The sequence below is a fragment of the Meriones unguiculatus genome, chromosome 20, assembly GCF_030254825.1.
Source record: "Meriones unguiculatus strain TT.TT164.6M chromosome 20, Bangor_MerUng_6.1, whole genome shotgun sequence".
Classification (NCBI taxonomy): Eukaryota; Metazoa; Chordata; class Mammalia; order Rodentia; family Muridae; genus Meriones; species Meriones unguiculatus.
Genome location: NC_083367.1, coordinates 20483419 through 20555507, shown reverse-complemented (window position 1 = coordinate 20555507; position 72089 = coordinate 20483419). Strand labels below are relative to the sequence as shown.

Below are 72089 nucleotides of genomic sequence, written 5' to 3'. Positions count from 1 at the left end.
TTTGTACATTCCAGAGGCAGTGGGGCTGAATTCTCATCCTCGGGAAGAATGCATGAACCCATTCATTCACAAATAATAACTTTTGCAAACAGACTATTTGAGGGTTTGTGGCATATCCAGTTACCTATTTTGAGCCGTTTTCCTTGCACGTTGCTATTGACCAATTGCATTTTTCAAAAACAAAAAAACAACAACAAAAAACTCCACAAAGGTTTCCAAATTTACAAACTTGTGAGAAAAGTGATATACATGTAGCAATTTTATAATTAAATCAAGAAAAATTCAGTTATCTGAATAAATTTTTTCCACCCAGATGAGTCTGAAATATTTTAAAAGACCCACCAGAATCCTATTCCATTTAGTTAGTCGCAATTGAAAGTGATGACAGAAAAGGTCAATCATATATATGATATATATATATATATATATATATATATATATATATATATCTTTTTAATTTGAGATAGGTTTGGATGAGAAAAGTGCTTTGATGATTAAAACAAAATCCTCCCCCAAATAGGCTGATATTTAAAACTCTGTATTATCTCAGCTAATGTACCTTGATATGTATCAAGCATTATCTTGTGGGCTAACAAATATTAATTCTTCAAAGCATCATAGTAGCATCATACCATATGGGGTAGATGCTATAAAACCTGATTCTTCCTCTCATCCGGGGTAGGACAGATTAACTTGCCCCAACCACATGGCCCTTGCCCAATCCTCCCAGATGCTTTTGCTCCCAACACACCTGTTTTGAACACATTGCTATCTAGGCCACTGTCTCAGCTTTACAACAGAAACAGATGAATGAACATAAAATGTACTTTTCAGGACTTTGTCAAGATAAGGAAAGTCAGAGTAAAGATAAGAATCGATGACATCATCTCATCTCAGTGAGCTAAGTATCTACATAATTTCCAGAACTAAGAAAACTCTTCCTGAAATGAAATAAATTCAAATCCTGTCTAATTCTTATGTATGTCCTAGAATGTTAAGGCGTGCTCCTTGGATGTGTGGCTTATCAGGTATCCCCGGGCTGCACTGTAGCTTTATCACTGCAGTGTTTGGTCAGTGTCGCACACACTCAGCCCTGGGTTCAGTTCTCAGAACCACATAGACCAGACATGGTGGCAATCACCCATAATCCCAGAACTTGGGAGCTGGAGGCTGGAGGAGTTAAAGTTCAAAGTCATCCATGATTCAAAGTCAGTTCAAGGCCAGAGCTGTCTAACAAAACCCTGTCTAGATAAACAAATAAATAAATACATTTAGATAAAGTTCTCTACAGAGCAAAGTACAAAATTGAAGCAGTAGATTGAAGAGTAGATTTGTGGCCTTGGAAGAATTGTTTCCTGAGTCTATGTCTCAGTTTTCCCATCTCCAAACACCATTTTGAAGGCCTAGCCCATCTCTAAACTGTTATGATTCTGTAGCTTTCACAACTTCAGACAACAGTAAGCCAAGTAAACAAGAGCTTTCAGGGTTAGCAGACACCATGTTAGAACTTTCTAACTTTGGGATCTGATTGCTTGCCTCAGACATTTATTTCTTCTTCACATCTTTTCAGTCCGCTTTTTCTTAACACCCTTACATAGTGAGCATCTTTAATCCAGGCACCCATCACCTCCTATATCTCCTGCTTTTCAAAAGGCATCTCCAAGACCAGAACTGAACATGCACTGAAAAATGGAGGTACCTGAGATTCCAAGGGATAGCAATGAGCTGGAAAAAAAAAATGTATTCCTGTATTAAGACCCCGGACACATCAACCCCAAAACATGATCGCAGGAGACCAGAATGGTCTACTTCAAGATATCTCCCCCTTTAAAGAATGTTTGTCATTACACTCCTGTAAGCACAGCAATCAGGAGGTGGAAGCAAGGGAGTTAGAAGTTCGAAGCTGTCCTCCGCTGCATAGTGACTTTGAGCCATCTTGTCCATGAGACCCTCCGTTCTTCCCTCCCCCTCCCCCTCTTCCCTCTCCCTCTGTCTCTGTCTGTCTGTCTTTGTCTCTGTCTCTCTCTCAGGATATTCTGATCATGCTGATTCCTAACTATTTTGAGGATCTGCAGACATAAGTATAGGTCTGAAAGGCTGCCTTTCGTAAGCGGAACTTATATCTAATAAAAAAAAAAACTTGCTTCTTAAAAAGTGTCTGAAACAGGAGGACTGTTCATCACCTGAGACAACTTTTATTCGGCTTCCTTATTCTCCCCTGACTTTCCATAGCTCGCTTTCCCATGTTTCCTTTTGTAGTGCAAGTGGATAAGCCTCATTCGCACAGTCACTTTGAGTCTCACATTTTTGTATTTTTCTCCTATTAATCTGTCTCATGTCAGTTTGGTTTTAGATGAGCCAAAGTACCCAGAAGGGTAAGAAGAATAAGGTTTTCTGCCCCTCCCTTACATTAGCATTCTTCCATTCTGTTTTATTTATTTATTTTTTATTATGTGCACCTGTTTCTGAGTTCTACAGTCCCCAAATGCAGTATCCGTCTACACTCTGTTGTCCACATACAGGCTTTTACTCTAGGAATGTTTTCTGGGACAATCCCAGCTGAGACACATCTTCTCTATGTATAACCAGGTAATATTCAGAATTGAGTCGATGGCCTCCTTTATAGGTGGGCCTATCCCCATATGACACTCTGCGCCTGCTATATTCACCACACCTGAATACTCCAGGTGGTGCTGGTCCAGGATGAAGTAGTGAGGCTTCAGGCAGCCCCAAATCTGTGCCATGGGAGTCTGACACACGAACCTGCCACTCATATGGGAGATGTCACTTGGTTAATATTAGAAGGGTGTTTCTAACATTAAGAAAGCTATTTTAAATGTGCTTTGAATAGAGACTTGAAAGAGAAAGGAGAGGTTGCTTTAACAGGCAGCATGCTTTCTGGTCAGGAAAAAACTGAGCTCCTCTTGGCAAAGAGCTCAGGAAGGGGATAACTCTCAGGACTGCGCACGCACCAGCTTTGGATACGTATCTCACTTTGCACAGTACTCAAGACAGAAACACCAAATGAGAACAAAATGAGACGACGGGAAAAATTTTGCTCATGAAATGAAAGTATAAAAATGTTGTTAATCTCATAATGACTTAAATTCACACCGGGACAGATATCAGAAACAGTGAGAGGTTTCAAAAGAGCAGATTTGGACACAAGGCATTGCAGAGCATGAAAGCGGGATGGGAAAGTCTTTGATCTCAAGCAACAGTGTCCAGTGGGGTTCTGAACTGTGAGGGATGCTTGGAGAGCAAAGGGCGGAGTGCTCTCGCAGATCAACCTCCATGCCCCAGCTTTCCTCACGTTGGCCTGAACACCAAGCCTAGATGTGAACCCGGGCTATGAAGCAATCTGTGACATCCTTTTACTAACAGAAGTTTATTTTGTCTTTATGTTAAAATTAATGGGATAATGGTACTTTAGGACATTTCTAATGTAAAACGCTGCTTAATTAGATACAGAGTAGCCTTGGAAATTTAATAATCAGGAGAGCAATACTGAGGGTCTTTTTTTTTTTATTACCACCTTAATTGTTGATTCTGATGTGTTAAAAGTGAATCAGCCTTCCTTCTACAGTGTCTAATGAAGTCCAAGATCAAACAAAATCCTGCTAATTAGTAAGTTAATGAGGACAAGTTCACAGGCAGAGTTACGTTCATAATTACATGTTTCAAAGCATCTTGAAGCAAAATAAGATCCCAATTTGTGCCTCTAATATTATAAACTTGGCCTTTGTTCCTTGGGAATGTATGGAGAAAGCACATTTTGTGGGCTGCACGCTGTTAATAATGCACGATGTTGGCAACATGAGCCTTTAGCAAACTAAAAGAGTTAGTGCAAATTATTTAAAGCTCAGTCCATTGTTACCAGTGCCAAGCATGCTTTAAGGAAATAAAAACAGGACACTTAGGGAAGGAACTAGAAGTAAAAGCCAATGGACATCAAATCTTCACCTGTGCTCTTTACATTAAGACAGAGGAAGATGGGCTCACAGAGATGAAGATCCCCTATTCTCTTGCTCCCCACTAGTTTAGGGGTGCCTGTTAGAATGTGGTACACTGATCCCTCATCTAAAAAACCCAGATTACTTTTTTTCTCTAAGGAAAAACTCACCAGTAAACTGGGATGGTTTAACACCCCTTGTTGGGGTCATCCCGGGGGTCCTTCTCAGAAATGCTAATGAGCATTTCACCTTAGCACATTACACACACACAGACACACATACACACACACACACACACACACACACAGACGGTCTGGTGCTGTTGTTTGGACAGAAGTCACACTTGCTTATGACTGACTCTTTTGGCTTTGCCATGCTGGAGCCATAACTATGACATCATAGGACCTGGACAAGCAAGCACTTGCCTGAGGATTTATTAGCTGCTGAGATGACCTCTACTCAGAACAGTGCTGCACGACACCAAGCTAACTTTGACCATCTCCATACACACCATCATCTTGTGGGCTTTGTAGTATTCTAAGTTTTCATATAAAACAATGTGTTTCATTGTGACACTTTCATATGCATGCATTGTACTTTACTTGTTTCTATCACTGCATTACAGTTTCTCAATTACAGTCACCCCTCATTAGTCTTCTCTCCCTCAAGTTCCCTTCTGCTTTCATGTCTGATACATACCGATACATTAAATATACAGCGAGTTCATCTATTTTCCTGCAAATAACATAGTTTCATTCTCCTTTGCAGCCAGATAAAACTCCATCATACCTATGAGGCACATTTTCTGTATGTATGCATTCATCTGTTGATGACATCTAGGTTGATTCCGTACCTTAGCTACTATGGTGTTGCAATAAACATAGATGTGCAATCTCCTCTGTGGTGTGCTGGTTTCGACTGCTGGATGTATACCCAGGAAAGGCAGATGTGGAAGCACTGTCATCTTGATTTTTCACAAGGATTCAAGCCCACCCATGTGTGTAGTGCCTAGCAAAATACATTACCTGGCAAGGCAGACGCTCAAAGTGCTTGACCATGAGGCTTTCTGATTTAAAAAGATGACGGCAGTGGGGATAAACCCATTAGTGATAAAGTAAGACTGAATAGCACTCTCTTGTTCTTATACTGGGGCTTTGCAGAGTGGGACACCAGCAATCGCTTTGAACTGAAGACACCTGAACATTGAACATCTGAAGACAGAGCCAAGAGGCTCTCTCATCTCATTTGCTTTCTAGACAATTCAGTGTTTGTTCAGCTGTGTTTCCTTAGCACCAAGGACCTCAAGATCTGAAACTTTAGTTTTAAATAAATAAGCTGAGAAGCCAATGGCTATAAGGTTTATTTAAGGGTAAGGTTGTTTAATCACTCATTTCGCAGTAAGGCTGACTGGTTCCAATCTTTATGCTGTCTCATAGCTCCACCCTCTCACCTTTCCCCTTCTGTATGCCCAACCCTGCCATAGTTGGGGTGGCCTTGAGGGGCTTAACTTCTCAGTTGTAGAGGAATCAGCGGGAGCTAATCCTCTCTATAAACAAATCCTCTCCTGACTTATGAATGCATTTGAATCAAGGGAAAAAACCTGTGGCTTTTAAAAACTTTCCTTCTTGTCTTCATTTGTGCACCACTGAAGACAGCTTCTCTGGCTTGTTAGGAGTGCAGGAAGTAGGTAAAGTCCTAGTGTAGGGAGCTGGGAGGATGTCCCGTGATTCAAGTATGTCTCAAGGCCAGTTCTTCTGAGATCATTTGGCAAAGCCAATTATCTGTGAGTTTGGAAGAGCCTGAAATCTGAGATTTTAAGTTTCCCAATACCCCAAGATTATTTTTTCAAAAGGACAAGGAACAGTTTCTCTCCATCAAGTACATTATAACGTAAGATTGTTGACTCTTTTCTCATATTGTTGTAATTAATACATAGGTTGGGACAATGAGATCAAAACCCTCATAGTTAGTCTGAAATGAATGAAGCTAGCAACCAGTGGGGCAACTTATTTTAAACCAGACAGTAAATTCTGATCAAACTTTCAACTGACAGAAAAAGAAAAAAAAAAAGACATTTTATTCCCAAAGTCATTTCCTTTTAAACACAGTAGTGTAGTTTATTTATGGTGTCTTTCTTTTTCCTCCACATCTCTTTCCTTCCTTTTCTTTCTTCTTCCTTTATCCATTCCTTCTTCTCTCCCTCCCTTCCTTCTTCCTTCTTTTCTTCTTCCCTTCCTCCTTTCTCCCTCCCTCCATTCATTCATCTCTCTTTTCCTTCACCCCTTTCTTTTCCCTCCCTCTCTTCTTCATTCATTCTTTCTTCCCTCTATCCCTCCTTCCCTCATCCATTCTCCTTTCCTTTATTTCTTGGGTCTCATATATCTCAGACTTGTCTTGAACTCCTCATCTTTATCCTCCTTAATAAGCACAATTTTACAGTTGTGTATCACCAGGCAGGGCTACTTATAATGTTATTCAGGTAGTCATACAACAAAATTTTTGTATCAACTCATTTATTGTCTACCAGGCATAAATTGATTGAGATAGCAAGTTTTGCGGCACTGGGATTGTAAAAGGTCTCTGTGGAATGAAGAGTTATTTACTACTCTGTAAACTGTAATGAGCTTTCACATAGATTTTAATGTAACCATGCTGTTATCAGAGTAATTTGTACAGTGTCAATATACAGTGTATGTATAGTAACATCAACTGTATTTCATCAATTCAGCTGTAGATGAAGAAACCGTGACTCTGGGAAGCCTAGGCAAGTTAATTGGTTCATGGATTTAAAAACAAATGCCCACCCTGGCACAAATAAAAGTTACATTAAACTTGTGTTCCAGAGTCAGTGGAGAACTGACCCTTATGGGGAAATATATATATGCAGGGAATTGGGGTGTACATCAGTGGACGAGCACTTGCCTGCCATGTCCACATTCCCTGGGCTTGATTTCTAGCAACCAAAAAAATGAATGAACAAACAGATAAGTGATTCAGAGCAAATGGCACAATCCTATTCTTCTAGAATACTCGTTTTTCCTATTCAACTATTCATTATCCTCCATCATCCCCCTTCCTTGCCCTCTGGACCTCTCCTTCTCCTCAGCTCCACAGTGGCCACACAATTAGAGAAAAAGAGACCTGTCCCTCGGCAGCCCTTAACAACTACTAGATTCTCTGGAATTGTTGGAGCCTTGTGGGTTCCTCCCCTATCCACGATGAAAGTTGCAGGGCCCAGTGTTCTGCAGGTGTCTATAGCTGCTGTGTATTAATGTCATCATCAGTAACCATCAGTACATCAGTAATGTCATATCTGTGTGACAGCTCTTCACGACACTCCTTCCCATCCTTCAGCTCTTAATTCTTTCTCCCCTCTCCAATCTGTGATGTCCCCTGTGCCTTGAGGGCAGGGATTATACAGTCCTGCTTAAGGCTGAATGCTCCTCAGTCATTATTCTCATCACTTTGATCAGACATGAGTCTCTGTGTTAACTCTCACCCTAAGTAGCTTCTCTGTCCCAGGCTAGTGTATGTGAATAAAAATAAATATGGGTATAAATACAAAAATAAATCTGCTGTTTTTCTACAGCAGTCTGATAATTTTTCTTTATTAAGGAAGAGATAATATGTTTTATTTATATGCCATTATTACATGGTGATGCTATCAGTCTCATTTCATAGTAAAAGGTTGCAGAGCAATTCATTTGAAGTCTTATAGCTGTTGGTGAGAAGACACTCAGGAGCTGTTATCTCATGCTTATAGGAAGGAGGGTGATCTCCCCTGGGCTACAGTTTCAGAAATCAAGGAATTCAAATAATTTTATACAGATGTAAATATTCAGGATTATGTAAATGTTTAGGAATATGTAAATATTTACATATTATAATTACATATTCAGGAATATACACACACAAATTAAAGAAAAAGAGGCCATGGGTTTTATTTTTTAATTTTTTTAATATATTTTACTTTTTTTATTAATTATACTTTATTCACTTTGTATCACCCCATAAGCCCCTCTCTCCTCCACTCATGATCCCACCCTCCCTCTCCCTTCTCCACCGTTGCCTCTCCCCAAGTCCAATGATAAGGGAGGTCCTCTTCTCCTTCCTTCTGATCTTAGTCTATCAGATCTCATCAGGAGTGGCTGCATTGTCATCTTCTGTGGCCTGGTAAGTCTGTTCCCCCCTCAGGGGAGGTGATCAAAGAGCAGGCCAATCAGATTATGTCAGAGACAGTCCCTCTTCCCATTACTATGTAACCCACTTGGACACTGAACTGCCATGGGCTACCTCTGTGCAGGGGTTCTAGGTTATCACCATGGTACTTGGTTGGAGTATAAGTCTCTGGGAAGACCCCTGTGTTCAAATTTTTTGGTCTGTTGCTCTCCTTGTGGAGTTCCTGCCCTCTCCAGCTCTTACTATTTCCCACTTCTTACATAAGATTCCATGTACTCTGCCCAACAGTTGGCCATTAAGTCTCAGGATCTGCTTTGATAGTCTGCAGGGCAGAGCCTTTCAGAGGCCCTCTGTGGCAGGTTCCTAGCTTGTTTCCTATTTTCTTCTTCTTCTGATGTTCTTCCTCTTTGTCTTTTGGGATGGGGATTGAGGATTTTAGTCAGGGTCCTCTCTCTTGATTAGTTTCTTTAGATGTACAGATTTTAGTAGGTTTATCCAATATTACATGTCTATATACTGTGTGTGTCTTTTTGCTTCTGGGACAACTCACTCAGGATGATCTTTTCCTGATCCCACCATTTACCTGCAAATTTCATGATTTCCTTATTTTTCATTGTGGAGTAATATTCCATTGTGTAAATGTACCACAATTTCTACATCCATTCTTCAGTTGAAGGGCATCTGGGCTGTTTCTAGCTTCTGGCTATTACAAATAAAGCTGCTACCAACATGGTTGAGCAAATGTCTTTATTGCGTACTTGAGTCTCTTTTGGATATATGCCTAGGAGTGGTATGGCTGGATCTTGAGGAAGCACTAATCCTAGTTGTCTGAGAAAACACCAGATTGATTTCCAGAGTGGTTGTACAAGTTTACATTCCCACCAGCAGTGGAGGAGGGTTCCCCTTTCTCCACATCCTCTCCAGCATGTGTTGTCACTTGAGGTTTCGATCTTGGCCATTTTGATGGGTGTAAGGCGAAATCTCAGGGTCGTTTTGATTTGCATTTCCCTAATGGCTAATGACGTTGACATTTCTTTAAGTGTTTCTCTGCCATTTGATATTCCTCTGTCGATAATTCTCTCTTTAGCTCTGTTCCCCATTTTTTAATTGGATTAGTTGGTTTGCTGCTTTTCAGCTTCTTTAGTTCTTTATATATACTGGATATTAGCCCTTTGTCAGAAAAAGGGTTGGTGAAGATTCTTTCCCAATCTGTAGGCAGTCATTTTGTTTTGATGATGGTGTCCTTTGCTTTACAGAAGCTTTTCAGTTTCATGAGGTCCCATTTACTGATTGTTGGTCTTAGAGCCTGTGCTGTTGGTGTTCTGTTCAGGAAGTTGTTTCCTGTACCAATGAGTTCTAGGGTATTCCCCACTTTTTCTTCTAACCCATTTAATGTGTCTAGGTTTATGTTGAGGTCTTTGATCCACTTGGACTTTAGTTTTGTGCAGGGTGATAAGTATGGATCTATTTGCATTTTTCTACATGTAGACATCCAGTTAGACCAGCACCATTTGTTGAAGATGCTATCTTTTTTCCATTGTATGGTTTTGGCATCTTTGTCAAAAATCAGGTGTCCATAAGTGTGTGAGTTTATTTCTGAGTCTTCTGTTCAGTTCCATTGATCCACCATTCTGTTTCTATGCCAGTACCATGCAGTTTTTATTACTGTTGCTCTATAGTACAGCTTGAGATCAGGGATGGAGATACCTTTTATTTTATTGTAGAGGATTGTTTTAGCAATTCTGGGTTTCTTGTTATTCCATATGAAGTTGAGAATTTTTCTTTCCAGGTCTGAAAAGAATTGTGTTGGTAAATTGATGGGAATTGCATTGAATCTGTAGATTGCTTTTGGTGAGATGGCCATTTTTACTATGTTAATCCTGCCAAGCCATGAGCATGGGAGATCTTTCCACATCTTCTGATATCTTCTTCTAATCTTTCTTCAGAGACTTGAAATTTTTTTCATACAAGTCTTTGACTTGCTTGGTTAGGGTTCACCAAAGTACTTTATGTCATTTTTGGCTATTGTGAAGGGTGTTGTTTCCCTAATTTCTTTCTCAGCTCTTTTGTCCTTTTTTTAATTTTTAATTTTTAATTTTTTTCCTATGGTCTTTTGTATACAGGAGGGCTACTGATTTTTTTGAGTTAATTTTGTATCCTTCCACTTATTAACTTAAAAAATAAAAATTAATTTAATAAAAAAAGAGATACTTGTATGTGGCAGAAAGCCATGTAAGGACTTTAGAATGTATCCCAGGTTGTCCCTTTGAATAGGAACTCTTGAGATACGAGACAATGAAATGCCAAATACTGTGAAGTCAGTAGTTTCAGCCAAGTTCTACAAAAAAATGAGGACCCTTAGCGCTAAAACAGAAACAAATATATACATTAATATGTTTGTGTCATTTTGTTACTGTTAGATCAAAATAAAACTGGAGAAAGATGTTAAATATTACACTATCTACACACAAGATATTACAACTCTTTTTAATATTATTGAATACTCTTAGCACTTAACTCTTTTTAATTTTTTCTATTTCTTGATATTATAATATAATTACATTTATTTTCCCCATTTTTTCTTCTTTCTCCAAATCCTCTCATATACCCATCTTGTTCTCTTTCAAGTTCATGACCTCTATTTTCATTAATTGCTGTTACATACATATATGTATATGCATATATATTCCTAAATATGTAAATATTACCAGCTCTATAATGTTACCTGTATGCATGTTTTTGGGGCTGGTCATTTGGTTTGGATAACCAATAGATGTGCTCTTCCCTGAAGAAGACTATTTCTGCCCCGTTCAGCATTCCTTAGTTGCCTTATGGGCCTTCCACCATTACTGTAGCATGTATATTGTTGTCCTTGTTGAGTGCTTGTTTAGTCTCATGTTGGTGACATTTTATATGTATGTCTTCTGACACGGTTAAGAGACTCAATCACACAGCAAACACCCTGATCCTCTGGCTGATACGCTCTTTATAACCCATCTCTGGTAGTGTTTCTTGAGCCTTCGAGGTAGGACTTGTTTTATAGATTATATGGATTGTTTTATAGGGCTCTACAACTCTGCATCTTAGTTGGTTGTTGTTTTCTACAATGGCTGCAAAAAGAAATTCTCTTGATGAGGGACAAGGACTACACTTATCTGTGGAATAAGGACAAATATTTAGAATATTTGTTAAGAATGTAGTTTGGGATTATGCTCATGTCATACAGTGGTGGCTATATATTCTCCAAGACCCAACACTTCACTAACTCTGGGTTGCTGACTAGGCTTTTAGTATCAGACATGATTTTCCTTTTGTTGAGTCCAATTAGAGAGGTGTTTATTATGTATGTGTATCTCCTCTCTGAGGGCTACCTTTCATTGCACCAAAAAGTACCACACAAACTTCTGAAGAAGTGAAGCAACCAACATCCCTACTAAATGATTGATGACAATGAATAGCAATGCCTGAAAACCATAAGGATCCATTAGCACTTAATTTTTAATGGAGTCTAAAATGTCCAAAGTGATTTTTTTCACCCACCCTCAGAGTTACTAGTTACTGTTGCAACTTCCAATCTGGTTGCACAATAAGAAGATCAAATTCTACAGCTCTGCACAGGGCCTGTGCTGGGGCTCTGTCCACACCATCCTTAAGCTTCATCCTGCTCTGCTCTAAATCAAGTGTGTGCTGGATTGCCACCCCTAACCTCATATTTTCTTTTATCCTTGATTCTGCCTTAAAGGAAGGAAGGAAGGAAGGAAGGAAGGAAGGAAGGAAGGAAGGAAGGAAGGAAGGAAGGAAGGAGGGAAGTGAAGGAAAGGGAGAGAGAGAGAAAGAGAGAGAGAGAGAGAGAGAATATTAAGCTATAAACTGGCTTCATGAACCTATAGCCTGGCTTCTTCTATCTCTGAATGGGATATGGAGCCAGAAAAGCAACCTTCTTATTGGATACAGGGTTAGTGGTTGGAGGCTGACTCAATTGTGTGCTGCTCCAAGGGAGGGTATTTCATTAATTGCATGGTAACTATGGGCACTGAGTGGAAAATGCAGATGTTTCTGTAACCCAGAAGAATGAGAGCCGCTCCTGATCCTGTCAAAGGAACATTTGGAATCAAAGGGGATTCTTGGGAGCCAGAGAAAGAGTTTTGTGGCTCAGTGCTGTGGTGTAGCCTTTTAATCATTAAGCCCTTTCACAGTGGTAAAATGAGCATCCATTGTCATGGCCACACCAACGGGCCATCCAACTTGGCCATGGGGGAGGGTTTGCTACAGGGGGGGAGGACAGTAAATGAAGGGCACAAGCTAGGGCCCTAGGGAATTGGAGAGTGACAATAGTCACAAGTCACAAAGGCAAGAAAGACCCCTCAGGTTAGTGTGTTCAAACTGCTTTTGTTACAAGTAGTTCCTTAGGCTCCCAGCTTGACCTGGAGAAGGGTCTTTCCTGTTTCAGACAGTGGCTGCCCTCTTTCATCTTCATGCATGCTTTACTGGCTGGGTTAATTTTTGCTGTTCTTTAAGTGAAGGTTATCTAGTGAAGCAGACTGGACATGGAATTTTATTCTCACTTTCCTAGAGCTATGGTAGTGCTCTTAGCATCACCTAAGGAAAGGAATTGTATTCCCCTCTCTCCTGCAATTAGCCCAACTAGACTGTCTGTACCAGGAGGTGAGATTTATGGGAGAAAGTGGATCAGGTCCACCTTCAGGAAGGAACCCGCATGTCTACTGTCTTCAAAATGACAGGCTCTTTCTTTTGTAAGTCTTTGAAATTTTCATCTACAAATGTAACGTATGTCATTGTATGCATCTCTCATCTCTTACTCTCTTCCAACTCCCCTGGAACCTTTCTCCCGTATACTACCCTCACTTGAAACTGTAGGCTGATAGGCTTTCAACTATGTTATTTTTTTCCTGAACATTTTATTTGACTTCCAAATCCCTTCATTCTTACTGTCACTATTGTTTTTTGAAAAAAGATAGCCACAATTTTAATTTGTTCTTTTCCTAACATTTATTTATATATTTATCTATTTTGTATGTGTTGTATGTGGGCTGGCTTGTGAGTGCCATGTGGCCCATACATGGTAATCAGAGAACAACTTGTATGAACCAGATCTTTCTTCCACCAAATAGTTCCCACGACTTGAACTCAAATCATCAGATTGGCAGCAAGCACCTTTACTCATAGAGCCATCTTGCTGACCATTTTTTTTAATGATGGTAAAACACTCATGGCATGGGACTTAGCATTACTAATTTGTAAGCATCTAACAGCATCATGCATTATGTTCACACTTTTGCATAATCATTATCCCCATCCACACATAACTTTTTCATCTTCCCTGAGACTATACCCATTGAACAGCTTGCCCTATTTCTTGGCTCTAAACCCTTTCTACTCTCCACATGTAGTGTAGGATTAGAAAAGTGTCTTGCCATTCTTTAACCCTTATAAAAGTCACAGCAGGCACTCCTGTGATGAAAATAAAATCAAACATAAAATAAAAAAGGCACAATAAGTTTATTTAATCAAAGTTCTATATCTCAGGACACTTCTGAATGAAGACCAGCAGAGTCAGCATGCTAGTCTATTTTTGTAGCAGGGAGCATGGACTGCTTCATACAGAAGTGTGTAATAGTGTGATTAGATAACAGTGTGTGGTTTGATGGTAATAAAGAAAGAGGGAAACTCAATGAGGCTTCTTTGTTCAGTTCTGTGTAGTCCTGGGGATGGGTAGACTCTTCCAGAATGAGGGCATTCAAGGGAGGAAGGGGGTAAACTTTGGATGTTTTAAGGCTGGTGTTGGAGAAGAGTACTTTCAGTTCCTATTACCCTCCTTGAGGAAGAGGGATTCTGGTTTATAACTTGCCTTGGGAGAAAAACAGGAATGCAATAAAAGGCAGACAACATCTTGTTTCTGAAGCCTTTCACTGTCCTTCAGTTCAAAGCAGGCATCATGCCAAAGTGCTATCTATGGTTTGAGGTATCAAGTTCTGAGATCATTCTGTGAATTTGACCTTTTATTTATTTTTTTGCATAATGTTACCAAGATCCACCCAGTAATCCCCTTTTAAGGCTGCAAATATTCCAATGTGTATATGGACCACTTATCTATTCAACTGTCTATAGACACACGGACTACTTTCATCTTTTGGCAATTGTTGATAATGCTACTATGAAATTAGGTGGGTAAATACAATTCTTGCTTCCAAATCTCTGAGGTATATAACTATTCATGTCATTTCTGTTGCTGTGATAAATACACTACAAAAGCAATGTAGAGGAGGAAAAGTTTATCTAACTTCACAGGTAACTGCTATAGTTCATCATTTTGAGAAGTCAAAGCAGGAACTCAAGCAGCTAATCATATCACAAGTCAAGAGCAAAAAGGAAGTATATGCATCCTAGCTTGCTTAATGCTTAGCTAGTTTTCTCTACTCATGTACAGTTTGGGGCCTGCCCATGAAATGGTGCTGGGGCAAATTAATACATCAATTAATAGTCAAGATGACCCCTACAGATGTGTTCATAGGCCAACCTAATAGAAACAATTCTTCAATTAAGACTTCTTCCTAGTTGTTTCTAGACTGTGTCAAGTTGATGGTTAAAAGTGAGCAACACAATAACTTGAGTGGAATTGCTATGTGATAGCATACGTCTATGCTTAACTTTTCAAGGAGCTACAAGGGTAATGTTTCATATTGGTTACACCTTTTATATCACCACCAGCAGTGCACAAGGATTCCAATTTCTATTTATCCTTGCCAACACATTTTTAATGACCACCATCCTCAAAGGTATGAAGTAGCATTCCAGTATGGATTTGATATACACTTCTTTTGACTATTGAGGTTGAACATCTTTTCATGCAGCTATATATACATATAAATGTGTGAGGGTTTTTTTAAAAAAATTTCTTATTCAAATTTATTGCCCATTTTTTAAACTGGCTTGCTTGTTTCTCTTTTGTTAAGATGCATACCTTCTTTATGTATCCTGGATTTTTAATCCTTTATCATATGATTTGCAAACATTTTGTGGGATGCCTTTTTACTCTTATGACATTGCCCTTTGAATTACAAAATATTTTAAAAGTTGAGCCTAATTTGTCAGTTACACATCTTGTTGCTGTGAAAAAAAATACCCTATAAAAGCAACTTAAAGAAGAAATTAAGTTTTCCTCATAGTTTGAGGTACAGCATACCATTTTATTCTTTTAGCTACTGGTATAAATGAAACATTTTCATTTCCTTTTCTGATATGCATCTAAAATGGTTTTTTTAGGCAAGAAGAAATAGAATAGCTATAATATACCAATCTAATTTGCACCTCAAAGACACTGGGACATTGAAGAATACACAAAGAGGTTATATAACTATTCCCTGGCTGTAGAGATCTGCTTGCTTGGCAAGCTGCTTTGTTATTGAGTATTCAGTGAAAAACATGTTTCACCTGGCTTTACCTTAAAACAGAAACCAGCAGGATGTTTTGCCAAGATCCTTTGACTTGTTTGTATGACATTGGACCATTTCTGCTATTCAGAGAAGTAGTCTAAGAAAACAAGTTTGACTGCTTCGTGAACCCCTTCCTTGTATTGATGTGACTTGTTTTGCTTTGCCTATAAAAAGGAGCTGTTGAATAAACTGGGGGCTTCAGTATTCACAGATAGTCCTCTTGAGCTGATCCCTGTGTCTTGCTATCTTTCTTTCAATCTTCACTCCCTACTGTTTGTCTGGTACCCAGCCTCTGCTTCCCAACTTGGAAATAGATAACTGTTACCTCAGATTGGAGCATGCTCTGGCTGTGGCAGGAAATCACTAACAGAAACACAGAATTGAAAGGTTTTTTTTTTTTTAAATGAGAATAACTAATTTCATGTCAGAAAGCAGTTCACAGTTATAGCACTCAACAATTACAAATACAACAATAATATTCTAAACATATTCTAAAGCAAGAAATTTACAAATACATTTTTGAAAGAAAAAATGAATTTACTGTTTCCAGCAAATGCTCATGTGCAGACAAGTGCAGATATGAGTAGCTAAGTATTTTCCACATTCATTTGAGAACTATTGTTAAAGTAGATGTCATCTTTTCCTTCTATGTTTTGGGAGGAGGTTCTTGTTACACAATTCATATAGATTTCTCATTACATATCAAGGATAATTATGTATTCAACATGTCCATACATATATATACATGCTTCAGAGAGGTACATTCTGTTCGTTTATAGATGGTGGCATGCCCTAGTCTTGTAAATTTGAACAAATTTTGAATAAAGTTTGAAAAGCAATGGTCAGCATTTTTGATTTTTTTTTAGGAACATTTATTTGTTTAAATGCCCACACTTTTACTTTATAAGCTAAAATGTTTTGTTTTAAAAAGAATTTTACAAGCATCCTGTTTGGAAAAAGATTTAGAAATAGATAGTGCAAAGTTATTTTTAAAATTCTAATCAGATGGACATTATCATTAGAAACAGTGCTGCTGACCACAGACACACACACACACATGCACACACACACACACACACACACACACACACACAGGGTCATGGGAGAATGAATTTGTTTCACTAGTTTTCTAAAAATTACTGTCTTATGAGTTATAGTTTAATTGAAAACAATTATTAAGTCAGAACATTCTGATCCACATTATTTTTTGGTATATGAATTCTTTTGGAGTGATGTATTCACTTCTTTTTATTTTTTCGGGGTGGAGACCTATTTTTATTGCATGGCAGCAAGCTTTTTTATTTTAGCCTTTGGACTAATGGGCAATCAACAGGAGCTCTAGGTAGCTAACTATCCAACTGCCACTACAAGGAGGTTCCTGCCAGCACCCGAGGGATGTATTCACTTTTAAAGTGAGTATTAGTATGTTGAGGCTATGCTAGGGAATTTCATAAACTACTATTACACCTTGTGAAAATATTTTCTTAAACATATGTAGACACATGAGATAACTAATAAAGTAGCTGGCAAGCTAAATGATTGATTTATTGGAAAACATAAAATAACAAGAGACATAATTTTGTAAATGTGATGGGGAGCAGCCTTACCAGGCCACAGTACAGGACAATGCAGCCACTTTTGATGTGAACTGATAGACTAAGATCAGAAAGGAGAGGAGAACCTCTCAGTGGACTTGGGGAGTGGCATGCATGAAGAATGGGGAGGGAGGGTGGGATCGGGAAGGGAGGAGGGAGGGGCTTATGGGGGGAAACAAAATGAATAAAGTGTAAATAAAAAAAATTTAAAAACAATAAATATCTATTTATTAATATGTGTTTCATCCAAAAACTAAGATTAGACATTAAAATATGTTGTAAGGTACATATATGGCCTCTGAAGCTGATGGTGCTATTGTGATTCCATAAGACCCAGAACTCTGCCTCAACCCAATTGCAACTTATTAGAAAATTTATTTCAAATAATTCAAATACTTAAAGAGAGATTATCTATCCTACCCAAATACACAAAGCTGGCATCCTTGTCATACCATCATTTATATAAACCCAAATCATATTTCTTCACTGGAACTTAGACCTTAGAAGTATTGAGAAAATTATGAAAATAAATCACTATTTTTATGAAATTAGAGCAAGTTACCACTACGGCAGAGAAAAACTTGCTATAAATTAGCAAAAGGAGTTTCCTTGTCAAGATACTTTATTTCCATATTTGGAAAATTAGGATGAAGTACGGTTTTGGTAGGAAGTATAACAGGGCCATCTAACAGAAAACTATGATAATAACATAATGTGTTTCCCCATGCACTGAACAGTTTGTACAGCTAGCTGTAGGAAGAAATTATCCTCTGAGACTGATTGTTTAAAGAGAAGAAAGTTCTTAAGAGTCAGCCATGATTATTCTTCTCTTATGTTGTAGATGAGACCTGTTGCTATGGCACTTTGGTTGTTACTTCAGGAGCCAGTCATCCCTCCTGCATTCACCAGCCACCATCATTTAGATTAGCAGTCTGTAAACCAGAGCTAGGAATACTGGTGGTGGTGGTAGGGAATGGGAGTAGCCATTTCCAAACGTTTGCATGTTTCCTATGGCTGTTGGAACACTTCGATTGTAGAGTTGAAGTACCTCCACTGAGACCCACCTATTTTCTAAAAGGTCACTTACACAGAAAGGCCTTGTACCCTTCCCTGGACCATACCCCTCAGCCTGCTGCATATTTCTTTGCTTTGGTTCCCAGCATCAATTCTCAACTGACTGTCTTTTCCTGTTGGCTTATTCTCGGCCCCCTAAGAGAGAGCTACAGTATACTGCGTCTCTTTTCCTTTAATGGCTGATTCTTATGTGTTCCAGGCCTTGCTTTTCTTTTTCTATAGTTTTGCTGAGTCATTTTGCATAAGGGATATATTACGTGAATGTTGCCAATCAGCTGGCAGGACTGTTACAATTTTACCCAGGTGAGAATTGTAGTTAGAGAAGGAGAAGGCTTTTCAGTGCTGGCAAACCTGAGCCCTTGAGTAACTACAGCTTTACAGCTCTGAGCCTGGAGAGTTGGGCCCTGTTGCTCTAGGTTTTAGAAACCATAGGTTTATGGCTTGGACACTCAAGGTCAAGGATTATTACTCTAGACTTTAGACCCTGGCACTTGGCAGCTTTTGTCATCTTCAGTTTCCAACCACAATGAAAAGCAGCATGAGACAGGAGCGAGCTTCAGTGAGTAGCAGCAGCAAGTACTATGGCTCTTGGTTGGATCGTGGGGAACAAGGGCTCCCAGACAGCAAAGGTTAAGGCTTTTAGCGCCATAGTGTCTGAGAGACTTGGCCTCGAGGACTGATTGCTCCCTGGAAGTCTTTTCTTTTGTAGCTCTCCACAGCCTTCCACAGTTCTTCAGCCTGAGCTCTCTGCCCTCTTTCACCCTCTCTCTTCTGGCATCACTCATTGTCTCTGCTCTCTCTGCCCACCACCCTTGCTGTGGAGTCACTCACACTTTCGGCCTCTTCAGCTGCCTTCCTATTGCTGCTGGTGCTGTTGCCACAGGGGTGGCATCCATTGTACTCACCAAAGCTGCCTTTGTTGTCAGTCTGCTGTTGGACTCTCAGACACCTTTGCACCTTCGTGTTGCCTGTTCAGCCCACTCTCCGAACAGTACAGAGCAGAAATAAGAAGGAAGCGACCATTCAGGAGAATCTTTTAATGGGCTTCATGTTGTAGTACCGGGAGGCAGCACAGGAAGGGTCCTCTCTGAGCTCAGAAAGCAAACTGAACAGCCTGCTATATGGTCCAGAAAAAGAGTGTGGTGCCTGACCACTGCATTTCTAATAGTTACAACACTCTACATTCCTGCGCTTATAGCCTAAGCAGAGCAGTTCTGTTGGATTCCTGGGCTTTCTGGAGCAAACGCTGGGACTTTAGATGATTAACAAGCCTGACAGTGTTGCATGCCTGTAATCCCATCACCCCAGGCAGAGGCAGGCGGATCACTGTGAGTTCAAGGCCAGCCTGGTCTACAAAGCAAAGTCCAGGATAGCCAAGGCTACACAGAGAAACTCTTTCTCAAAAAAACTAAACCAACCAACCAAACAAAAAACCCCAACAACAAAAATATGACTTACAGCATTTTGGAAAGAATATAGATGTAATTCATGCAGAAAGTATACCCAGGTTTGTTGACAGTACTTTTTTTTCTTTGCAAATAAGATTAGAGAAAATATTTATTCCTGTATTTCTTGAAATTTACCTAGTTAGTCCTAAACATTCTATTGGGATAAATTTTCTTAATTCACATTTTCATACAAATTAATATTAATCATTAAGGCTCTAGAACATTTTGTGAATGCTTCTGTCTTTTTTTTCATGTTATTCAAAGTTAGAAAATAGATTACTCTTCAACGAGGAGATATGCAAACTACATAAAATTTTTATTCTCTCATGTTAAATAGAATGCTTTGAAAAACTGTGAATAATGTTTAAATAATGCAAATCAATCATATGCAACAAAACAAAAATGCCACCATTCCTCACCAAATCATGCTGTTTGGAAGCAATCCTAGGCTCTGTTCTCCTCAAAGATGTAAGTTAAGAAACAATGTTTATATTTGAGCCATGTTTCTGGCCGCTATGATTTTACTCAGCCACTGAGAATTTGGTTTCTCTTTGCACAAGACAGTGTACCAAGTCTAACGTCTTTCTTAGACCCATAGGAATTGTTTTTTAAAAGGGAGTGGGGATGAGATCTCTCCACTTGCTGCACTTTATTCTGGCCACAGTTAAAGCAATATTTATTTTCCTCCTCATTGCTTCTTTCAGGCCTGTAGTAAATCAAAAAAGTAAACTCTCAGGTTCATTGTGTCAGGGGCTTACTTCTAGGCCTCTCCAGTTGCCACAGTAACTAATTAGAAATTTGCATCTCTAAGAGAATTATTTAATGCCCATGTGTAAGCCCTTTATTCTTCGGGGCTTGGCCTTTTGCAAGGAAGCTTCTGGTAGACATTGGGCCTGGAGGTCATACTGTACAAACTCTGAGCGTAGGTGGCCCTGGTCCCCCTTTTCCATCTGGATGATTCATACCCAGGGAAGAAAGTGCCGTGCCAAGCCTTTGTTGAGCAGTGGGCATCTGAAAGGCTGTGCTTGATTCATTTAGTCGCCATTTGTTTTAACCTGTAACTTCTTCCCATTGCTCATTAGCTAACTCTTGTGTAATTGAGTCATGCATGTTAAAGCAGCACAGCTGAGTTATGCCAACCAACCCACAGGAGCAGGGTCCTCATTAAACCAGCTGTGAAGGCCAGGATGACAGTGCCCGAGATGCAGACTGTTCTCAGACCCAGAAGTGTTAGTAGTAGGAGGAAGAGGAACAATTTTGCTTAAGAGTGTTTTATTTCCTCGGCCGTAATCTGGATGCTCCTCTCGGGTGGAAAGAAGGGGAAGCTTCCTCAGGCAGAGAAGGAAAGACAAGTGGCAAGAGGGTTGGCTACTCCTGGGCAAATTGAAAAGGCCAGGCTGACATCAGAGTCACCATTCTGTGCTGCCAGCAGATACGGAGATAAGACACAAAAGAAGGGGGGAAAGTTTAATATCTACCCAGAGCCCTGCTCATTGTGCCTCCCAAACTGAGAGAGCTTCAAGTTTACTGCCACCAAAGGACAAACCAAACAAATGTGCCAAAGTGTGGCCCAGCTTACAGTCAAGAATAAAAGCTGCTGGGTATGGTAGCACACCGCTGAGATCCCAATGCTTCGGAGATGGAGGAAGAAATATCAAGGGTTCAAGGGTACTTGGGCTTCATAGCAAGTCTGAGGATAGCCTATGCTCCAAGACAGCCGGTCTCAAATAACAAACAAGAATGCATTATAGATATATTCTTGGTCAGTGAAGCATTATTTACAACATGCAAAAGATGGAAGCCTCCCAAGTATTTACTCAGGGCTCAAATGGCTCAACAGGATGCAATCTACATGGCCCGTGAGATATTTTTCAGTCTTAAGAAGGCAGAACATCTGATATAAGATGTGCTGGTGTAAATCTTGAAGACATCAAGGAAGACTGAGTAAGCCAATTATCAAGACATGCTGTATGATTAAATTTATGTGAAGAACAGAGGTCAGTCAAATTCACTGCATCAGAAAGTAGGTTGGGGTTTCCCAGTTTTGGGGTTGGTGAGTATGAACCTGTTTAAAGGAAAAGAGTCTGTACTTTGGAAGCTGAGAATATACGGGAGGTTGCCTGCCTAACAGCCTGGATATAGTTAGCATCTTAGAACTATATATTTACAGACGAAGATCTCATGTTATATTTATTTAACCATATATAATGTTTTAAGTTAGATTTGATTGATGGGTGGATATATCCCCTTTATGAAGGGGAGGGATGACAGGTCTTTAGTAAGAGCACACTGGATTTGCTTACTGTGAAAGAAGGCAAGGCAAGGCCAGAAGGGTGCTGGCCTCTGTGTGGTGGTGGAGGCACCAGCTCCTCCTCTCTTTGCAGTTAGCTGCACACATACTGGTAAGGATAAACAAACATTTAAAGCATGATCTTTTGTTGTTCTGGAGGTAGAAAGATTAATCTTCTAGGTAATGATATTTTAAAAATCGTTTTGGTTGTCTTCATTACATCTCTCTCCGCCCCCACCCCTGTGTGTGTATGTGTGTGTGTGTGGGTGTGTGTGTGGGGGGGTGGACATATAATTACTATCCAACTTAGTTTTTGGGAGTCTTTTACTGAACCTGGTGCTCATTGATTTGGCTCATCTTACTTTAACTCCACTGTCTATGAAAGATAGAAACCAGTGAGTTTAGAAGTTCAGAGTTCCTGTGGTTTTCCTTAAGTTTGGAGCTATGAGCATCTTCCTCCAAGAATAGCTTCAGATGAGTGTTTTTAACCCCAACAACTAACACAGTGCCTGCTGTATTGGCATTAGATTTTAAAAACTTACTATACAGCTGGGCTTTGTGGCACATGGCTTTAATCCAAGAACTTGGGGAGGCAGAGGCAGGTAGGTAGATCTCTGTGAGGCCAATCTGAACTACAAAGCAAGTCCAGGACAGCCAAAGCAACACAGATCAAACTCGTCTTGGAAAAAACAAAAAACAAACAACAACAACAACAACAACAAAAAACAGAAGAAGAAGAAAGAAAAAAGAAAAGGAAAAAAAACTGACTATACTCTACTCTCTCACAGTTACATTTATGTCCAGTTGAATTCTTGCTGAAAGGCTGCATTTTAAAAGCTTTTTTTTTTAAGAATCTTTAAAAAAATATCTTTATTTCTTTATTAATGTATCTGAGTTCTCTATCTGCATGTACACCTGCATGCCAGAAGAGGGCACCAGATCTCATTATAGATGGTTATAAGCCACCATGTGGTTGCTGGGAATTGAACTTAGGACCTCTGGAAGAGCAGACAGTGTTCTTAACCACTGAATCATCTCTCCAACCCCACCCCCCTTTTTTAAAGCTTTTTTTTTTAGAGATTTTTTTTTTTTTTTAATTTCTTGAAAGGCTGCATTTTAAATGCCTCTTTGTAGGATGCTGTTCTCATCATCTTTAACCTTTGAGCTCATTTCTAATACACTAAAATGTGTGACCCAATTATGAATCTGTTGGGTTTTTTGGCGTATTATCTTTTCTGAAAGCAATTAATGATTATAGGAAAGACAAAGATGTTTTTTGTATATGTTTATAAAAGTTCCTCACAAGATGTGGCCTCCTATGCTACATTCAGCAAAACTGTCCTGATTTCACAGCTAACCACGAGTACTCACTGATGCATATATTGCTAGTAAACCAAAGGCTTTGCATTCAAGAATAAATCCACTCTCCTGGGCTCAGAGCCAGCTCACGGATACCTACCTACACAGTGGGAGACTTTCAGTAGGAGACAGAATCCATGTAACTGGTGATAAAGAATAATGGGTAAAACCTGAATGGTTAAATCAAGCGCTCAAAGATTGAATACCTCACCACAGATAAAAATGCAATAAAAATGTTTTCTAAAAGTTAGCCACACATTCATCCAGGAATTCCATTAGTTCCCATCTTCAGTCACCCACCATGACACTCCTATGCCTTGTTTGTGAACATGTTTGTGGCACACTCTCTCCTAAAGCTTCCTTTATTCTGATGCCTGTTCTACATTACCTGCTTCCTTGATGTTTCAGCCACAAGATTTGATGTTATTCTTCCCCAACAGTAGATGCTTCATAGATATACAACCACTGGGTTGTGTTTGTGCATACATGTAAAATTGTTGATGGTGTGTCATATTCTCAAATCAGGTTAGGTAAATATTACTAGAGTGTGCACAACATATTTGAAATTAGTTGTGCTGAAAACTATTTTACAGTCTGTTTCCAGGAAATAAAACCTTACAAAATTGTTAGTGTACTTAATGTTTATTGTGAGTGGACAGACTATTTAGATTTCAAACACATCTGCCTGGTTCAAAAGACATTTCCATTGCTCCAGAATAAAGCACTGACTAGACAGTTACTCTCTATTACCCCTCCTACAGCTCTGGCATGACTAATAGTTGGTCTGTCTATAGGTTCATTGATTCTGACCTTTCCCCCAGAATCAGGACTTCCCATGCTGGGTAAGCACCCTCCCCCCCTTGGAGCCACACCCGCAGTCCATTGCTATTCTATTTTTTTTATATAAATGAATCACATAACACATGACTTTGGTGTCTGCATTCTATCACATAGCACAGTTCTACTTTGGAGATTATTTGCTTGTATTTTCTTTAGAAATGTTGAGAACCTATGGGTCCTGAGAGGTTGTTTGGGTCCTGGGTATAAAAGCGTGGTGGCATCTCAGATAATAGTACAATATGCTTTTAACCATTACAGACTAGAGAAAAGTAAGGGGGAAAGTCTAAACATGAAGCCATTTCTGACCATCTGCAGGCTGCTTAGAAATTTCAACAGTAAATCCGGTAAATCTAAGCCCTCTTATTGGATTTTTTTTACTTACTCTTATTTGTGTAGTCAGAAGAAAACAAAACAAAACAAAAAAACACCCAACTCTTATGAAGCAGTAAGCCAAGCAAAAAATTCTCCTTTCTTACAGTCTGTCTTGTCCAGAGTCCAGAGTCATTGTTCAAAGAAAATGATGTCCTCTACAGTCCTGTGAGTAAGCATAAGGCTCAAAAGCAAGAGCAGCAGGCAAGAGTTCCTCAAAACTGGTTTCCATCTTCAATGATGAGAGAAATGTGAACTCGAACATAAGTGGTTTTTCAAGTCCTTTGACTATCCCTTTGCAGAGAAATGTGACACCAGCATGACAGGCATCTTTTAGCAGACCATGCCACCAGAACAAATTTTCTTTTTGGAGAGATGAAAGCAGCGGATGGTTCTGGAGCTGGAAGGAGAAGGATTTGAAGGATATAATTCAAACATGTTTTTACAGGGCAGACAGTTCCCTGAAGCCTTGGGAAGCATGCTTTCATCCCAGGAGAACCGAAAAGGGAGAGAAGAGCACCCCCCCATGTGGCTACATCAAAAGCGTCCAGCATATTTTTAAAGAAATCAATGCTGTGCACGCTCTGGAGAGTGCTGTCCAGCACCAGGCCTTGAAGGACGTGGGGCTGCTGGACTGTGTGGCTGAGTAACAGGGCAAGCTGTGTGTGATCGACTAGAAGACATCAGAAACACCAAAGTACAAACAACAACCCACCACAAGTTGTGGCATCCCTGGGTGCGGTAAACCATAATACCCACTACAGTTTTCAGGCTCAGTTTGGCTTAATTGTCCTGGCCTATAAAGATGGGTCACCTGCCCACCCTCATTTCATGGATGAAGAACTCTGTTCCAAGTATTGGGTCAAGTAGCTTCTTCGACTAGAAGAATATACAGAAAAGCAAAAGAACCAGAGTATTCGAAACCGGAGTAGAAGCCAGGACAGTACGCGTTCACACATTCTCACTGTTTGCGGAGGTGCACTGATGTCCACTCTCTTCTTAAAGGGAGGTGCTACAAATATGAGCGATACCTTAGCATAAGCTGAAGATGTAATTGGCTGGGTTGTATTGCTACTGAGAAGCCAGAATGTCCAGAAATCAGCACTTGAAATACCAGCTATACTATCTCTGGCTTTTACCTGCCTGAGGAGAGGGTACACAGGATTGCCAGTCACCTTGGTCACTTCTGGACTCTCTTGAAAATCTTTTTGTGTCCCTGCCAGGATGCCTAGTCTTGGAATTGAGATATCCCCAGAGTTCTCAGGGAGGGAAGGGGCCACACACCCCAGGGTGTATAGAGAGAGCAGGTCAGGCATCACCATCCAAACAGTTTCCTTGAAGGTGTTTTATACATTAGGACTCTTACACTATTAGGGGAGAATGTAACATTGAATTCCTTCATATTGATTATTTAGCCCAGAGTAAGCCTGGCTGCCTGAAAAGCCGGGGCACTCACCACATCATTGTCCGGATTCTCTTCCAGTACCAGATAAGCCCCAGTGCTGGACAAGCCTGAGTGTGGAAGTCACCACTGTTAGGGTTTTAGTATCTGTTTCTGGCATCAGTCAGCAGGACTTATACTAGAAAAAAAAATACTGTTGTGGATTTTTTTCAACTAAGAGAAACACTGATATAAATCCATTATATTATTTTTTTCTAAGTTTGATAGGTAATAAAAATCATTGGCTGTCCTTGGATTTGGGAAAGCCAAAAAAAAAAAAAAAAAAAAAAAAAAAAAGAAAAGAAAAGAAAAGAAATGTTAAGAACCCATTCTTTATATTTAGTGAAATATGTTAGTTTTCCATGTTAAATTAATAATAATAAAAAGATACAGCTATTTTCTTTCTGAGTACTATGGCAACTGAAGGAAGGGAGGGAAGCCTTTAGATTACTTCAGAAACAGGCATTCTGGGCAAGAACTATGAAGACAGGGAAAAATGCCCTTTTGCTCTAAGATGTTCCATAATCCCTTCCCAGTCTGAGCTCTGTCTCATCACCATAACAATGCGCGCTGTGTGGAGTGGAGGAGCTTGTTTGGAGGACTCGGTTTTTCTTCATGTCTGTTGTAGCCCTTAGCACCTAGAACACTGGAGCAGAAAAGCCTGGAAATAGGCAGGCGCACTGGCCTTGTAAGTACTGCTATAGAAGGAGGGTCTGAGAAGGACAGCTGCTCTCTGATCTTACATTTGCTCATTGTTCACACACTCAAGAGTCCATGAGCACACGAAGTTGGATGCCATGATGTATACACAAAGGACCTGTAGGGGAAAAAAGGAGAAAAAATTAAATATATACGTAAATAAAATAAGATTAAAAAAAAAAAGGAAAAGCCCTGACATGACGTTATGAGACAAGAAACTGCCAAAGATGCCACTGAGCGAGCTTTCTGCTGCCTGTCTACTGCTGGGCATGCAGCCTCCTCCTAAAAGTAGTCATTTCCCCAGTGAGACTACCTCAGAGAAAACTAAAATTTCACTTTCAAGTGGCTATCAGTTGGAGATAACTTCCCAGTTAGAGACAGGGGTATATATCCACTTCTTTCAGCCCTAGGACCCAACCTGGGCAGCCCTGTGCATGTTGCCTCAGTCTCTGTGAGTACATTTGTGCATCAACCCAGTTGACTTATTTTCACGGTATCCTCCATCCCCTCCTGCTCATACACTCTTTCTGCCTCCTTTTCAACAGGGTTCCCTGAACTCTGAGGGGAAAGATTTGATGAAGACTTCCTGTTTAGGGCTCAGTGTTCCAAGTTCTCTCACTCTCTGCCTAATATCTGATCATGGGTCTCTGTATTTGTTTCCATCTGCTGCAGGAAGAAGCTTCTCTCATGTTGGCTGAGCAAGGCACTGATATATTAATATAATACAATGTCATTTAGAGTCATTTTATTGCTTCTTTTAAAGAACAGTAGTTGTGTTGGATAGTTTTTTTTAAAAAAGTTTTATTTATTATTTATACGTATTCTGTACTGCATGTGTGCCTACATGTCAGAAGATGGCACCAGATCTCATTATAGATGGCTGTGAGCCACCATGTGGTTGCTGGGAATTGAACTCAGGACCTCTGGAAGAGCAGCCAGTGCTCTTAACCTCTGAGTCATCTCTCCAGCCTGTTTTGGATAGTTTTATGTCAACCTTGACACAAGCTGAAGTCATCTGGAGAAACCCTTAATTAAGAAAAAGTGCCTCCATAAGACCAGATTGTAGGCAAGCCTGCAGAACATTATTTTAAGACTAGTTATTAAAGAGAGAGGGCCCAGACCATTGTGGGTGGTTCCATCCCTGGACCAGTGGGCCTTGGTTTTATAAGAAAGCAGGCTGAGAAAACCACGAGGAGCAAGCCAGGAAGCAGCGCCTCTCCATGACCTCTACCTCAGCTCCTGCCTACAGGTTCCTGCCCTGTTTGAGTTCCTATCCCGACTTCCTTCAATGATAGACAGTTATATGGAAATTAAATCAAATGAACTCTTTCCTCTCTAAATTGCTTTTTTTGGGGACATGGTGTTTCATCACAACAATAGAAACGCAAACTAAGACAGTAGTTTCAGTTTTTCCCTAGGTCCTTGGACTATCTAGTCTCAGCTTCTTGGTCAGATATGGGTTCCCTCTTGAGAGGTGGGACTTAAGTCAAATCAGATATTGGTTGATTACGCCCATAAGTTTTGTGTCACCATTGCATTAGCATATCTTGCAGGCATATCTACCTTTGTAGACCCAAGGGTTTGTGACTGGGTTACAGTTTATATTTCTCCTTAGGTACCATGTAGTATCTTTGGTATCATTTGATACCTTTATGTACCAAATATGCTGGTATGAAGGGGTGAAGTTTCTATTTAGGTGGCAGATTGACTTCTCCTGTTCTATGAATTTTGTAGGTGTTGTCTACACTAATGGGGCCTGGACATCAATTTGTGGAGAGCAACTTATAGTCTTGGCAATACCCTAAGCTGTTTGTAGGTTCCCCTGGGACCCCTTTGGCTAGCAACTCAATTAGATGTACCCCAATGCTAGTAGTAGAAGTTTCATTTGGTGATAAGATGTCCAGTTGTGGCTCTGTCTCCCCCATTAGTTGGCCTTTCATTTATGTAGCCTTTATATATGTGTATATTTTAGGAAGCTTCTGCTGTATTAGGTCTCCATACTATCCCTCAATTGAATCTTACTTTTAACTGTTTCTCTTTTTACTCCATCCTTGACAGCTCTTCCTTTTTCTCACCACTTTAATCTTCCTCTCCAGCCCCACCACTATCTATTCATAACTATCTCCTTTATTTTTCTTTCCTAGAGAGATCTGGCTGCACCCCCCCCCCCCCCTACAGGCCCTTACTCTATGCCTAACCTCTGTGGTTCGGTAGATTGTAGCTTGGTTATCATTGACTTAACAGATGTCCAACAGAGTCCAAACAGAGTCCAAATTTTACTTTCTGTGTCTGGGTTACCTCACTCAGGATTTCTTTTTTTCTAATCTCATCCATTTACCTACAAATGTCATGATTTCTTGTTTTTTAATGGTTGAGTAATACTCCATTGTGTAAATGTATCATATTTTCTTTATTCATTCTTCTGTTGAGGATCATCTAGATTGTTTGCAATTTCTGGGTATTATGAATAGGGTAACAAAGCGCATGGTTGAGCAAGTGTTTCTGTGGTTTCTGAAGTTTCCTTTGGGTATTTCCCTAAGGGTACTGTAGTTGGATCTTGAGGTAGATTGATTCTCATCTTCCCGAGGAACCACTACACTGATATCCATAGTGGGTGTACAAGTTTGTACTCCTACCAGTAGTGGAAGAGTGATTCCATCACTCCATATCCTTTCTGACTAGTGTAGAATAAAATCTCAGAGTAGTTTTGATTTGCATTTTACCTGATGGCTAAGGATGTTGAACATTTATTTAAGCGTTTCTCAGGCATTTGAGTTTTCTTTTTCTTTTTCTTTTCTTTTTTCTTTTTTTTTTTTTGAGAATTCTCTGCTTAGTTCTGTACCCCAATTTTTTTAAGTTGTATTATTATTTTTTTTATATCTAATTTTTGGCTTAGTTATTTGCCCTCTATTGGATGTACATTTGGTTAAAAAAAATCCAGTTTGGAGGCTGCTGTTTGTCCAAGCTACACAGAAGCTTTTCAGTTTAATAAGGTTTTATTTATTAATTGGTCTTAGTGCCTGTGCTATTGATGTTCTACTCAGAAAGTCTTCTCCTGTGTCAACGAGTTGAAGGCTACTTCCTCCTTTCTATTCTATCAGGTTTAGTGTATCTGGTTTCATGTTGAGGTCTTTGATTCATTTGGAGTTGAGTTTTGTTTAGGGTGATGAATATAGACCTATTTGGTTTCTTCCACATGCACTGATCCACTTTGACCTGTACCATTTGTTGGCTATGCTATGTTTTCTTCCCCTTAGTGTATCTTTATGGCTTCCTCATAAAAAAAATAGCTCTCCATAGATGTATGGTTTTACATTGGGTCTTCAGTTCAATTCCATTGGTTGATGTGTCTGTATTTTGTCAATACCATGCTATTTTTATTACTACATCTCTGTAGTACAATTTGACTTTTATAGTCAACATTGTTTTAGTTTTCTTATTTATTATTGTTGTTGGATTTGTATGTATGTGTGTGTATGTGTTTCCATACAAAGCTGAAAATTGTCCTTTCAAGTTTTGTGAAAAACTTTGTTGAAATTTTGATGGGGATTGCTATGAATCTGCAGATAACGTTTGGTAGGGTGGCCATTTTTACTATTTTGATCCTACTGATCTATGTGCATGGGAGATCTTTCTATCTTTTGATATCTTCTTCAATTTCTTTCTTCAATGTTTTAAGTTTTTTTTTTTTTAATCATACAAGTTTTTCATTTGCTTGGTTACAGTTTCCTCAATGTATTTTTTTTTTTTTGAGGCCATTGTGAAAAGTGTTGCTTCCCTGATTTTTTTCTCAGTCTGTCATTTTAATAAGGCTACTAGTTTTTGTGAGTTAATTTTATTCAGCTACTTTGTTGAAAGTGTTTATTGGCTTAAAGTAAGGGTTTTCTGGTGGCGCTTTTAGGGTCACTTATGTATATTATCATACCACCTGCAAATAAAGATATTTTGACTTCTTTCTTTCCACAATTACCTTCAGTTATTTTATTATCCAAAGACTTCACGTACTATATTAAATAGATAGGGAGAGTGGACAACCTTGTCTTGTTCCTGACTTTAGAGAATTTGCTCTGAGTTTCTGTCCATTTAAGTTGATGTTGTTTATGGACTTGCTGTAAACTGCCTTTATTATGTTAAAGTTTGCTCCTTGTGTCCCAAATCACTTCAGAACTTCTACCATGAAGGGATGTTGGATTTTGCCAAAGGTTTTTTTCTGCATTTAATGAGTTGACCATGTGGTTTTTTTCTTCCTGTTTGTTTATATGGTATATTACATTTATCAGTTTACATATGGTAAACTGATGGATCATTCTTGCATCTCTGGGATGAAGCAAAATAGGCCTTTTCTAAGGTACTGTTCTAGTATGTGTGAGGCCAGTGACACCAGAGAAATAATAAATAGTGTAGATCTAAAAGAAAAGCATATTAGAAATTTTCATTTTTATATAATAATTTTTAGGAGTCAAAATATATTTTCTGCTTATAATACACAATGGTCTGCAAATATAAAACGTTTTTTGGGAATGCTGTATAGAGTTACATTGTGCTCCTGTCGAAATACAGTTCTGTACCCAAATCAGTCCTAAAACACCAGACAAGCTCAGTGGCTATTCAGATAAAAAGGCTATCCAGATAACAAGCAACTACACATTCCTTCTAAGTAAAAGTTTCAGAAAAATCCTTTTTAGATGTCTCTGTGTTGCTGTTAATAAAATAGAGATAAAATTTCCAAAGATGCCTGGCTTTCTAGAGTATAGCATTTTGTTTTACTCCTAGCCTTTCCTTCCTTAAGATACCAGCTTCTGAAAGTCTGGCAATTATTCGGAGCTGCTGGTGATAGTGAACAGCAAAAGTGAAACCTGGACCCCTCCCTTTCCAGCCAAGTCGGAAACCACCTCTGCATTTCTTTCCTGAAACCAAAGATCCCATCTTGCTTTCCCCAACTTCCCTCCCCTGTCTGCGATGACTTGAATGTTGAAAACCATAATTAGCCCACGAGGGCACTGCAATATTAATGCGAGGCAAATGTAAAAAAAATAAACAACCACTGCAATAGGACAAAAGCAAACTCCAGTGCCATCCGCTTGGTGTGTACAGAAGAAATTACACTGCCCCTCCTTAGGAATAAGAGTTTTGCAATGTGTCGCTTCTTTGTCGGGGGAGGGGGAGGGAGCTTATTGATGCTGCATCTGTTTTGTCAGAGCATCAGCTAATGGAGAAAGTTAATTGTGTTGGTTGTAAGGCCACCTGTCACACACATGCCTCATTTCCATACTAATGGTCCAGCAGTGGCAGGCAGTGAGCTCTGTGCAGTAACAACTACAGCCTCCTCGGAAACGTGGGCCAAATGTGCCTATGCAGCAACTGTAGGCCTCCATGCGGATGCCTCTAGTATTGTGTGAGTATTGTGTGTATGGGCTCAGATTAACCCCTTACTGGCAACTCCAAACTGGATGCCCAGGAAGAGCGGGGAGGCTTTAATGCTGCTCCAGGGGAGCCCCAAGGCCATGGTGCCCTTGAAGGGAATAGGAGTATTGGGACTTTTGGGATTGGAGAAAACTGTGTGTTCCATCCAGTTCATTTCAGAGAGAAGAGAGGAATGAGTGGTGAAATCCCCCACAATTGACTTCCCTTTTAAGGACAGTCTCTGTATAGAAGTTCATTGTATCTTGACTATTCTTTTTGTCCCTGAGTGCACTCACTCACGCAGGCACATGCATGACTCTGCATGCTTAGGCATTTTGTAGGTACTGGCCTCATTGACAAGGTAAGGACCAATTTTAGAGCCCTAAACAATGAGATGTGCAGTCCTTTTACCTAAATTACTTAAACCAGCCTGATGATAAGGGGTCATACGATAGGCAGGTCAGGCATCATCCTCCACTACTTTAGCCAAATTCAGGGTGACCCTGAGAAATAGGAGACGTCAATGCTGCAGAGCAGAGTGTGATGAGTATTTTAGTGGAGGAACTATTAGATGTAACTTGAAAGAGGTGGCTGTCCCCTCATTATGGCAAGCTAATAAAACCAAATGCCATTTCTTCCCCACTTCTAACACTGCCCACCACCTAGGAAAGTTCCAAGGTCAGTTTCTTGGGATCCTTCTGTATATGGCTGTCTGTGACCTCACGTAGCCATCATAAAGGGATTTGGGACGATGCACCAAATGCTGCAGCACTGCCTGTTCTTACGGGAGCTGAGAGCTACAAACAGGCCAGGCAGCTCACAATTTCTAGTGGCTAATTTTAGAGGAATTGATGATTATTTTAGACAGAGCTCTATTTATTCTTATAGCAACATAAGTTTTGAATGGAGGTCATAGTAATTTAGAAAGTTCAAAGCTCTGCTCACAAAATAAATGAAACATCCTATCCTACTTCTCCAGATCACGAGATGCTGTCTTCTCAGGGAGCTCTAGGAAGCCCAGCAAGCCAGGCCATAGAAACATCAAGACTGGATACATCTCTCTAGACAGACACACACACACACACATAGTGTATATGCATACTGATCCTCCTGAGGGTTGATAAGAGCACTCCTGAGAAAGCATAAATTTGGTAAACAAGTCTTCCAAAACTTGACAAGAGAGTCATGTGACTCAATTAGTATAGTGTGACTATAGTTAGTTATAGTATAGTGTGATTAGTATAGTTCTGAGCTGAAAACCTTTCCTCATGGAGGGAAGTTTGTTAAAACTCAGGGTATTTACATGGAGAGGTAAAACAAAAGCTCTGAAAGTACAGAACTAAAATAGCTTCAGGAGGCCCCTGAAGGGGACCAGGTTGCGAGGCCCTTCCCTCCAAGCATATGTTAGCAGTAACGACTGCGGAAAGACTTCTATACAAACCGAGCTTCCTAGCAGCGTCTCAGCCAGCTAGGTCTGCCCAGAAAAAGCAGAAACCAGCTGTGCTGCATAGAACAGTGCTTCTCAGCCTTTCTAATGCTGTAAATCTTCAAGTTGTGGTGACCCTCAACCATAAACTTATTTTCATTGCTACCCCACAGCTGTATTTTTGCCACTGCTATGATCGTAATGTAAACACTTTTGGAGACAGAGGTTTGCCAAGGGGGCTGTGACCCACAGGTTGAGAGCCCCTGGTGTAGAAGCAGCAGATGCAGCCAACTTCCTGGTAGAGGCTCTGGGCCACTTGGAAAGGACACTTTCCAACCTCTAGAACTACCTGCAGGGTGTGCACTGAGCTTCAGGTTTCCAGCTTTCACAAGCTGTCACCATGTTGGGTGAGGAGTTTTATGATGCATTTGTCTTTGGGTTATTTCTTCTTCTGTAAGTTACCTCTCACCAATATTCCTGTACATAACCCCCCAAGAGAACTCACTGACTCATCAAGCTGAACTCTGGAAGTATCCTGTATTTGGCCCTTTGTTGGCTCTCTATCTGGAATAAGTAACTGTTTGTTAACATCTCCCCAGGAATGGCATAGCATAACGATTAGCAATTAGAGTTTTCTCACAGATGTCATATCAGGAATTGTAGGAACATAGGGACAGGATGGAGAAGCAGGTGGAAGGTTAGGGTGTTTTATATACTTTTCTAGAGAATATAAAATTTGAGGTAAGTTCTGAAAGCTTTGAGATAAACAATGATAGGAAGAACATCCCAAGATTGTGTGAGTATATATGAGAGGATTTAACCTGTCTCAAGATTACATTTTTTTTTTTTTTTTTTTTTTTTTGTAGAGACAAAGGTCTGTGTGGGAAAGAAGAGAGTAGAAAAGCCCCTGGGGGCCATTCATAGAGTCCCAAGTACAAGGTAAATAAAATTAAATTGAGCTTTATTTTATAAATTTGGTAGAGACACTGATGAATTTCTAAAGAGGGGAATAAAGTTATAGCAATGTGGAGGTGAGGAGAAGACAAGGCTGAAATGAGAGGAGTCACAGCAGCTTCCAGATGATTCTCCTGGATCCACAATACCCCCAAACCCCACACAATTATTTCCAGAGTTTATTGCTTTCCTCCTTCTTCCAACTCAGAATGCTCAAAATTGAACGTTTCAATTTCATTTTTATTTTAGAGAAATCAGTGTAGCAAAAAATTTTCCTCTAGAATGTTGGTTCCAAACTATAAATACATCAACAAGCTTATCTACACCCACAGCCATTTCTTTTGCAAACAAATATTGACTTTAATGCAAACCACCGAAGAACAAGAAACAAGAGCTTAGCCAGTTAATCTCCTATGGCAGAACACCTCTCCTCCAGACTCTGTATACAGTGGAGAGTTAGTCACTGCTGTTGAAGCATCAGGGCTGAGGGCACCTTTGAGATTCAGTAGACTGATTAGCCAGGTGCACGGGACTCAGGAGGCACTTAAGTGACAATTAATAACCCAGCTAGAGGGATGTCTCCTGGAAGCCACCCTTCACAGCAGACAGAGAGCCCTGGGTCAAGCTATCTGACATCCCTAAGCAACCTGGACCCCATCCTGTCAGGTGGGGCCTGCCAACCTTAATCCAACAGCAAACAGCCTTGGAGACTCATCTAAAAATCTCTCCAGTCTCCCTCTTATCTTCTGTCTCTTCCTCTACAGCCTCAACAAGGGGGCAATGTCTCTGAACTCTCAAGAGTAGTAGGGTCGCAGATACTTTTGTGGAGGTTGAGAGGCATAAAACAGTCTTGAAATTCTGTTCATCTTATGGCACTGATTCAATTTCAGGTCTGATCTCTCGTCTATTCCCCTCCCTCCGTCCATGGCCTTTCACCCCACACAGACACAGGGCACCAAAGAGCTTAGGCTTTGATATCTACTGGGATCTGCCAGCAGAACAGGTTTTGGTTTTTGGCATCCTTAAGTTTCCATTCCACCATCAGCTTTATGGAGGGGTATTCGTTCTTCACAGGCAGTTTGCTCAGGTAGCTGTAGGTCTTATCTTTCTGGATGGGGCAGTTGATTCTGCACTCAGGCTCAGGAATAGGGAAAAAGATTATTCTTCAGGAATAGGGAACCCTGCCAGTATACCCTGTACTTGGGCCATGCTTTTCTGGGACTGAGTTCCCCTAGTGACATTCTAAAACTGACCTTCCTGTAGCTCACAGGGCTGGGTGGAGCATGGGCTCACATTTTCTTTTTTAATAACTCTTTAAAGTTGAAGTCCTTGAAAGACAGGGGCTCAGCCTGGGTGGTGGCAATAAGCTCTACCATCTAGGAAGGCCCACAGCCAGTTTTTAAACTTAATTTTTTAAATTAATTACAGTTTATTCATTTTGTATCCCAGCTGTAGCCACCTCCCTGGTCCCCTCCCAATCCCATCCTCCTTCCCTCTTCTTTTCCTCCTATGCCCCTCCCCCAGTCCACTGATAGGGGAGGTCCTCCTCCCCTTCCATCTGACCCTAGCCTATCAGGTCTCATCAGAACTGGCTGCATTGTCTTCCTTGTGGCCTGGTAAAGCTGATCTCACCCTCCCCCCCACCCCCCACCCTCACCCCCACCCCCACCCAGAGGGCAATGATCAAAGAGCAGGCCAATCAGTTCATGTCAGAGACAGTCCCTGCTCCCATTACTAGGGAACTCACTTGTAGCTTCCCTGGGCTACATCTGGGCAGGGTTTCTAGCTTATCGCCATGCAGGATCCCATTTTTATGCCAGTCCTTTTATTAGTAGAAAAGGCGAGTGGGATCATCAATTCGATGCTGGCTTTTCTCCAAGGGCTTACAGAAAATTCCCTGGAAAGGGTTCCAGGCTATCAAAGGGTGATGCCTAGAGCAAGTACTAAACAGGAATTTTCACATTAGAGTAAGTTTCTTGTGTGTGGGGATATATGACTGCGTTCTATAGAGTGTTATGCAAATATGTGAGTAAAAGAGACTGAGAAAGAGAATTAGATATTAGAAGATAGGAGGAGACTGCACCACCAAGAAAGAGGATCCAGACAGTCCTGATGAGACCTGTTAGGGTAGGGTCAGATAATAGGGGAGGAAGACCTCCCCTATCAGTGGACTAAGTGAGGGACATTAGCCGAAAAGAGGGAGGGAGGATGGGAGACCAGGAAAAGATGAGGGAGGGAGCTACAGCCAGGATATAAAGTGAATAAATTGTAATAAATAATAATAATAATAAAGAAAAAAGAAGATAGGACACTATATGCAGATAGTCATAACTTTAGCAAATAGTTGCTAACTATTGCTACTGTAGTAAAACTGATATGGTTTTGCTGTCATCATATTGTTATAGAGATGGTTTGTTTACAGTAACTTTAAAAAGTAATTCACATATTGCTTTAGTTTTTGTTCTCATTTTCCTTTGTCAAGTAGCATATGATTTTTGTTCTATAAAGATAAAAATAAACTTCCCTTCAGGTTACTGATGTACTTTTAAAGTAAAAGGTGATACATTTAATAGTTATTACTCAAATAAAATGTTAGTAAATATTTTAGTGGGTGGTTGAAATAGCTCTGATCACTGAATACTACACTGAATTTTTCCTCCTCGAAAGTAGTTTTAATAGCAAAATAGTAAACAAGCAGTAGAAATGTGAAAATGACAATTATAAAGGTATTCATTATAGTAATATCACATGATATTAAGAATACAAGAAAAAGAACAAGTTCAATGCAAATCAATAGGGAATTGATAGGTTCTATAGTATATTGATCTTTAAACTATTTAATAGGTTATTTGTTAGAATACTGTTCATGGTTCTCATGGTTCTCCATCCTAAGCTCTGTAAGATACTTTTAGTCAGCAAAACATGATAAGGTATATGTAATATACCAGCATTAGTGTTGAAACACATAGTCCAGGGCTGAGGAAGTTGCTCAGTGGGTCATGTACCTGCCTCCCACGACAAAGATCTTCATTCAGACGATCAATACTGACATGAGTGAAGCTGTATGCTTTCCCACAGGGACTGTAGAACCTCTGGAGCTTGCTGCCCAACTAGTACTTCCAAACCATGAGTTCCACGATCATGGACAGACTTGTTTCAGAAACTAAGTGGAAAGTCATACAAAGTATCGCCTGGTGGCCTCCACATGCTTGTACACATACGAGTGTAAACACTTGCACCCATACATACACTACACACACACACACACACACACACACACACACACACCATGCTCACTGGCATGTGTTCTATATATTCTTAAACTATATCTGGGTATAGATATAGTTTAAGTGCTGGGTGCTTACCCTGGGTAATACCCTGGGTGCTCCAGGGTAGCACTAAGCACCCCTGGAGAGGGGAACTTGATGTCTGGGGATAGCTGGGTGAGACTGATGTTCAGTGTTTACCATTTATCTTTGGAGCGCTTGCTATGTGCGTGATTTTCTACAGAAATTAAGTCAGATCTAGGGAGGACTCATGGTGGTCCTAAAAGAGGCAGAGGTGTGGGTATTGCATTCCTCATGTCCTGCCATGAGTTTGTTCCCACCACCTTGCTCTGAGAGGCGTTAGGTGTTGAATGTGAAGTAAAAGCAATGAGGATTCTGGTGAAAAGTGAACAAGTAGAATCATATGTATATGACCAACATGAATGTGGACCAATACCTGCTTATAAGTCAGACAAAAACGAAGCATAATAAACTCGTATTGGAAACTCCTTCATCAAAGTCTCTTCACTAACTTGCTTGGAAATTTTTGAATAATGAATAAAACATTTTCTCATTTCTTTCTGCCATCTGCTACATGTCACTGACAGATAAAACACAATTTTGTGTTTAACTGTCTAACATGCCTAGCATTCTACCCGTCATTCCTTAAAGTTTAGATAATTAACAAAACAATAAATCAAGGCACAATTTGTAGCGTTTACTTGTGTACACAGTTTAAGTATATTCCACGGGCAATTTCAAGCGCCCAGTGCAGAGAACATGGAGAGGGGCAGAGCTGAAAAATATCACACATGACCTAGAATTTTAATCCACAGCTACAATATCAATGAGCAGCATAAATATCAGTAACCAAATCGGGGAATGGTGGACTTTTGAATTCATATCTCCTTTATTTTCAATATAAGTTTTACTTCTAAGTTTTTAGAAGTTAATTTTAACACAGTTCACATTAAACAATTGTAAAATCCATGAAAACTGAACAGTTGGCTTTCTCAGTTTGAGCCAGTCCTGCTGAGACTGGTGAGTCCAGCCCTCTCTGATCTCGTGGCCACGATTTTCTTTCCTCACTAGCACGTACATGCTAGGAGTCAAAGTTTACACTGTCCGTCATGGTATTTATTTCCATGTCCTGACTGCAAGAGTAGTGTGGCCAACTTCATGTTCTTGCCACCATGCCTTTCCCACCAGAGCCAAAAGTAAATTTTTTTAAAAGTTGCTTTTCTCGTGTATTTTGTCATAGCAATGATTAAAGTAATATACTTTCTTTACCCTCTTTTCTACCCACAAAGCTCCCAACTCTTCTAGACGAAAGACAAATACATAAGCCTGACCCCTTTCTATGTTGATGTTCACAACCTGAGAATCCAGAAAGCAGTAAGGCACTGAGAGAGACAGACAGAGACAGAGACACAGAGAGAGACAGACAGAAAGGCAGACAAACACACACACACACACACACACACACACACACACAGAGAGAGAGAGAGTTGGAAATGAAGGCTACAAGCTCTCAGATGGTACAAGCTTGAAGATCTTGCTTATAAGAAAAAAGGAAGGGGAATAGAAAAAACCCTGTAAACATTACAGCGTTTGTATTTTCCTGTTAGAATTTACTACTTTACCAGCCTAGTGTGGTAATGGATCTTTTAATCTTGGCTATGTTCACTTGGCCTGTAAGAGCCATTTACACTATAGTAATGAAATTGTACTTGATGCTATGAAATATTTTACACATTTTAATTTGAGGCTTAATAGTGCTTTTTTTTTTTACTGAAGCCTGAGTTTTGGGGGACCTAATAGTTATTTAAATGTAGTTTCTTAAGTCTCAGAAAGTCAAGAATGTAGGTAGGATGATTTGGGTACATAGGCACAAATCACAAAACCATGTTTGCCTCTGATAACTGGAGTCCATGTACTTAGGCAAGTTACATTTGAAATTAGATTTCCTTTTCATGAGACTGTGGGTCACAAGACATGAAAAACATCTGTCTTATTTATGGTTACTATCACTCTGATGAAACACCATGACTAAAGCAACTTGGGGAAGAAAGGGTTCATTTGGCTTACACTTCATATAACTGTTCATTGTAGAAGAAAGTTTGGTCAGGAACTCAAACAGGAACCTGGGCAGGAGCTGATGCAGAGGCCGTGGAGGGATGCTGCCTACTGGCTTGCTCACCATACCTTGCTCAGGCTACTTTCTTTTAGAAACCAAGACCACCAGCCCAGGGGTGGCACCATACACAATGGCCTGGGCCCTCCCTGACCAACCACTAATTTTTTAAACATGCCCTACAGGCTTGCCTACAGCCCAGTCTTATGTGAGCATTTTCTTAAATGAGGTTCTCTCCTCTCAGGTGACTTTAGCTTGTGTTAAGTTGGCAGAAAACTATTCAGCATAACATCCTATGATCTAGTTCCAGGATTATAGATACTATGCTTATTAGTAAGCACAGGAATGATCACTTTTGACTGTCAATTTTGATGGCATTTAAACTCACACAGAAGAGCATTTCCAAAGTGGCTTAACCAAAGGGGCGGAGGACTCTCCCTCAAAGTAGGCATCTTCATGGGCAACCGGACATAAAGACATCCCAGGAAAATGTGGTGTGCACCTGTCTTCCGTGCTTCTTCTGAGTGGAGAATCTATTGCTGCTGCTGCTATCCTCTACTGTTTCCAAATCTACACTCTCTGACTTCCCAATGGTAACTCAACACCAGTGACTTTCCAGGGAACTCCTGGACTTTCAGCATCAGATTGCAGCTCCTGGGGCCTCCAGCTTCCCAAACTGAGGCCCTCAAGCTCTCAGCTTCTCCAGAGTGCACATTCATTGTTGCATGTCCACCTCTTGCTGTTTAAACTTAGTTCCTTTTCCCGTTTCTCTGACAAAAGCAACTTACAGAAGAAAGTTTATTTAACTCATGGTTCAAGTTGCAGTCTGTCACGCTAGAAGAGTCAAAATATTAGGAGCTTGAAGCAGCCTGTCATGTTACATCCACAGTCAGGACAGCAAGAAGGATGAATGGAAGCCAGTGCTCACTTACTTGCTCCCTTCTGCACAGTCCAAATCATGCACATATTTTATTTGTATTTAAATGAAAGCAACAGGACATGCATGCATTTACACACATACAGAGGGAGTCATTTGGGGAGAAAATAATTGAGTATTAGAAACATTATCACATATTATATTTAGAAGAAAGTTTTCTTTATCACCATTAAGTCACTGAGCTCTGTTTTTGAAAACCTACCTAACTCATTCTCTCCCTCTTCACCTACTTGGCAGCATTTACTTTTGTTATTTGCTGCTCAGGTTGTTGCTCATGGATGTGCCATCGTGATGAAGTGAGACATGCTGCTTGCATGTGCGTATCTTTCATCCCTTTTGATTCAGCATCTAACTGACCATCCCTACACTCATGTGTTCTGTAAATATTTTCTGAATCCCCACGAAGTACTAGCTGCATGCTCAGTGCTGAAGAAAATCATGGAAGGGTTTTCAAACAGTGTGTGAAAATATTGCATAGTGCATAGTCGTACTAGAAAAGCTTTCTCTGTGTATTTTAAATTAAAATCTGCCTGGATTTCTGCTTGTAATCTGGAAGCCTTTGGTCACTGTCTTTGTCTCCTCCTTCTCCTCCTCCTTCTTCTTTTTCTTCCTCTTCTTCTTCTGACAACTGAAGAATATGACCCAGATTCTCTTGAGCCATTGTAGCACACTGTAGTTATAGGTAGTTGTAGGCAGGTGTTCTGGTAGAGGTACCGTGTAAAACTCCCTAGGAACTATGGCAGCAACTGCCTGAGTAGGTGCTTCAGGCAAAGGAATCAGCCTTGAAGAAGGTTCTGAAGTAGGAAGCAGTTTGGTGATTTTCCTAGGCTATTTTGTAAATGAATACTTCTTTATATGAGAGGAGATGGCAGTGTTCTTAGTGAGGCCTGGCCACACCTTTAATCACTGTATTCCCATCCTCCCAGATCTTTTACCTAAGTTAGCCTGAGTATACGTAATGATTTACAAGAAAGAGAAACAAACAGAAAACTGTCAATGTGGTGGTTTTAAAGTTTTGGAGACATTGCTAGAGAGTCAACAATGAGAATATTCTCATATTGTCAATGGCTCTTTGGTCCATCTCTTTGGACCAAACTTATACTGAGAAGTATCAGGAGGGGTCAGCAGGCTACACACACCTTGGCTGGAATGACAAGATGCTGGCAGCTTTCACTCATGCCCATTCTGCTAGCTATCTGTGTATTTGTGTAAATTCAGTAGGACTTCATTCATGGCTAACTGAATAAAAACCACAGTAGTCATGCCACAGAGACAGAATGCATTGGTCTTTCTAAATCTGGTTCTGGTAGAAAGCCTTGTGAAGCCTCATGTGCACACAGAGAGCAAAAGGAGGTTTATGATTCACATAATGAGGCTTTCTGGAGGGAGTGGGCGGGTTCTCAGCAGGTCCAAAGGTAGCATTAGAATGGTGAAGGGATACTGGCTCAGCTTTGTGGCTTTGTCATGGCCTGGGGTATAGTGGAAGGTTCAGCAGCCAGGAATTGTGTGATTTGAAACAAGGAAGGAGGCACCCAGCCTTTCACCATCTGGTCCAAATGGAAGACAAAAGGGGGGAAAAGGAGAATGAAAGCTTGCAAGCTGTGAATATCAAAAGTGGAATCCATTTTTTTTTTTCAAAAAAGACATTTTTGGATATTAATCCTGGATAGTTTCAAGGAGTCTTCATAATAGTACCTACTGTGACATGCAAATGTCTTTAATAGATAATCTAACAGTATCTATTAGGAAAGATAGAGCATAGGCCAGTAGGGCAGTTTGAAGAGAGTTTTAAAAGGGGCAATTAGCAGAAGTATGGGTAAGGCGCAAGAAAACAATGGGTATTGCAATACCCTGGGAGAAGTAGTGACATCTGGGCCCCTGTGTAATGGTTGCTTCTGTCAGAGGAGGCAAAGAAAAGGCTACCAGAGGTTGAGAGTAGGGGCGAGGACTACCTAATAAACTCTATGCCCTTAGGATGCCTCAGGGGAAGCCAAACATTGTAATGAAGGCCTCAGCTCTACCTCTTTTTCTTTGCATTCTGCAGTATTCTCCCCAGGCCAACCCACCCAGAAATACAGGGGCAGGAGAAGGTGAGGCCACACACCACTTCAGGAAATGTCAATGGTTTTACACTCCAGCAATAGGATGGAAGTGTGAGTCCACCTGCAGACAAGTTGGTCAAAGAAAATGTTTCCTGTCCTCCACTCTCACAGGCAGTCAGATGGGTCTTGGAGTATAACATATAAATTTTCTATTATAAGTGAGTCATTGTCCATAGAAATGGAACAGCAGCTAGGAAGACCTAAAGGGCCCCATTTTATGTTCTGTTCACTCTCTTTTAACGATAGCTATCCCTCTGTATGAAGGATTTGTTTTAGGGCTACTCCAGCGTTCCAAAGTCTGTGATACCCAAGTCCCTCATATGGAATAATACAGTACTCACATCCCCTCATATACTTTCAGTCATTACTGACCATGCATGGCATCACATAAATGCAATGCAAAGAATATATAGGCAATAGTGATAAGAACAATTGACATTTTCCATATAGAAAATGTACAGGTGTTTTTTTCCCTCTCCAACATTTCCCATTAGCAGTTGATTGAACCCACAGATACACAATTCAGAGGGGTGGGAACTACAGACCCGAAAGGTCAGCTTTCATGCTAGAAGTTCAGAGTGGAGAAGGACTGGTAAATGACAACAGGCACATCACTATGGGGTTATGTGTCCGAGCCTTGAACATGGGGCTGGCTCAATAACTGTTCATCAAACAGCTGGCAGAATCACAGCAAACCATCCTATGAGAAATCCAACGAATGACATTATTTGCAGAGAATGTCTTACGGTAAAGTGGTTCATCTCATCTATGTGTCCACCGCAAAGTTTTATTCCTTTATCCGAGTTGCCCATCTGCTTGCCCCGCAGTCTGTGCTAATTAATTCCCATATTCGGGAGGACGTGCATGCAGGAATGTTGACACTGACTAGCTATAAAGCAGTTGTTTGCTGTTGCCTGCTTCCTCCTACTCTTTTCCTACAGAATCAAAATTTAATGATACAAATTGGAAAACAACAGAGCAGCATCTCTGGAATTTAGTTTTCATTTTGAAAAGCATTTGCATTTTCAAATACTTTTTTTTTTGGCCTTAGCTTTCATGTAATTTTGTTTATAGCACTAGAAACGGAACGATGTGACTTTTTGTTCCTTTTATTACTCCAATCTGATGCCCAACAGGATGACGTCAAACTCATTAAGCAAATGGCAAAAAGCAATCACTGTTCCCAAATAAAAGGCTGCACAATAAGGAAAGCTGCAAGCAAAATACAGAAAATCACTTATCCGCTTGGCTCAAAAAACTTCAAATTTGCACCATACTACAAGGAAAATAATGGAACGAGACCACAACCTCATTTGGCATTAAATGGTTAACTACCACATTCCTGCTGAGCAATGGACTCAGTTTGTTGATAAACAGACAGTTTTCAAAACCTCATTGGGTTAAAATAAAAAGGATAAAAGCATAGAAAGAACTGAAATTAATCTTTTGGGTTGGCCATCAGAGAATCCCCAAAGTAAAAAGGCTTTTATCCTGGTCCCTGGTAAAGTTAGAGTCTGTGCAAAAATAATCTTTTTCTTAAAATGCAAGTATTCTCTTAAAATGCAAGTATTCTAACACTGTCACAGAAAGGAACACTTTGCTTCCTAGCTTATTTCCATACACCACAGGCCTGACATAGGCATATTTCTAAGTGTTCACTTTTATGTTTTGTTAGACACTCAACTGAAGGAATCTTCTCTGAGGGCTGGTGTTAAACGGCAGTCCACTGCCTCTGATCAGAACGAAATGAAATCTATACAGCAGTGCCTTTTTCAGAAGCAGCTGCCACTTGAATGTGTTGACACAAAATGTTTGCACACATATTCTGCTCTTTAAAATGCCCTTAAGTAAGGCTGCCCTGAGTGCAGAAACACATCCAGCATACCAGCTACTAGCCTAGCTTGGGAAATTGAACTGACAATCCAAGCCTAGCTAGTGGCTACCAGGACGGGGAGCCCCCTGCTTCAGACAGCAAGCAATTAGGCCATGGCAATCTTTAGTTAGCTGTTCACCAGAAGTTTCTCTTTGTTGTTGTTGTTCTTGTTAGGAATAGTTGGATGGAATAAACAAAACATGCAGGTTTTCAAGCTGCAAAGCTTTCAAACTGCTTTCTTTCAATCTTTTAAAAACACGTTCCTTCTGGCTGTTTAAAAACATATAAGATCAACACACATACATGTATACAGCTATACATATTAAATGCAGCCAAACTGTAGGCAAATTCTGAGACTTGAAATATTTGTTGGTTTGTCTGCCTTTCAGTGTTTAAAAATCTCATGCTCGGGGTGTTCACTTGCATGTACATTTGGGCACCATGTGTGTGCGGTACCAAAGGAGGCTAGAAGAGGGAACCAGATCTCCCAGAACTGTTGTTACATAGGGTTATTAGCTACCTGATGGGTACTGGGGATTGAATCTGGCTCTTCTAGAAGAGCAGTCAGTGTTCTGACCACTGAGTCATCTCTGCAGACCCCATTTCTTTTGGTTTTTGTTTGTTTGCTTTGTTTCATTGAACATCATCTTCTCATATAGCTCAGCATGGCCTTCAACTTCACGTGGAGCCAAGGGTGATCTTGATTTCCTGATCCTCGTAAGTGCTAGGATTGTAGGCATGTATCACCATGCTGAGCTCATCCCCATGTTCTTTTTAAAGGAAGATAAAGTTTCTTTACACTAGCTGATTTAAAGAATTGCTGGGTTCTCCACCCTGCCTCCATGATTTCCATCCAAACAGGACTATTTAGCTAAACGTGCTTTGGAGAGGGGCATAAGGTAGATGTGTGGTGGAAGTTAATTTCAGCCAGTTCTTCATCACAATCCGTTTTCAGCCTGTGGGATAACAGAAGCTCATAGGGACCCTGTTGGCAATAGGTGAACCTATTTCCCTATGACTAAAGAAGCAGTTACACGTTCCAGGCATCAGCTAAAGGGCAGTCCATGCACTCCTTGTTTTTTGTGGGAGCCTCCAAAACCACTCTTGCAGAAGACGATGGAAGCAGTCCTGATGAGACTTGATAGGCTGGGGTCAGATGGAAGGGGAGGAGGGCTTCTCCTTTCTGGGAAATAGGGGAGGGGAATAAGGGGGAAGAGGGAGGGCAGGTAGGACTGGGAGGAGACGAGGGAGGGAGCTACAATGGAGATGTAAAGCATAAAAACAAAGTTAAATTAAAAAAAAAAAAACACTCTAGCTACCCTCCTGAGAACTTTTCTGAATTCTCTTTTCTCCTTTCTCTGTAAATCTTTTCCATTACAAGATTTGGACAAGATTTAAAGAGAAAAGAAGAAGAGATAGAGGTGCATTTTAAAGAATGCATGTCTGTTCTAATAGTTAGGAGGAAAGACTTAAAGGCTTCCAGTTGATAGGGCACAGAGAATCCAGTTCAATAGTCTGCAATAGCTTCATAAAGTCTCCTCCACTGAAGAGATGACTAGGTATAAAGGAACAGTTTAACGGCATCCATGAAGGGACCCCATACTCTGTAGCTAATATAGAAGAATGCTCCAATAGGCATTCAGCAAACATTTGCTCACTACGTTGATTTAAAGGATCGTATGAAAAGGATTGCACCCTTATTATAGTGTATTGAGCTGGAATATTGTATAACTATTTTTTGTACTCGTATTATTCTTATAAGGTGTTTTAAGTACAGACAACATGCAGTTAATTAGTACTTAGAAAATATTTATATTTTCCTGTAAATCATATTTTCATCAAAAATTAGTCTGTACATATGTTAAATCTTTTCATTTAGTTATTCATGCTCCCAAACTACAGGTGACCTCCTAAAGGGAATTGCGGGAAGAATGGTTAAGATATTAAATTCCACTTACTACAGGACATTCTAGGTTATCTCGTCCCCCAGTTACAATGAACCCTTCCTGTGTATCCACAGTACACAGGGTTAACTGTGTGGCAGATTTATTGTTATTAAAGACATGTAAGTAGTTGTTGTCAATGATTCATAATTTAGCATGTGCCATGCCGTGTCAGATGCTAGAAACGTGGAAATTAAGCATACAATCAAGGAACTCACATGCAAAAAGCAGCCAGGTATAGAAGAGTGTGTAACCTCTAATGATACAGGCATGGACTCATTTTTCAAGTTAATTCAGGGAACAAATGCTTGCTGAATGCCTGCTGGGACTGAAGAATGAATAGCATCCATTCATGGGTAGTCAGTGTTGAAAAAGAAAAGAAAGATCGCTCTGCTGGGAACAGCCAGGATATAGATTTCATCAGGTTTTACAGAAGCAATTTTGACAGGCAAAGGGGACATGTAAGCCCATACCAATTGTATGAACGAAGAAAATTAAGATGTTCAAGTACAGGTGGGTAGAGAGACCGAGATGCTTGCAAATGGATACAGAGCTAGAGTAGAAAGACTTGTTCTGTCAGTGACCAGAGGCAAATATTTTGTGCTACTGGTTAAGAGCTGTCCTTCCAAATGCCTCAAGTAGTTGTTTCTGATAAAAAAAACCTGATTGCCTTTCTTTAATATTTATTTGCTTTTATAATTCACATATAAAGATTTGCTTATTTTTATTTTGTGTGTCTGACTGTTCTGTCTTGCATGTACATATGTGCACCACATGCATGCCTGGTGCCTGCAAAGGCCAGAAGAGAATGTCAGATCTTCTGGAACTGGAGAGAAAAACAGCTGTGAGCTACCATGTGGGTGCTGGGAGCAGAATTCAGGTCCTCTGTTAACTGCTGAGACATCTCTGCAGCCCTGCAATAGTTCACATTTAAAGCTGTGAAAATGTGAAAGGCAGGCTAGATTCAGGCACATTTAGTAGTTTGCTTATCCTGAGCACAAAATAAGAATCTTAAAGAGTCTGGGCTGAAGTTGGGCTATTGTATGCATGATTTTAATCGCTGCACTTGAGAGGCAGAGGCAGTTGGATCTCTGAGAGTTTGAGGCCAGGCCGATCTATAGAGTGAGTTCCAAGACAACCAGAGCTAAAACAGAGACACCCCCCCGATCCAAAAAAAGGGGGTCTGGTCTGAGGATCCACACAGAGATAAGTAATGCCCATTCCAAATGACCTCAAGAGAGCACAAGACTGCAGAGTGTGTATAGTATTGAGGGCTCTGTGAGTGATTGAAATTCCTTCTGTTTGAGAGCTGGTAATGCTTTTTTCAGTTTTGAAGAACACTCAGGGAAGTAGCATGGGTCAAGAAACTGAGTAGGAGGCTACTGCAGGGATCTAGGCATGAGGAAGCTGGATTTAAGGAACAGTTGGCTTAGGAAACAGAAAATAAAATTAAATAAAGCACAATTTGTAAGACTTGGTGATTGGTTAAATGTGAATGGAAGCAGAAAAGTTAATCATTTCTAGCTTGAATGAAAGATGTTGAGAGCTTCATTGGACCTGAATTTGAGGCTCTTATGAGATGCCCAAGGAGAAAACATGTGTAGGAGTGATGCAACAAAGGTGAGGCTTATTAAGTACCAAACACTGTTCGAAATGCTTGCCTGGATTCAACTGCTGATTCTTCACAGCAAAGCTAAAGCAGGTACTGGGTTTATTCTGTGATTATTTAAAACAGCTGGGGACCAGAGAAGTAGTTTGATTAAACTGGGAAAATCATGTGCATGACTAAGGGGCTATTTGAGTTAGTAGCACAGACTTGGTGTTGAGAAAAGGAGTTACGGTGGGGGAAGGGCAGCAAAGACTCAGAAAAGATGAACATTATGGGGGACTCTATCCGGAGGGGCAGAGATAAGGATCCCAAGGAGCCAAAAACTGAAACAGCTGGGGAGTTAGGAAGGAGACCTAATAAAAGGGTGAAAGAGCAGACCATCAACTCAGACACAGAGTCAACAATGTAGTGTGTGCACCCTTGCATTTATTTCTTTTTTTAAAAAATTTTTTATTAATTACACTTTATTCACTTTGTATCCCCCCTGTACCTCTTTTCCTCCTCCTCTCCTTTCCTTCCCCTTCTCCACTAATGTCCCTCCCCAAGTCCACTGATAGGGGAGGTCTTCTTTTCCTTCCTTCTGATCCTAGTCAATTAGATCTCACCAGGAGTGGCTGCATTGTCATCTTCTGTGGCCTGGTAAGGCTGCCCCCCCCCCTCAGGGGGAGGTGATCAAAGAGCCTGCCAATCAGTTCATGTCAGAGACAGTCCTTGTTCCCATTACTATGGAACCCACTTGGACACTAAACTGCCATGTGCTACATCTGTGCAGGGGTTCTAGATTATCTCTATGCATGCTACTTGGTTGGAGTATCAGTCTCCGGGAAGACCCCTGTGCTCAGATTTTTTGGTTCTGTTGCTCTCCTTCATTTCTTTCTTCTTAGAGAAGTATTATGAAATACTGAGGAGAAAGAACACTGCTAAAGAAAGTTACTAGAGAAATTGTGACCGCTAGGTCTTCAGCTTTCAATCTGTACCTCTGTCTCTTCAACCAGGATGACAAGTGGCACTTTACAGCAGCTCTCTTGACTGTATTATCAGACATTGAGAGCAGGGAGTTTTGAAGCATCAGAAGAAGGTTCAAGTCCTGTTGTTGATGATCCAAGCTGCCTTTGTGCAGTCAGATCTTCAGCCAGGCACTTCTTGAACCACTTCGATGGAACCACCTACCTCCAACCTCCTTGATCTACAGGCACTTGACTCAGGCCTGGTTCTCAAAGCTGGGAGGACAACTGTGGATGCTTATTTAGAGCATCTTTCAAGCTCTCATTTGTATCCTTTTGGGGGCCTCCTTGGAACCACACAAACATCTGCATTCTCCACACTACAGAAGCAGCACAATGCTTTAAAGGCTCTCAGAAAATCTACAGGACAGTTAATATGATTTAAGCCGATATTTAAATTTTATGAGACTCATTTTCAAGGCTAATAACCCAGTTTACTGTGCACAATATCAAATGCAAATTTTATTACTGACTTGGTAAAATCCAAGACGATCATCATTAGCATATCTCTCTGCATCACCCTTTTTAGGCAAAAGGTGCACCAGGAGTAACAGTGGGGGTTTTTATATGTGCTGTAAATTACAGTTACTATCTCATTAGATAAACACATTTAAAATCAGGTTATCATTCACTTATATATCAGAAAGTTGTTTGTTCAATTGCAGCTAGTCTCATATTCTAACATATGGTGTATGAAAGTCTTAGGCTAATAAAATTTCAAGGTACAGGGAGCTGGTGTCTTGGAAGAAACTGTTTCTGCTCCTGAATGGCTCGACATAATCTGTAATTGCTTTGAAACAATTACGCAGCAGGCTGTTTTGTACTTAATAGTATTTACATCCTTGGTTTTATTAGCAACAAAATGTGAGTGGAACTTGTGAAAGAGAAATTAATTTTTCCACTAAAGGGTGTAAACTTTGAAATGAAGACTCCAGCAGATTGCGGAACCAAAAGCACAGGAATCTGTTAGATTCTGCTGCCTGGATTTTCTTCAGAGCATGACATTTTATTATGATATCTCTCATTAACCATTTCTGCAATTATATTTTGAAACCTCACAATATCAAGGCTCCTCACTTTCACTTGTATTTTTAATGATACATTGCTTCCTAGGACTTATGATATGTTATTCTTAATGTGAAAGCTGGATTAGCCCTGAATAGCTCACTATAGGAGGATTTCAGACCTTTTTCCCAAAGAAAGTCCTAGCAAGGCTCAAGTACAGCACTCCTGTGGGCACTAAACTCCAATCTCAAAATGAGAAAAAAGATCAACAATTTTTTGAACTTAGAGATTTATGATTATGAGCAATGACTAAAGATAATTTTCTTTTGTTAAAATTTCCATTAAGTCCATGCAAATCTTGCCTCTGTGTTGGTGATGCTGGGTGTTTGGGAGAGTTGTGCCTGAAACCATTCATCTATAAAGTGAGGACACATAGCACACAGTCTCAGGGTTCTTGTGAGAGTTCAATTAGCTGGATTTCAAAGCCAAGAACCAGGGCCTAAGAGATGGCTCAGCAGGTAAAGGTGCTTGACTCAGAGCCTTCCAAGGCTGACAACCTGACTATCATCCCTGGAACCTATGTGGTGGGAGGAGAAACTCTGAGAACTACCCTCTGAGCTTCACATATTTATCTAAGTGTACACATACACATATGTAAGTTTCAAACTAAAAGCAAAGGCCTTTCTGCCTACTAAGCCTATAGGTGAATGTAGACCATGACCAGCGACTCTTAATTTTGCTTGAATTAACACTGACCTCAGTACAGAAGCACAGAAACACAGGGTCTTCCACTGCACCTGTGCTTTTCAGATCACTCTTCATCTTTGACTCATGAGCAATCTCTGGGCAGTTACTGATGTAAAGCAAAGTTGCATTTTGATTTTTCTGATTGTGTTGCATATTTGGTAAAATGATGTCTGTTGGCACCCATGATGATATAGGAAATGAAGTTGTTTTTTTTTTTTTTCAATGCAGTTTATTCAGGAACCTTGAACAATCATCTGACCCTGGGGAAAGCCAGCCCACTTTAAATAGCCTCTGGGTAGCCAACCTCAGCATGCCACGTGGGCAATGCAGATAGGTCCACATACATGGAAGCAAGCCAGATCCTCAGCCTTAGCCAAATGTGGAGTTGTTTGTGACAGAGAGCACTCACCATCGGAAAGGTGGAAGGCGGAAACCAGCTCCATCTTTAAGGCACGGCATTACGGAGCTCTCTACAGTTCCCCCTTTTTGTTTTGGACGCATCAGGCAAGAGTAGAGGTCTGATCTCTGATATGAGAAGTAAATTGGGACTTTGTACTGATGTTCATTTAGGTGTCATCCACCCAAAGAGCATCAGACCCCTCCGATACCTTTTTCTCAGAGGGGGGACCTGGGGCATCAACCCGCATGCAATCAGACATGCTCTTCTCTGGGTCCAAAGCGGCTGACCCTGAGTGCAGTGCTTAGCCTCGCATCCTGAGCATAACATTTTAGCTTTTTATGGTAGCCAACCATGCTTGGGAGACTGTCCTGCTTCAATGGCTGTAAAGGCCTGAATGGTCATGGCTGCATTACGCTGTTGTGAGACTCTAATCTTGCATATATACCACAGGCAAACCAAGGTGACCAACACCAGAAGGCCTGCTAACGCTCCCATGCCCGCCCATTCCTTCAGATGATTCATGGCTGCAGCAATCCATGATGATAATCCTGTGGCTAGTCCTGCGTCCACTCTGGTAGAATTTACCATGACAATGGCCACTCTCAGCTGCTCCATCGTAGTATCGAATTCTCCAGTCCAATTACCTAAAATATAGCTAGACAATTGTTTAGACAGATTTGCAGCACAGGGAAAATTCTCATGTTGTATGCTAGTGACTCAAAGTCCAGCATACTTTCATTGACAGCCAAGTTGAGCAATTTGCCATAGGGTATCAATTTGCTCCTGTACGAGGTCAATACTCTGATTGAACACCATCATCCCTCCTTTTAGTTGAGCATTAATTCCTTTTTGTACATCTAAGGCATGAGCTACATTGGCTAAAAGGTTATTCAGGGTCTGAGCAGTCTGCACAGTATGACTCATGGCTAATGCTGTGGTGGTAGCTCCAACAGCCGCCAATGAGATGGCAGTAACAATGGCAGCTGTAATTCCAGGATCCCTTTTCTGTCTGAAGAGAGTCATAGCGTGAGGGCATCAACGGGCACAGGCACCCAGCGAGGCATGCGAGTAACCAGCTAATAAATTTACTAGCATTACAGCATTGGGCAAAAAAGCAAGTATCATTACCACAATTACTTGACTCTATCTGGCTAATAATGAATAAAAATGGGGGATATAAACAAACAGGTGTGGGCTTATAGGAAATATTATGAGAAGCCTTAACCCCCTCGTTAGAACATCCTGCATCAGTTCTAGAACTAGCAGTGGTGGTGTCCGAGGTCTGAGTAGGTTCAGGAGACCATTGCCCCCAGGGGCGAGACGTGCTCCATGTAAATTGACTAACTCCATGTTTTCCTCCACTTTTGAAAGTTATTTAAGGTTCTTAAATTATTTTTTTCCCTTTTTTTTTAAATTTTTCATCAATTACACTTTATTCATTCTGCATCCCCCCATAAGCCCCTCCCTCCCCTTCCAATCCCACCCTCCCTCCTCCCTCTGCATGCATGCCACTCCCCAAGTCCACTGATAAGGGAGGTTCTCCTCTCCTTTCTGATCTTAGTCCATCAGTTCACATCAAAAGTGGCTGCATTGTCCTCTACTATGGCCTGGTAAGGCTGCTCCCGCCTCAGGAGGAGGTGACTAAAGAGCAGGCCAGTCAGTTCATGTCAGAGGCAGTCCCTCTTCACATTACTATGTAACCCAATTGGACTCTGAACTGCCCTGGGCTACATCTGTGCAGGGGTTCTGGGTTATCTCTATGAATAGTCCTTGGTTGGAGTATGAGTCTCTGGGAAGTTCCCTGTTTTCAAATTTTCTTATTCTGTTGCTCTCCTTGTGGAGACCCTGTCCTCTCCAGCTCTTACTATTTCCCAGTTCTTACATAAAATTCCATTCACTCTGCCCAACAGTTGCCCATCAGGCTTAGCATCTGCTTTGATAGTCTGTAGGGCAGAGGCTTTCAGAGGCCCTCTGTGGTAGGTTCCTAGGTTGTTTCCTGTTTTCTTCTTCTTCTGATGTCCATCCTCTTTGCCTTTCCGGATGGGGATTGGACATTTTAGTTAGGGTCCTCTCTCTTGCTTAGTTTCTTTAGATGCACAGGTTTTAGTGGGTTTGTCCTATGTTGTATGTCTATATGAGTGAGTATATACCATGTGTGTCTTTTTGCCTCTGGGACAACTCACTCAGGATGATCCTTTCCAGATCCCACCATTTACCTGCAAATTTCATGATTTCCTTATTTTTCATTGCTGAGTAATATTCCATTGTGTAGATGTACCACATTTTCTGCATCCATTCTTCAGTTGAGGGGCATTTGGGTTGTTTCCAGCTTCTGGCTATTACAAATAAAGCTGCTACAAACAAGGTTGAGCAAATTTCCTTTTTGTGTGCTTGAGCCTCTTTTGGATATATGCCAAGGAGTGGTATGGCTGGATCTTGGGGAAGCACTATTCCTAGTTGTCTGAGAAAGCCCCAGATTGATTTCCAGAGTGGTTGTACAAGTTTACATTCCCACCAGCAGTGGAGAAGGGTTCCTCTTTCTCCACAATCTCTCCAGCATGTGTTGTCACTTGAGTTTTTGATCTTGGCCATTCTCAAGGGTGTAAGGTGAAATCTCAGGGTTGATTTGATTTGCATTTCCCTAATGGCTAGTGAGGTTGAGCATTTCTTTAAGTGCTTCTCTGCCATTCGGTATTCCTCTACAGAGAATTCTCTGTTTAGCTCTGTTCCCCATTTTTTAAGTGGGTTACTTGGTTTGTTGCTTTTCAGCTTCTTTAGTTCTTTATATATACTGGATATGAGTCCTCTGTCAGATAAAGGGTTGGTGAAGATTCTTTCCCAATCTGTATGCAGTCGCTTTGTTTTGATGATGGTGTCCTTTGCTTTGCAGAAGCTTTTCAGTTTCATGAGGTCCCATTTATTGATTGTTGCTCTTAGAGCCTGTGCTGTTGGAGTTCTGTTCAGGAAGGTTTCCCCTGTACCAATGAGTTCTAGGGTATTCCCCACTTTTATTTCAAGCCGATTTAATGTGTCTGGTTTTATGTTGAGGTCTTTGATCCACTTGGACTTCAGTTTTGTGCAGGGTGATAAGTATGGATCTATTTTCATTTTTCTACATGTAGACATCCAGTTGGACCAGCACCATTTGTTGAAGATGCTATCTTTTTTCCATTGTATGGTTTTGGCGTCTTTGTCAAATATCAGGTGTCCATAAGTGTGTGGGTTTATTTCTGGGTCCTCTGTTCGGTTCCATTGATCCACCATTCTGTTTCTATGCCAGTACCATGCAGTTTTTAAAACTGTTGCTCTATAGTACAACTTAAGATCAGGGATGGAGATACCTCCAGAAGATCTTTTATTGTAGAGGATTGTTTTAGCAATTCTGGGTTTCTTGTTATTCCATATGAAGTTGAGAATTTTTCTTTCCAGGTCTGTAAAGAATTGTGTTGGTAATTTGATGGGCATTGCATTGAATCTGTAGATTGCTTTTGGTAAGATGGCCATTTTTACTATGTTAATCCTACCAAGCCATGAGCATGGGAGATCTTTCCATCTTCTCATGTCTTCTTCTAGTTCTTTCTTCAGAGATTTGAAATTTTTTTCATACAAGTCTTTGACTTCCTTGGTTAGGGTTACTCCGAGGTACCTTATGTCATTTGTGGCTATTGTGAAGGGTGTTGTTTCCCTAATTTCTTTCTCAGCCCTTTTGTCTTTTGTATACAGGAGGGCTACTGATTTTTTTGAGTTAATTTTGTATCCGGCCACTTTGCTGAAGGTGTTTACCAGCTGTAGGAGTTCCCTGGTAGAGTTTTTGGGGTCACTCACATATACTATCATATCATCTGCAAATAGTGATAATTTGACTTCTTCCTTTCCAATTTATATCCCCTTGATCTCCTTCAGCTGTCTTATTGCTCTAGCAAGGACTTCCAGAACTATGTTGAAGAGATATGGAGAGAGTGGGCAGCCTTGTCTTGTCCCTGATTTCAATGGGATTGCTTTAAGTTTCTCTCCATTCAGTTTGATGTTGGCTATAGGTTTGCTGTATATCGCCTTTACTATGTTTAGATATGTGCCTTGTATCCCTGATCTCTCCAATACTTTAAACATGAATGGATGTTGGATTTTGTCAAAGGCTTTTTCAGCATCTAAGGAGATTATCATGTGGTTTTTTTCTTTCAATTTGTTAATATGGTGGATCACATTGATGGATTTCCGTATATTGAACTATCCCTGCATACCTGGGATGAAGCCTACTTGGTCATGGTGGATGATATCTTTGATGTGTTCTTGTATTCAGTTTGCGAGTATTTTGTTGAGTATTTTTGCATCAATGTTCATAAGGGAGATTGGCCTGAAATTCTCTTTCTTTGTTGAGTCTTTGTGAGGTTTAGGTACCAAGGTGACTGTGGCTTCATAGAATGAGTTTGGTAATGTTCCTTCTGTTTCTATTTTGTGGAATAGTTTGAAGAGAATTGGTGTTAGCTCTTCTTTGAATGTCTGGTAGAATTCTGCACTGAAACCATCAGGTCCTGGGCTTTTTTTGGATGGGAGACTTTCGATGACTGCTTCTATTTCCTTGGGGGATATAGGACTATTTAATTGATTTACCTGGTCCTGATTTAGCTTTGGTAAGTGGAATCGATCAAGAAAATTGTCCATTTCATTTAAATTTTCAAATTTTGTTGCATATAGACTTTTGAAGTAAGTCCTAATGATTGCTTGGATTTCCTCAGTGTCTGTAGTTATGTCCCCCTTTTCATTTCTGATTTTGTTGATTTGGGTGGTGTCTCACTGCCTTTTAGTTAGCTTGGCTAAGGGTTTGTCTATCTTGTTGATTTTCTCAAAGAACCAGCTCTTGGTTTCATTGATTCTTTGAATTGTTTTATTTGTTTCTAATTGATTGATTTCAGCCCTGAGTTTGATTATTTCCAGCCATCTGCTCCTTCTTGGTGTGTCTGCTTCTTCTTTTTCTAGGGTTTTTAAGTGAGCCATTAAGTTGCTTGAATGCACTGTCTCAAATTTCTTCTTGAAGGCACTTAGTGCTATGAACTCTTAGCACTGCTTTCATTGTGTCCCACAAGTTTGGGTATGTTGTGTCTTCATTTTCATTGAGTTCTAGGAAGATTTTAATTTCTTTCTTTATTTCTTCCCTGACCCAGCTGTCTTTTAGTAGCAAGTTGTTCAATTTCCATGTGTGTGTAGGCTTTTTGCTATTTCTGTTATTACTGAGGTCCAGCTTTATTCCATGGTGATCAGACAGGATACAAGGGATTATTTCAATCTGCTTGTATCTGTTGAAGCTTGCTTTGTGACCAACTATGCGGTCTATTTTGGAGAAGGTTCCATGAGGTGCTGAGAAGAAGGTAAATTCTTTTGTGTTTGGGTGTAAGGTTCTGTAAATGTCTGTCAGGTCCTTTTGATTCATGACCTCTGTTAGAGATATTGTTTCTTTGTTTAATTTCTGTTTAGTTGACCTGTCCTTTGTTGAGAGTGGGGTGTTGAAGTCTCCCACTATTAGTGTGTGGGGATCTATATGTGGTTTAAGTTTTATCAATGTTTCTTTAACAAATGTGGGTGCCCTTGTATTTGGGGCATAGATGTTCAGGATTGTGATGTCTTCTTGGTGGAATTTTCCCTTGATGAGTATGAAGTGTCCTTCCCCATCTCTTTTGATTAATTTTGGTTGAAAGACTATTTTATCAGATATTAGAATGGCTACTCCTGCTTGCTTCTTGCGTCCATTTGCTTGAAAAGCCGTCTTTCATCCCTTTACCCTCAGGTAATGTCTATCTTTGTGACTTAGGTGTGTTTCTTGTATACAAAAGATTGCTGGGTTTTGTTTACGCATCCATTCTGTTAGTCTGTGTCTTTTTATTGAAGAATTAAGTCCATTGATATTGAGAGAGATTAATGACCAGTGGCTGTTAAATCCTTTGACTTTGATATTGGCTGTGGTCATACGGTTGTATGGTTGGTTGCTTTTTGTTTTAGTGTAGTGGGGTTATTTATTTTCTGTGTTTTCTTGAATGTAGCTAGCTTTCTTGGGTTGTATTTTCCCTTCCAGTGTCTTCTGTAATGCTGGATTTGTTTGTAGGTATTTTTGAAATTTGTTTTTGTCGTTGAATATCTTGTTTTCTCCGTCTATGAGGACTGAGAGTTTTGCAGGGTATAGTAGCCTGGGCTGACATCTGTGTTCACTTAGGGTCTGCATGATATCAGTCCAGGCCCTTCTGGCTTCCATAGTCTCTGTTGAAAAGTCAGGTGTGATTCTAATGGGTTTGCCATTATATGTTACTTGGCCTTTTTCTCTTGCAGATTTTAGTATTTTTTCTTTGTTCTGTATACTTACAGTTTTGATTATTATGTGGCGGGAGGATTTTCTTTTCTGGTCTAATTTATTCGGTGTTCTATAGGCCTCTTGTATTCTTATTGGCCTCTCCTTTAAGTTGGGGAAATTTTCTTCAATGATTTTGTTGAAAATATTTTCTTGGCCTTGGTGCAGGGAATCTTCTTTTTCCTCTATTCCTATTATTCTTAGGTTTTGTCTTTTTATGTTGTCTTGAAGTTCTTGGACGGTCTGTGTCAGGAATTTTTTAGATTTATAATTTTCTTTGACAGATACATTTATTTCTTCCATTGTATCTTCCACACCTGAGATTCTTTCTTCCATTTCTTGTAGCCTATTGGTTATGCTAACCTCTGTAGTTCCTGCTTTCTTCCCTAAGTTCTTTCTCTCCACAATTTCTTCCATTTGTGTTTTTTTTAATTTTTCCAATTCTATCTTCAGGTCTTGAGCTATTTTGTTGGTTTCCTTCCCCTGTCTGACTGTATTTTCATGTTTTTCCGTCAATTCCTTCAGCTGTTTGTTTGAACAATCCACTGTTTCTTTTATTTCATTCAGTGATTTAAGCATTTCCTCTCTAAAGGCCACATACTTTTTGGCTTCAGCTTCTTCTATTTCTTTTCGTATTTTATTTGTTTCTTCTGTTATCATCTTCTTGAGCATAGATGTTAGGTCATCTCCTTGAATTTCATTTATGCTGGGGTGTCTAGGGCTATTTGCCCCTGGATAACTGGGTTCTGGAGATGCCATATTGCTCTGGCTTTTGTTGTTTGAACTTTTACGCTGTCCTCTACCCACTGGGCTATCTTAGTTGTTTGAATTTAGTTTCTGGTTGTTCCTGGACTCTTGTAGTGGAGAGAATCCCTTTGGCAGGAAGATGTTTTTTCCTGAAGGAAGCCTTCCCAGCTTTTTGGGTATAGTCCCTGGATGTCCGCTGTTTTTCAGGAGTTGCTACAGCTCACCTCAGGCCTAGAGACCTGGGTGGTAACTGTGGTCCTGATTAGTCAAGAGGGCTCTCCTCTCACCGGGAGAAGTCCTGGGGGAAGCTGCCCTCCTTCTGGGTTTCTTGCTGTAAATTTAGTGATCAGCTGCGGTAATCTGTGGCGGGTGAGTATTGCTCTGGTGTCTTGGGGCACTCAGTTCTGTCTGTTTGCAATCTGCAGTCTGCTAGACTTTCCCTAGGTGACCCAAGCAGCACGGTTTCTTCCTTCTCTGTGGGGTCCTCTCCGGACAGGGGTTCCCAGTCCCTGTTGTACTGGGGTGCACAGCTTGTCTGTACTGCTGAGCTGAGCGCAAAGCTCTCTGCGTGTGGCAGGAGCTCGGCTGTGATGACAGCAGAGACTTTCCGGGGAGAGACTGGGTGACCTGCGATCAGACCCACAACCCTGCTTCCTTGTAGGGTCCCCCCGCGACTGGGACTCCCAGTCTCAGGTACCCTTGTGCCCATGGATCAGCCTGGGAAAGTGGCTGGGACCCGCCCGTTTGCGGCTCCAGCCTGGAGACCCAAAGCCCGCGTTACCCGGGATTTCTTCCGGGTTCTGGCTGGGTAGCCATGAGTGGACCCGACCGATTCCCACGCCGTGGGAGCCTCCCCTCACCTGGGAAACATGATCGATGTAGTTTCAGGGCCCCAAGTTCAGTCTCCTGGTCGCTGCACGGAAAGTGCTGTCCTGCTCTTCAGACGCACTGTTTTCCCGGCGCCGCCATCTTGGCTCCCCCTGGAAATGAAGTTTTTAATAGTATATTTTAATATATAATGAAAATTCATTTATAAAAAGCAATGAAAAGAAAAATAATTCATAATTTTCTACCTTCATATAAGATTATTTTGGTGTATTTCTTTCTCCACATATGTATGTCTATAAAACATATCTGTTGTACCCATGTAAAAGCTATCCTGTGAAACATGAACACATCACATTATCATCAATTATGCAGGCCATCTAACATCTTTTATATTTGATAATGAAGTTTTTGATGTGCTCTGTGAAATTTTTATAAAGATCAGTTTTAATTTTTATGTAAATGAAAAAGTACAAAACTTATTACCATGAGAAGTTTTCAATATTACTTTTATTGAAAGAATGTAAACATATTAAATGTAATAAGACAATAAGCATCAATGTCCTCATCACTGATACTCAGTAATTGTCTAATCTGTATATATGTAAAATAGAGAGAGAAAAGAAAGCAAAGTTGAGGGGAAGAAATGGAGAAAGAGAATTGGGAGAACAGAGAATAAGAGATTTATGGTAGGACCAGAGAGCATTTCCTAAGTGCTCACAGTAACAAAATGATAGTCATCTCAGATGTTTGTGAAAAGATGATTTAGTCACAATGAAAGCAAAGCCTCTTTTCATTTCTCTCTGTTGGTTCCTTGAGGGTCTTCTTATAGAGAACACAACACCTTTTTTTTTTTTTTACCCCTGACTGTAAGCCATACCTATCTAGAGTCTACACAAATGTCTTTGGTCAGGCCATATAGCTTTCCCAAGGGCCTAATTTGGAAGGTGAACTTGAATGGGCTTCCAAAGACCCTTAGGAATCCCACATATGGGTGTGTGTCTACAGAAAGACTCTTGGGATCAGTTCGACCAGATCCCAATTTTTCTGTTTGTAAGACTATTATTAAGAAACCGAGAAAGAAGTAATTGTTTAAAACACAGTAGAACACACACACACACAAACAACAACAACAACAAAAGACTTGAAATAATTTAATTATTGATCAGCATTTTAATCTACTAACGGAATCTCGTCCATCTCATGTTATACAAACATTCAGCACCCAATCCTGTCTATGGAGAAATGCATTTACTCCTCTAGCCAATAGGCTGGTCGTTGTTTAAAACAACAAACACTTGCTAAATGGCAAGCAGGATTAAAGTTAAGAACACCAAAACCCTCCAAAGTTAATTAAAGACTTAGTCATTTCAGACATCCTTTTCTGTCCTAAGTCTCTTAGACTGTCCTTGTCCAAATCTTCACAAGACTTGTCTCCAAAAAAATGTGTTTCTGTTTTGTTATTCCCTCTAGAGCAGCTAATCAATAAGAAGATCCCTAGATAAAATTGAAGAGCTATCTAAGTCAATAGTCCTGCAACCCACAGTGTAAAAACAGAAGAAACATGTCAAAGCACTACAACTTGATTGAAGACCTGTGAAGATATCCAGTGACCTTCAAGAGGATACAAAGAAGTCGATGTATGAAGTATGGAAATGAACCTGAAGAAGAGAGCTAACCACAGGTGAAAAAAACAGTGTGAATGAAAAAGTCACAAAGATGCACATAAGATAAAAATACTAAAATCTATAGTCCTAAAGATGCTAAACAATAAGGACTACCCTAGGGAAGATACTTAATCCTCATTCAGAAGGGCAAACAGTATAGTCATCAGAAGCAGGAGAAGACAAGGAACAGGGCAGGAACCTACCACAGAGCGCCTCTGAAAGCATCTACCCAGCAGGGTATCGAAGCAAATGCTGGGACTCATAGCCAAACTTTGGGCAGAGTGCAAGGAATCATATGGAAGAAGGGGGAGATAGAAAGACCCGGAGAGGACAGGAGCTCCACAAGGAGATCAACAGAGCAAAAAATCTGGGCCCAGGGGGTCCTGCAGAGACTGATAACTCCAAGCAAGGACCATGCATGGAGAGGACCTAGACTTCCTGCTCAGATGTGGCCCATAGGCAGTTCATTCTCCATGTGGGTTCCCTAGTAAGGGGAGCGGGCATGGATTCAATGGCTGGCTTTTTGATCACCTCCCCCTGGGTGGGAGATAGCCTTGCCAGGTCACAGAGAAAGAGGATGCAGCCAGTCCTGATGAGACTTGATAGGCTAGGGTCAAATAGTAGAGGAGGATGCCCTCCCTATCAGTGGACTAGGGGAGGGGCGTAGGGGGAGAAGAGGGAGGGAGGGGGCTACAGCTGGGATACAAATTGGATAAATTGTAATAAATAATAAATAAAAAATTAAAAGAAAGAAATTCAGAAAGAAACTAAAATTTTGAAAAAAAAAAAAAAAGAGACAAATGGAAATGTTGGAAATGAAAAACTCAGGGAATCAAATGAAAAGCACACCGAAAGTATTATCTATAGACCAAGTAGGAGGATGCATGTCAGCCATAAAGATTAAGGCTAAAAAAACAATATATCCAAGCAACAATGAACAAACAAATATCAAGCATGACCACAATGTTCAAGTGTCGAGTAAGACTAAGAGTCTCCAACAAAAGAAAACCCAGAGCTAGACAAATTTACTAGTGAATTCTAGGAGACCATCAAAGAAGAAATAGCACCAAAGCTTTTTAGACCATTCCAGAAAACAGAAAGTGAAGCCATATTACTAAACTCTTTAATTGATGACCCTGATAATAAAACCTGAGGACACAGGTGAAAAGGAAATCTATGGATACTTTTGCTCATGAACATGGATGCAGAAATTCTTAACAAAACACTAGCACCATGATCAAGCTGCTTTATTCTACGAATGCAAACGTGCTTGGACAGTGCACATCAATCAAGAAGATATAGCACATAAATAAATGGGTCGGGGGAGAAATCACATAACTATCCCAACAGATGCAGAAAAGGCTTTGACAAAGTTCAACATCTTTCACGATTAAAGCCATAAAGAAACTAAGAATAGGGGGTGGAGAGATGGCTCAGTGGTTCAGAGCACTGACTGCTAAGAACAGGGACTGGAGAGATGTTAAGAACACTGCTCTTAAAGAGCAGCTGGGTTCATTCCAGTACCCACAGGACAGCTACTGTTGTCTGTAACTCCAGCACCAAGGGATGACACCCACACAGTCATACATGTAGCCAAAGCACCAATGCACATAAAATAAAATAAAAAATTATTAACAAAGAAACTAGGGATAGAAGGAAAATATATCAACATAATAAAAGTTTTACATGACAAACCGGAAGACAACAAATCCTAGAGGGAATAAAGCTAAATGTATTTATATTTTTCAATTATTTTTATTTTTAATTAGTTATAGTTTATTCACTTTGTATCCCTCCTGTACCTGCCTCCCTCCTCCCTTCCCAATCCCACCCTCCCTCTTCCCCACCTGTGTCCCTCTCCCAATCCACTGAAAAGGGAGGTCCTCCTCCCCTTCCCTCTGACCCTAGTCTATCAGGTCTTATTAGGAGTGGCTGTATTGTCTTCTTCTGTGGCCTGGTAAGGCTGCTCCCCCCTCAGGGGGAGGTGATCAAAGAGCAGGCCAATCAGTTCATGTCAGAGACAGTCCCTGTCCTCATTACTATGGAGGCCACTTGGATACTGAACTGCCATGGGCTACCTCTGTGCAGGGGTTCTAGGTTATCTCCATGAGTGCTCCTTGGCTGGATTATCAGTCTCAGAAAAGACCCCTGTGCCCAGACTTTTAGGATCTGTCGTTGTCCTTGTGGAGCTCTTGTCCTCTCCAGGTCTTACTATCTCCTACTTCTTTCATAAGATTCCCTGTACTCTGCCCAAAGTTTGGTTATGAGTCTACATCTGCCTCAACACCCTGCAGGGTAGAGCCTTTCAGAGGCCTTCTGTGGTAGGCTTCTGTCCTGTTCCCTGTTTTCTCCCTCCTATGATGTCCATCCTCTTTGCATTTCTGAATGGGGATTGAGCATCTTAACCAGAGCCCTCCTTCCTGATTAGCTTCCTTAGGTGTACAGATTTTAGTATGTTTATCCTATATTATACGTATAGTATCCACTTATGAGTGAGTATATACCTTGTGTGTCTTTCTGCTTTTGGGATACCTCACTCAGGATGATCTTTTCCAGTTCCCACCATTTACCTGCAATTTTCATGAAGTTCCTGGTTTTTTTTTTGTTTGTTTGTTTGTTGTTTTTTTTTTTATCGCTGAGTAATATTCCACTGTGTAGATGTACCACGATTTCTGTATCTATTCCTCTACTGAGGGGCATTTGGGCTGTTTCCAGCTTCTGGCTATTACAAATAAAGCTGCTACAAACATGGTTGAGCAGATGTCTTTGTTGTAATCTTGAGCGTCTTTTGGATATATGCCTAGCAGTGGTATAGCTGAATCTTGAGGAAGCACTTTTTCTAATTGTCTGAGAAAGCACAAAATTGATTTCCAAAGTGGTTGTGTAAGTTTACATTCCCAGCAGCAGTGGAGGAGGGCTCCCCTTTCTCTACAACCTCTCCAGCATGTGTTGTCACTTGAGTTATTCATCTTAGCCATTTTGATGGGTGCAAGCTGAAATCTCAGGGTCATTTTGACTTATATTTCCCTGATGATTAAGGACGTTGAACATTTCTTTAAGTATTTCTCTGCCATCCGATATTCCTGTATTGAGAATGTTTAGCTCTGTACCCCATTTTTTAAAAATTTCAAGTACCTGAAGAAAGAATTAGAGGAAGATATCAGAAGCTGGAAAGATCTCCAGCTTGGCAGGATTAACATAGTAAAAGTGGCCATCTTACCAAAAGTAATCTACAGATTCAATGCAATTCCCATTAAATTACCAACACAATTCTTTACAGACCTGGAAAGAAAAATTCTCAACTTCATATGGAATAACAAGAAACCCAGAATTGCTAAAACAATCCTCTACAATAAAAGATCTTCTGGAGGTATTTCCATCCCTGATCTTAAGCTGTACTATAGAGCAACAGTAATAAAAAACAAACAAACAAACAAACAAAAATAAAACTGCATGGTACTGGCACAGAAACAGAATGGTGAATCAATGGAACCGAATGGAAGACCCAGAAATAAACCCACACACTTATGGACATCTGATTTTTGACAAAGATGCCAAAACCATACATTGGAAAAAAGATAGTATCTTCAACAAATGGTGCTGGTCTAACTGGATATCTACATGTAGAAAAATGCAAATAGATCCATACTTATCACCCTGCACAAAACTAAAGTCCAAGTGGATCAAAGACCTCAATATAAACCTGGGCACATTAAATCGGTTAGAAGAAAATGTGGGGAAGAGCCTTGACCTCATTGGCATAGGAGACAACTTCCTGAACAGAACACCAACAGCACAGGTTGTAAGAGCAACAATCAATAAATGGGACCTCATGAAACTGAAAAGCTTCTGTAAAGCAAAGAACACTCTCATCAAAACAAAACGATTACCTATAGATTGGGAAAGAATCTTCACCAACCCTTTATCTGACAGAGGACTAATATCCAGTATATATAAAGAACTCAACAGGTTAAACAGCAACAAATCAAGCAATCAATTAAAGAATGTATTTATCTTAAAATCAGGAGTATGTCAAGGGTTTCTTGCTTAGCAGTCAATATTTTACCTGATTCTTGACTCAGTAAAATATAAGATAGAAATTTAAAAAAAGTTGCAGAGAAGGAAGTCAAATTAACCCTACTTGCAGAAGAAATAACGATATATTTTAAATATCCTAAAGATTCCAGTAGAAAACTCTTAAATCTGATAAATATCTTCAGTAAAGTAGCAAGATATAAAATAAGCATATAAAAGTCAGCAGCTGTTCCATATATCTATAATGAACATTCTGGAATAAAAGCAGGCAAAAAAATGTCAATCTGCAGAAGCCACGAAAAATAAAATACCTAGCAAGAATTCTGCAACGGGCATGAAAGGCTTCCATGATGAAAGTTTTAAGATACTGAAAGAAGATTGACACCTAGTTTTCCACAAAGGATTATACACAAACTGCTTACATCTTCTCACATGATTGTTCAAACCAAGTTTCTATGCTACTAATAAAATAGCTTAAAGATTGAAAAAAAAAAGGTACTGAAAAAAATTAAGGATGACAGAATATGACAATTAGTATGACTTTTCACAAAACACTCAAAATATAAACACTGTAAGGTCCTGATAAACCACTCCTAAGTATATCCTTGAAAGAGTTTAAGCCAGCATACAATTCCCAAATAGAGATTCCCAAATAACAGTGTTTATTGCTGTACTATTCAGAATAGCCAATGCAAACAATAAGCCTAGCTGTCCATTCACCATATAAATAAATGTGATACATATACACAATGGAAGGTTTTCTAAAAGATATATTTCATTTATTTATTTATTACATATACAGTGTTCTGCCTGTACACCAGCAAAGGGCACCAGATCTCATTACAGATGGTTATGAAGCACCATGTGGTGGTTGGGAACTGAACTCAGGACCTCTGGAAGAGCAGCCAGGGCTGCTCCTGACCTCTCTCCAGCCCCCACAATGGAGTTTTTTTTCAGCCATAAAAATAACAAAATTAAGGGTTGAAGATTTAGCTCAGTGGTAGAGCACTTGCCTAGCAAGCACAAGACCCTGGGTTTGGTCCTCAGCTCTGGAAAAAAAAATAACAAAAAAATTATGTCATTTTCAGGAAAATTGATGAAATTAGAGCTTATCATGATAACTGAAAAAAGCCAGACTCAGAAAGACAAACATACCATATTTTCTCATATGTGTGAAATATAGATTTAGGTTTTTTTTTAGAAGCACATGAAAATAGAGGGGAGAGTTGGTGTAAAATACTATTGGAGTTAGGAACAGCGAGTGGAGGACAGGGGGGACTGAATATGATCAAAGTGTATATTTTACATGTATGAAAAATATATGTAAATATATGTATGATGCAGCCCCATATTTTATGTGGTTACTATATTCTAACAAGTTTAAAATGGAAATGCTGCATTGGTTATTTGTATCATCGCAGTGAGAGAGGTCGCATGATGAAGCATAATCTGTCATGTTAGAGAATGCAGGCTGTTGGATCTGCTTGACTCATGGGAACATGGGAATCGTCAGGTTGAACTTGTTGTAACAGCAGTTGGAAGTAGAGAGGGCTGGTCTGGGACCTGCTGCGGGCAGTTCAAAGCCCACCTCTACCAGTGTATGTCCAGCAATTAGTCCTCAGTTTCCAAAGGTTCCAGTCCCACACCCCAAGCACCACTACCAGCTGGGACCACATGGACACATCACACTCTAACTGTCACAATTCATATATGAAAAATACAGATTCAGATCTGAGAATCTTATCTGGTCAGGTCTTTTACATACTTAACCGAACCTTTTTGTCTGTTTGTTCAGGTAATTACTGAGAGAGTAATAAAGTCATAATGTAACAGTAGGCCCATCTAATTCTTCTACTAATTTCCTTGGGTGTTTCTTTCAGCATTTTGAAGATAATTTACTATATGAAAACACATTAAAGATTAATAAATCTTTGACAAAGTAGACTTTTATCACCATTATGTAATCTTCCTCTCTGCTAATTTACTTTGCTTTGAAGTTTTCTATGATATGAACATAGCCACTCCAGCTTTTTAGTCAGCATTTGTGTGGAAATAGCCTCTTTTTCTGTTCTTTTGCCTTCAGTCTCTCTTTACCATTAGACTGCATTGTAGATCTTTTTAACAAACACGTGTGAGGGCTTCCCTTTTGCCCTAACTAGGCAGAATAAAATAAACATCTCAGTGTAAGCAGCATGGGTGAGGTCCGTGAGGCCAGAGAGAATTGACAGCTGCTCTTTGGAGCACAGAAACTAAGAAGTGAGGAGGGGACTTAGCTGTTTCAGAAGTACGCTGTGCTGGAGACCAGCGTAAGGCTTTCCATCCCTTTCCCTAGCAACACTGGCCGAGTTAAGACAAAATGTGATCATGAAAGCCCTGAGTCATGTCTCAGTTAACACTCAGAGAGTTTTCTCATTTGGGTTGGCTGGAAATCCGGAACGAGGCTGGAAGCCAGGGTTTCTGAGAACAAGAAATCCAATATTACCAATACAGTTGCCTAGCAGGAAGCTACAAGCAAAAGCTGCTAATCTCTGGAAGAGTAGGAAGACCTTCTTGGGGTTTTCAGCTCCCTTCCTGGCATTCATTCTTCTCTTCCACAACTTGTACTTTGTAGCCAACTCAGCAGCTTCAAATATCAATCCTAGTTCCAGGCCCAGTGACAATGCAGCTCTCTGAAGTGGCTTCAGCAGAAGGGAGTTGCCTTTTGAGGCTTACAACCCTGCACTTTTAGTCAGTACCTAAAACAGTTGCCTCACAGATGGCTTTCTAGTTTTATAGCTTTTTACTGGGAGCAGACAAAGCCAAGAGCATTGTTCCATCACGGTGGAGCAAGAAGCTGTGATGTCTTTTTATTTCCGACATGTTTTTTTCTTCTTTCACTGTGTGTGTTTGGTGAGGGGGGAGGTGTGGATGTGAGAGAAGGGGGAGAATAGAAAGCAGAGAGAGAAGAGAGAGTGGAGAGAGAGGAGAGAGGTGAGAGAGAGGGACAGAGATGAGACAGGAGAGAGATTTACCCTTTTCCTCCTAAGCATCTTTGAAGAAAATGCGCTCTCCCTTGAAAAGGCTCCCATGCAGGGGCAGAGAGGGGCTCAGTAGTTAAGGTCTGCTCTTCCAGAGGACTGAGGCCTGATTCCCACCACCCACACAGTGTCTCACAATGATCTGCAGCTCCAGTTCCAGGGATTCTGACAGCCTCTTCTGGTCCCTGTGAGTAATGCCCATGTAACGGCACATAGACCTACATGCATTCAAAACACCCATGCACGTAAAATGAAAAAATTACACACTATATAAAATAAATCCATAAAAAAAGCATAAATAAATAAAACAAGTTTCTGTGGGCTCCAGAGAAATGGGCAGAGGATAAATTGTGAATGCTTGCCTTACTCTGGATGTTGGGTGTGGGGGTAGAAGGCTTTCTCATCAGGATTCCCAGGTTCAGGCCTGTTCTTCAGAATCAAGGTAACTGAGAACAAGAAGAGCCATGGAGAAGGGGTCTTTCTTACCAGTCACCTCACTTTCAGAAGTGTAATTGGTAAAAGTCAGAAGGCAAGGAAAATGGTGACAGCTGTGGGTAAGTGGGGAGCCATGTCTGCCGGCTTTCCTTCCTCAGGTGCAATGCCTGCCTTCCCTCAGCAGGAGGGAACGAATGGAAAATGGAGCCAGAGCCATAGCAAGCGGTGAAGACCCAGCAGCACAAATGGTGACACAGTTGTTAGATCAGTCAGGAATTCCAGTATTGGTGATCACACCCTTCCCTCTGGATTCATAATAAACAGCAGCACAAACAGCTATATTCTCAGCATAACACAGATATGATCATCTTCCATATATGTCTGTGCACATACCCATACACACACACACACACACACACACACACACACACACACACACACACTACAAGCCCGCCTGCCTGTACACAGGTACAGGTAAAGGCAAGCATGGTATGCAGCGGAGATCAGAGGACAGCTTTTCAGAGTATGCTCTTGCCGTCACTGAGGAAGGGGCTCTCATGTTTTGCTGCTGTGCTGTAGATTTGCTGGCCCAAAAGCTTCTGTTGGAGTCTCGTGTCTCTGCCTTCGATGTTCCCACAGGAATGCACAGATGCATACAGATGCATGCCACCGCATTTGTTGGATTATTTACCCCACACATACCATTTACTAGACAGTAATAATAATAAGTGCTATCACTTACTAATACCAATATCAGTTACTACTGAATAAAAAAACTAGGGAGCGAGTCTGTGTTCACATAATAGATGCTTGTTTACCTTCCTTTTCCTAAAACCCAATTAGGGTTTCTTTTACAAGAAAGGAATTCATTAATACATGCTGAATAAGCAAATAAACTCAAGAGACATTAAAACGTTGACTGCAGATAAGACTCTTCAGACTTCTTACTCCAGGCATCAGAACTGATTCTGTAGACATTGTGACTCAGCTGTATGGTTCAGATAGGAGGGAGGTGGCTACAATATCACACACAAATGTATTTACACAAATATATAGGATCTTATTGAAGTTATGGTGGTCATGTGTGAACATCGGCGGGAGCTCAGGTATATGTGTTCATAGAGAAGCAGAGTGTCTCCCAGACAGATTCTTGCTGGAAGGATGAATGTATTTCCCATCCTCCTTGAAAGAAATGTGAGCTGGAGAGGTGGCTCAGCGGTCAAAGCATTTACTGTACAAGCCTGACGGCTTAAGTTCAAATCTCCAGAAGTGACATTAGTAACCAGATGTGTAGTATCAATATTTGTGTTCCTGGAGCTACTCTGAAGAGATGGAAGGGGGAGACAGAAGAATCCCAGGAAATTCGCAAGCTAGCTAGCCTGACATGCACAGCTGAAAAACGACAGAGATCCTCTCTCTAACAAGGTAGAAGGCAAGGACTGACGACTAAAGTTATCCTTTGATCTCCACAGGCAAGGCATGGTGCCTGCATCTCCACATGAGAATGGGCACACTCACACACACACCCCAAAATTGCAGTACATATAAAAATAGGTTAGTGAATAGGTCAGTAAAAAATATTTTCATAGGGCCTCAGGTGATTGTTCCATGATTAAATTACCCTGTATACATTAGAACTTGGATTGGAGCCCAGCATTAAAAAGATATAATAACAACAAAGGAAAATCATAAGTAAGTGATTGTTTTAAGAAATGATTAATAAAGCAGTTAAAGTGTTGGCATTAGAAGTTTAGATGCTCAACCCCGTAACCTATGGAGAGTGTTATCAGTAACAGCCATCTATGTGCCTTCATAGAAAGAGTGATTGACAGGCGGGTTACCTGTTACTGAACATTAACAGCTTTACAGGAAGATGCTGCATAGTTTTTATTTTAAAAAGCCAAAATTTAAAAGAGAGTTCGTTAAATCACAGAGCCTAGAGCCTTATTACCTGGGGTTGGTTTCCCAGACAGTACTGACTTGTAAAATGACTCGCATTCATCTTTTATTTAAAAAGTTCCTTGAGGATTCAGTGAGTCAGTGCATGTCACTGATGCTGATTTTCTATAACAAAATCTTGTTGGACGCTACTGGTAGAAAGCTCTCAAACAGTTAGACTCAGCTCATGCAGTACCAAACAGCCTGTGGATCAATGGACATGTGAGCAACTGAGGCCATTCTTGAGCATCTTTGAAGATGCTCACAGGCAAGATACCACTTGTAACACAACACTTGACATCAGTGCTATTAAAATACATTCTTAAAAATTATGCCTACCTGGGGTCTGGGGCGGTGGTTCAGAGGTTAAAAACATATACTGCTCTTCCAGAGAACGCAAATGTGGTTCCCATCACATACCGCAGATGATTCTAAGTCCAACTCTAACTGCAGTGGATCTGAGACCCTCTGACCCCATGAGCACACACACACGTGCATGCGTGCATGCATGCACACACGTTCATGTGCATGCAAATAAAAAAGTATAACTATCACAGCAGACTTTGTAATCCTGTAATATGCCCCCAAACGTCTGTGCTGAGGTATTCGTGAACAAGGATTAACAACATTCTGCATGTGACTCAGCCTGTCCCTCTGTATAACCTAACTGGGAGTTCAGAACCCTGTAAGGTCAGGTCCTGCCACCAACAGTGTCTGCAATAGAGAGCAAGGAAGACCACGGAAGTGTTCTCTTTACATGGCCTACACTGTGACAAAAGAGTCAGCCTTCCATTTCCATCTAGGCTGGGACAAGCTAACAAGTGGTTTTCTTTATGTGAAACCCAACATCAGTGAGCGTTGGCACCTGCGTTCACAGTTCTTCACATGCTTCTCCCACAACTCTGAAGCCTTGCTTATAGATGTAGGCTCCTGGAAAGGTGGCCTGGACAAGCAAATGCATCACAAGGGGTTTCCAGGTCTGCTTTAAACGCCATCAACATGCAGTGCCCTATGCGCTTGGACCCTTGTGCTAGGGGTAGCTTAGGGGACTTTTCCTTTCCTTTCCCTTGTGGGAACATGGGGTCTTTTTTGCCCTGAGTCCCTGACTTGGAACCGTCCTAAGCCCTCTGTCTTATTCTAAAAACAGAAGGCTTGAGTGTGTCTATCAACTCTTTCCACCCCTAAAGATTCATGTCTACCCACATTCTATACCTGGACTGTTCCAGGGTCAGCTGTGTGTGCTACATGATATGGGGAAGATTGGTCTTCATTAACAACTAATTTCTGTCCCATTTCTTATTCAAGATGCACTCATATAGATTAGAGGCATTCTCCTACCAAGTCTTTAGACATCTGCAGGGGTGACATGATCGTACGCAGCTTGACACAGAATTCTTGGAAAGTTTTATTATTAAGTGTTTCTCACTAGGCACCCTCTAACACACACATACCACACACACATGCACACATTCACAGACATGTATGCACACACACACACACACACACACACACACACACACACATACAACCATGGATGTTGCATGTATGCAAGCACTCACATGTGCAAAAACATGGCCCTTTCTC

The 72089-nt window shown here is 40.5% G+C and overlaps 2 pseudogenes; one reads left to right on the top strand and one right to left on the bottom strand.

Moving 5' to 3' along the window:
* The first annotated feature begins 24481 nt into the window (after positions 1-24481).
* On the top strand, positions 24482-25602 carry LOC110557643 (mitochondrial genome maintenance exonuclease 1-like; annotated as a pseudogene).
* A 9846-nt stretch (positions 25603-35448) lies between these two features.
* LOC110557642 (NPC intracellular cholesterol transporter 2-like) lies at positions 35449-35860 on the bottom strand (annotated as a pseudogene).
* Positions 35861-72089: the final 36229 nt, after the last annotated feature.